This window comes from Ostrea edulis, chromosome 5 (genome assembly GCF_947568905.1).
Source record: "Ostrea edulis chromosome 5, xbOstEdul1.1, whole genome shotgun sequence".
NCBI classification, from domain to species: domain Eukaryota; kingdom Metazoa; phylum Mollusca; class Bivalvia; order Ostreida; family Ostreidae; genus Ostrea; species Ostrea edulis.
Window position 1 is genome coordinate 1,425,868 of NC_079168.1, and position 60,948 is coordinate 1,486,815.

The 60,948-nt window shown below is 38.7% G+C and overlaps 1 protein-coding gene and 1 long non-coding RNA gene across 2 annotated transcripts in view; both read right to left on the reverse strand.

Moving 5' to 3' along the window:
• LOC130055193 (uncharacterized) overlaps positions 1 to 17,883 on the reverse strand; it is a 72,805-nt gene extending 54,922 nt beyond the window's left edge. Inside the window, exons 1-6 of the long non-coding RNA XR_008803479.1 lie at positions 17,681 to 17,883; positions 14,157 to 14,265; positions 12,981 to 13,031; positions 12,693 to 12,843; positions 8,901 to 9,012; positions 3,435 to 3,538 (exon numbers count right to left, since the gene is read on the reverse strand). This is a non-coding gene — a long non-coding RNA (uncharacterized LOC130055193). The remainder of the gene's footprint in view (positions 1 to 3,434; positions 3,539 to 8,900; positions 9,013 to 12,692; positions 12,844 to 12,980; positions 13,032 to 14,156; positions 14,266 to 17,680) is intronic.
• Positions 17,884 to 51,912: 34,029 nt separating this feature from the next.
• On the reverse strand, positions 51,913 to 52,571 carry LOC130054494 (RE1-silencing transcription factor-like). The gene is given in 2 exon segments (XM_056164458.1): positions 51,913 to 52,440; positions 52,443 to 52,571. Coding segments are annotated over 2 exon segments (657 nt in total).
• Positions 52,572 to 60,948: the final 8,377 nt, after the last annotated feature.

Here is a 60,948-nt window from a genome sequence, read left to right on the forward strand (position 1 = left end):
ATATGTAAATGTAACAGGAAGGAAAAACTCGTGGTTCAACTGGAAATCAAATCCGAGACCCCTGTATTACTAATGAGGTGTTCTAACTATTGATCTACAGTGACCGGTCTATCAGAGACCTGTGTATTACTAATCAGGTGTTCTAACTTTTGAGCTACAGTGACCGGTCTAACAGAGACCCCTGTATTACTAATCAGGTGTTCTAACTATTGAGCTACAGTGACCGGTCTATCAGAGACCCCTGTATTACTAATCAGGTGTTCTAACTATTGAGCTACAGTGACCGGTCTAACAGAGACCCCTGTATTACTAATCAGGTGCTCTAACTATTGAGCTACAGTGACCGGTCTAACAGAGACCCCTGTATTACTAATCAGGTGTTCTAACTATTGAGCTACAGTGACCGGTGTATCAGAGACCCCTGTATTACTAATCAGGTGTTCTAACTATTGAGCTACAGTGACCGGTGTATCAGAGACCCCTGTATTACTAATCAGGTGCTTTAACTATTGAGCTACCGTGTCCGGTCTACCTGAGATTCATGTATTACTAGTATGGTGCTCTAACTATTGAGCTACAGTGACCGGTCTGTCCGAGACGCCTGTATTACTAGTCAGGTGTTCTAACTATTGAGCTACAGTGACCGGTCTATCAGAGACCCCTGTATTACTAATCAGGTGTTTTAACTATTGAGCTACAGTGGCCGGTCTATCAGAGACCCGTGTATTACTAGTCAGACTTTCTAACCACGGAGCTATCCAGATCGATATCCATGGTTCATCTTAACATCAGCTTATGGATAGGTCAATAGTTAGAGCACATGATTTGTAATACAGGGGTCTCTGAAAAACTGGTCACCTAACTAGTAATACAGGGGTCTCTGAAAAACTGGGCACCTAACTAGTAATACAGGGGTCTCAGATAGACCGGTCACGGTAGCTCAATGGTTAGAGCACCTGACTAGTAATACAGGGGTCTCAGATAGACGGTCATGGTAGCTCAATGGTTAAAGCAACTGACTAGTAATATAGGGGTCTTGGATAGACTGGCCATGGTAGATCAATGGTAAGAGCACCTGACTAGTACAACAGGGGTCTCTGATAGACCTCTCACGGTAGTTCAATTGTTAGATCACTTGACTAGTAATAGAGGGGTCTCTGATAGACCGGTCATGGTAGCTCAATGGTTAGAGCACCTGACTAGTAATACAACGGTCTCTAATAGACCGGTCTCGGTAGCTCAGTGGTTAGAGCCCCTGACTAGAAATACAGGGGTCTCTGATAGACCGGACACGGTAGCTCAATGTTTAGAGCACCTGACTAGTAATACAAGGGTCTCCCATAGACCGGTCACGGTAGCTCAATGGTTAAAGCAACTGACTAGTAATACAGGGGTCTCTGATAGACCAGTCATGGTAGCTCAATTGTTAGAGCACCTGACTAGTACAACAGGGGTCTCTGATAGACCGGTCATGGTAGCTCAATGGTTAGAGCACCTGACTTGTACAACATGGGTCTCTGATAGACCGGTCATGGTAGCTCAATTGTTATATCACCTGACTAGTAGTACAGGGATCTCTGATAGACCGGTCATGGTAGCTCAATGGTTAGAGCACCTTAATAGTAATACAAGGGTGTACGATAGACTAATCATGGTAGCTCAATGATTAGAGCACCTGACTAGTACAACAGGGGTCTCCGATAGACCGGTAATGGTAGCTCAATGCTGAAAGCAACTGACTAGTAATACAGGGGTCTCTGATAGACCAGTCATGGTAGTTCAATGGTTAGAGCACCTGACTAGTAATACTGGGATCTCAGATAGACCGGTCATGGTAGCTCAATAGCTTTTTTTTTTGGTAGCTCAATAGTTAAAACACCTGACTCACACAGGGGTCTAGGATAAACCGGTCACAGTAGCTCAATGACTGGAGCATGTGACTAGTAATACAGGGGTTTCTGATAAACCAGTCATGGTAGCTCAATGGTTAAAGCAACAGACTAGTAATGCAGGGGTCTCTGATACACTGGTCATGGTAGCTCAATGGTTAGAGCCCCTGACTAGTACAACAGGAGTCCCTGATAGACCGGTCATGGTAGCTCAATGGATAGAGCACCTGACTAGTAATACAAGGGTCTCCGATAGATCGGTCACGGTAGCTCAATGGTTAAAGCAACTGACTAGTACAACAGGGGTCTCTGATAGACCGGTCATGTGGTAGCTTTATGGTTAGAACACCTGACTAGTAATACAAGGGTCTCCGAAAGATCGGTCACGGTAGCTCAATGGTTAAAGCAACTGACTAGTAATACAGGGGTCTCTAATACACCGGTCAAGGTAGCTCAATGACTGGAGCACGTGACTAGTAATACAGGGGTTTTGGATAGACCCGTCATGGTTGTTCAATGGTTAGAGCACCTGACTAATGAAAGAAAGTAAAAGTGATCAAGTTCACATACCCCACGCTCCAACATTGCTTAACAATGTCTCACATAATGAATGGTAATGTTATGCATTGCTGCAAGAACAGCACAGACGGGCTCAAAATTCAAAAGGGGTATAACTCCAAGAAAAATAATTGAATCAGAATTTTCTGGGAATATGCACATCTACACAGTGTGTCCTTATTAACTACAAATTTTCGTCAAATTCTGTTATGCGATCTCTGAGGAATTGTACTGACAACAACAGGACAGAAGGACTCAAAATTCTAAGTTCAAAAGGGACAATCAGACACTGCACGAAAAGTTGCGTTTAATATAAAATTAAACACCAATTATACCCCAATTAAATGTCAAATTTAAACGTAAAATGCACATTTAATAGAAAATTAAATGTCAAATTTACTTTGCGTTTCAGTGGCGTATAATTTTCCGTAAACGCCGAAATTTAATGACGTTTAATGTCGATTAATGAAATATAATAGGAGTTCCGCTGACAAGAAAGGTTCAACAGCACTTAAGAAGATGTCATTTAAGTGTTTTACACACCAATACTATATAACATGTTTGGCATCGCCCTGAGGTCAGAACCCCTACCCCGGGGATCATGAAATTTACAATTTTGATAGAGGCTTTCCTGCTCTACATCCCTATGCATTTAGTTTTTCTAACACATGTATAGTCGTAAAGAAGATTTATTGAAAATTGGTCAAATTTGGGCAGTTTTTGCCCCGCCCCTAAAGCCACAGGAGTCCAGGAATTCTGAAATTTACAATTTATTTCCCCGTTGTCTTGAAGATGTTAACACACCTAACACGACAGGCAACACATGACAACGGATGCAGACCAATTGCAATAGGTCATCTGAGTTTCATTAAAAATATCAATGCTATATTACATATGCCCTGGCCATTACATGGAACATTTCACATGTAAATCCATTAACACATCTGACATTTCATGGAACATTTACATGTAATTCCATTAACAAACCTGGCATTTTGAACACCAGTAGAGCTATCCAGGTCCTGCAATATGTCAGAGTCTCGGGAAAATTATCCTCATCAATCAACAGCATGTCTCCAGTAACCGTTACCCTACAATATTTATTTTCACATCAAATATTGGTTAACCACAAACTGATCCTTTACACCATTATATCATGCTTTTAGATCACAAATTAATACTCAAAAGATCGATACAATGATACTGAATGTATCAAAATGAGACCAAACCAGTGCACATCTATGAATACCGAGTCCTACAAGTTCTATGAAATCTCTATCTTAAATAGTTCAGGAGATAACAAGAGGTACTGTGATCAATGCTCACTAAGAATATCCCCTGCTTACCCCAATCTCCCAAAAGGGTGTTCCATGCGATGAAAAAAGCCGTTAAAGAATTTAAATGGAAACCATATTGCTACTTCGATATCCAGTGCGCGTGACCTTTGACCTTTTGACCCAAAAATTGATAGGGAACATCATTCCATGGGTAGTCCATATGTATGACATGGTGACTGTAGGTGGAAAGGATAACGCTTTTAAGCCCGGAAACCATATTGCTACTTCGATGTCCAGTGCACTTGACCTTTGACCTTTTGACCCCAAAATCATTAGGGAACATCTTCATCCCATGGGTAGTCCATATATATGATATGGTGACGGTCGGTGGAAAGGATAATGCTTTAGAGCCCAGAAACCATTGCGTCTACAGACGGACGGACGGACGGACAGACAGACGGACAACCCGATTCCAGTATACCCCCCACCCCCACAACTTGTTGCGGGGGGGTATAATGAAGAGGTCAGATTCTTATTAAAAGTAGATTTAGGTCATAAGTTCAAACACTAAATCAAAGTCTTGCCATAAAAATCTATACACAAAATATAAAAGCTTTTTCCTTAAATAGTTTAGAAGATATTAACTAGGCCATTTTTTTGGAAAGTAGGTGGAGGTCAAAAGATCAAATGTGATTGTACCACAAGGTCATCTTGTCAACAAGAACCTATAAACAAAATATGAAAGCCCTACCTTGAATACTATTGAAAATATTTGGTAGGTTACATTTTCTTGAAATAAGGTCAAATTTCAAGGTCACAAAGTCAAAGGTTATAGTATGAAAAAATAGGTTTTGTCATAAAAATTTAAATACAAAATATGTTGAGGAGATATTGAATAGGTCAGAATGATCAAACTCCCAGGTTAAGGTCAAACTTCACAAAATAAAGTTTTTCCATAAAGAATCTATATACAAACAAGAGGCCCTTGGGCCACATCGCTCACCTGAGTCACATTGGTTCACATCAGAAGACTTTCCATATATATTTGCATGTAAACCTATTGTCCCTATTATGGCGCCAACCTACCCCTGAAGGCCATGGTTTTTGCAAACTTGAATCTACACTATGTCAGAAAGCTTTCATGTAAATTTGAACTTCTTTGGCCCACTAGTTCTTGAGAAGAAGATTTTTAAAGATTTTTCCTATATATTTGTATGTAAAAATTTGATCCCCCCTTGTGGCCCCATCCTACCCCCATGGGCCATGATTTGAACAAACTTCAATCTGCACTATGTCAGAAATCTTTCATGTAAATATCAGCTTTTCTGGCTCAGTGGTTCTTGAGAAGAAGATATTTAAAGATTTTCCGTATATATTTGTATGTAAAACTTTGATCCCCTATTGTGGCCCCATCCTACGCCAGGGGGGGGAGGGGGGGGGGCATGATTTGAACAAACTTAACTTTACACTATGTTAGGAAGCTTTCATGTAAATATCAGCTTTTCTAGCTCAGTGGTTCTTGGGCAGACGATTTTTAAAGATTGTCCCTATATATTTGTATGTAAAACTTTGATTCCCTATTGTGGCAACATCCAACCCCCAGGGGCAATGATTTTAACAAACTTGAATCTGCACTATATCAGGAAGATTTCATGTAAATATCAGCTTTTCTGGCTCAGTGGTTCTTGAGAAGATTTTTAAAGATTGTCCCTATATATTGTTTTTCCTATATATTTGTATAAAAAACTTTGATCCCCCCTCGTGGCCCCATCCAACCCCTGGGGGCCATGATTTTAACAATTTAGAATCTGCACTATATCAGAAAGCTTTCATATAAATCTCAGCTTTTCTGGTTCAGTGGTTCTTGAGAAGAAGATTTTTAAAGACTGTTCCTATATATTTGTATGTAAAATTTGATCCCCTATTGTGGCCCCATCCAACCCCCTGGGGGCCATGATTTTAACAATTTAGAATTTGCACTACCTAATAAAGCTTGTCTATAAATTTCATCTTTTCTGGCCCAGTGGTTCTTAAGAAGAATTTTTTTAAAAGATGCCACCAAAATTTCACATATTCTTAATTATCTCCCCTTCAAAAAAGACACAGCCCTTTATTTGAACAAATCTGAATCCTCTTTACCCAAGGATGCTTTGTGACAAGTTTGGTTGAATTTGGCCCAGTGGTTCTGGAGAAGAAGTCGAAAATGTGAAAAGTTTACAGACGGATGGACGGACGGACGACGGACAAAATGTGATCAGAAAAGCTCACTTGAAGCTTCGGTTCAGGTGAGCTAGAAATAAAAGCCCCACCTAAAATGGATCCAAATATATTTGATAGATTATGTTTTAAAAGTAGACCAAAATCTGAGTTGAAGGTCACAAGGTCAAAGGTCATGATATAAAATGAACTGTCTTGCCATAGGAAATATATATACATACAAAATATAAAAGCTGTCATGTAAATTTGAACTTGTCTGGCCCAGTGGTTCTTGACAAGAAGATTTTTAAAGATTTTCCCTATATATTTGCATGTAAACTTTGATCCCCTTTTGTATTCTTAACCTATCCCCGGCCCCTGGGGGCCATGATTTTCACAAAACTTGAATTTGCACTATGGCAGAGAGCTTACGTGTACATTTCAGCTCTTCCAGCTTAGTGATTCTTGAGGAGAAGGTTTTTAAATGACACCACCCTATTTTTGCATTTTGGTCATTATCTCTCCTTTGAAGGGGGCACAGCCCTTCATTTGAACAAATGTAAATCCCATTCATCCAAGGATGATTTTTACCAAGTTTGATTGAAATTGGCCCTCTAGTTCTGGAAAAGATTTTAAAATTTGTCAGTGTAATTTCACTATTTCACTATTATCTTCCCTTGGAGGAGGATGTTGCCCCTCATTAGACCAAACTTGAATCCCCATCACTCAAATATTATATGTTTGAAATTGCCCAAGTTGTTCTGAAGAAGAAGATGAAAATTTGAAAAGTTTACAACGACGCAAATGACAGACAACAGAAAGTTTTAATCAGAAAAGCTAACTTGAGCCTTCAATTTGCCTGTTACTAGTGATGGGCAATCGGGGGGAAAAAAATCGATAATCGGATTAATCAGATGCACCTTTTCGGTTGATTAATCGAAAAATAATCGAATTTTATTCATTTCCAATTTATGGCAGAAATATATTAAATTTACTTTATTCTTTTACCCCAAATATTAAGTTAATTAGAATGAAATCATAACATTGATCGATTGTATCTTGTTTAACGTCTCTTTCGAGAATTTTTCACTATGGTCTGAGACGTCTAAAATCATTTGAAATTTGAAGTTAATAATCCCATACTTTCGATTTTGTTTTCCCGGAATAGGGATAGATCTCTCGACTGTTGTTGTTGTTCCTATGGGTTAGAATAGAGCCTCATTACCCCTTGCTTGTTATAAGAGGCAAAATCCGAGGCCCCGGGTCGTGTCACAGCAGGTGTGGCACGATAAAGATCCCTCCCTGCTCAAAGACTGTAAGCGTTGAGCATAGGCCTAACTTTTGAAGCCCTTCACCGGCAATGGTGATGTCTCCGTATAAGTGAAAGATTCTAAAGAGGGACGTTAAAACTATATTCAATCTTATCGGATGATTCAGCTTCGTCAGCCATTTTTAATTTTAGTGAAGTCGCGGCAGGAATATTCGTATTATAAAAAAAATTCCGACGTCGGCGATTTTCAATTTTGAAAATGACAATCGATTATTCACATCGTTTCAGTTTTAACGACCGACAATCGAAAGTCGGCGACAATTGGTACATCACTACCTGTTACTTAGGGGCGAGATCAAAAGATCGATGTCGGATAAAAACAAAAAAAATTCAATTAGTTAGGGGGAGGGGGGATAAAATATCCCGTAAGTTCCTGTCATCCAACATTGATTACACTTTAGTGGAAAGAGAAAAATGACAATTAAGCTATTGTTAAAAAACACATAATATTACATTTTAATAAACATTTAATAGTTTTAATGTGCACTTTCAATTGTGAATAAACAGTAGAAAATTACAGTGTTATTTATAATTGTATGTTTATGCTTGTTAATCAATTAGTTTCCAACATTCTAAGGAGGGGGGGGGTCTTAGTGAAAACTATTTGAATTTAGTTCTTTGTGAAACATTGAACATTTGATCTCGCCCCTTACTTGCGTGATATGTGATCAAAGGCTATTCAACAAGAGGCTCATGGGCCTCATCGCTCACACGAGTCACCTTGGCCCATGATTTTTACAAACTTTACTCTGCATTATGTCAGGAAACTTTCATGTAAATTTGTACTTTCCTGGCACAGGGGTTCATGAGAAGAAGATTTTCAAAAACTGTACCTATATATTCGCATGTAAAACTTTGATCCCCTATTGTGGCCCTACCCTACTCATGTGGGTTTTGGTTTGAACAAAATGAAATTTGCACTATGTTAGGAAGCTTTCATGTTTATTTCAACTCTTCTAGCCCAGTGATTCTTGAGAAGAACTTTTTAAACAACCCCACCCTATTTTAGCATTTTAGTGATCATTTCCTTTGAAGGGGGCATGACCCTTCATTTGAACAAACTTAAATGATCTTCACCCAAGGATGCTTTTTCCCCAAGTTTGGTTTGAAATTGGCCAGTGGTTCTGGAGAGGAAGTCAAAAATGTAAAAAGTTTACCGACGAATAGACAGATGACAGACAACTGGCGATCAGAATCAGGTGAGCTAAAACAGTTGAAATAAGCAATTTTTCCTTCTGTAAAGTACATGTTCTGAGTGTCCTTGACTTTTCAAAAATGACCTTGAACCAAACGTCCCGTCCCAAGAACTATTGCTGATCAATTTCTGATGAATGGTTTAGGAGACAGGAATCAAAAACTGTTGAAATAAGGAACTTTTATTATCTGAGTGACCTTGGCCTTTCCACAATGACCTTGAGAGACTTTGGTCCACAAGTCCTTACCTGAGCATTTGTGATCAATTTCTGATGAAAAGTTTAGGAGATATGAGGTGGAACAGACATGACAGAGAATATATTAATGCTCCTCAAATTTTTTTTGGGATCATAAAAGTTTACATAAGAAAGGACGGATGGACTACAGATAAGGGGAGATAAAAAAAGCTCACATGAGCTTAGATTTCAAGTGAACTAAAAAGGATAACAAAATTACCAGCTCCATACAAAAGGCTATCTCCAAAAATGGATCAGATCTGATGGTAAGAGAACTGCTTTCTGCTTCTGCTCCATCAGCAGGGTGTCAACATCTTTTAAGGTCCAGAATGCTGAAAAACCAAAGTAGCATTGAGTGCTGGAATCACCAGAAATCAGACAGGCAAGTAAAATTGTCTGCAGGTTGAAAATGCTCAGTAAATTTTTTGAAGAGAATTTTGTCAAGCGACTTTGTTCTCTGTTTCATGATAGAATATGAATAAGGCCAACGATAAAAATTGTTGAGTTTCCGCTAATGTTCCAGAAAAAGATAGGGTAGGAAGGTAGGAAATAAATTATTTTTTTTGTTTTAATTTTATTTTTTCAAAGTATGCAAAAACATTGTAAACTCTAACAAGTGTAGTATAGGAAGGAGGAGAAAATCTTTGGCTGGACCGGGAATCGAACCTGGGACCCCTGCATTACTAGGCAGGTGCTCTAACCATTGAACTATCCAGACCGATATTCAGTCCGTAGAGCCCCAATTACTACATTCCTCCCTCCTTAAGATCAATTATAATTTTATAATTGTCTTTCAATATCAACCCAGGTTCTTTTTGCCCCTGACAGGCCAACCTGCACCATTAGGGGTGGTCAACGGCACCAAATGTAGTATGGGAAGGAGAAAATCTTTGGCTGAACCCCTGCATTTCTATAACCACTGAGCTATCCAGGCCAATATCCACGGTCCGTATAGCCCTAATTACTGCACAAGTTAAATGTTCTATTATACTTTCAAAATAAAATTTTGCTTAAATTGCATTGCAAGGTGAAGATAACGAACAGTGATCAATCTCATAACTCCTACAAGCAATACAAAATAGATAGTTGGGCAAACACGGACCCCTGGACACACCAGAGGTGGATCAGGTGCCTAGGAGGAGTAAGCATCCCCTGTTGACCGGTCACACCCGCCGTGAGCCCCATATCCTTTCAATCATAACATTTCACCTGTTATTGGCTGAGGATTATTTCCAGATGTTTTATAAGAAACTATATTTTTCAATGAAACATATCTAGCATAAAACAACAAAAGTTAACTCCTCTATGCCACTATGCTCTACAAGTACCAGATATATTGTTTCTACATTTAGATTGGTTGTCATAGGAATACTTCTATTGGATATGTTTGACAGGAAAATAATGTGATGGTTTTGAAAAAATATATTAAATCATCACCAAAATATCAACATCATTAACATATTTTAAGTTTATTAATACATTTCTGAATGTATTTTCACAATCTAAATGGAACAAGGGTAGGAAGACAGTCTGGGCAGATCCCACTTATCCTAATGGGATCCAACTCTCTTCCAGCTAAAACTTTTTACCGGACATAAATTTTTATTTTAAAAACAATCTGCACATCTTTTTTTCCTCTCGGCTCTCACCGGCCATCAACAACTCGGATGAGCTCACTGCTTTATTTGCGACCTTTTTCATAGTGTTTTCAGTTAGAACTGCAGCAGAAACCAAGGATGTGCATACAAATTTGACAGACTGGACATTCATGTCTGTCACTCTGCATCATGACCTCCATATAAAACTAGGGTCCCCGTCTAATGCCCGTTGAAATGATAGCATAAAACAGTGCATGGCTATAAATAGCCACCGTCTAAAAACAACATAGGAGTTGGCAATTTTAACAAAAGAAAGTCTTCTATGAAAACATGACACTTGGCAGAGTCTCTCGACCGTCTGTTAACTTCAATTGTTAAATCATCGTTGCGTGAGCACGCATGGAGGTACTAGCCACTGGGTCAACCATCATCCATGATGTTAGTTAGAAACATCATCCATGATGTTAGTTAGAAACATCATCAATGTTGTTTAAACGCTTGACACAAAACCATGCAATTTTGTATATCATTAAAGCGTTTGAATGACTTCATCTCAATGTCCAACAAAACCGAAAACCAAGAACCGGGAATATATTTTTTCCGGGAAAATGACGATTTTTGTTTTAAATATCAAAAAAAAAAATCTAGGGTCGGGGCTATAATTTAGGGTCGGTCGGGTTAGCGGAAACACAACACATTTTATCAGTGGCCTAAGAACTCTGCAACGCAGGGCATATGCTTCCTTAATGAATTTATACTAGCTTTTCTATGAAGTCCAGTAGTGACCTTGACTTTCAGGACCCCAAAATCAACGCATACAAATAATTTCAGATAAATTGTTAAAAACATACATTATAACCTTAGAGTTTAATCCCAAAGAGGCCCTTAAGCCACATCACTCACCCGAGTTACCTTGCTCTTGGTCAGCTGTTTTGATTTTCAAATTTTTTTGTATTTTAAATCATTATTCCTATGAAATATGTTGACTCTATTTTGTGGCCCCACCTAGCCCCTAAGTTCACGACATAAAGCAAACTTAAATTCACACAACACAGGAATGCCTCAATACCATATGACTATTCTGTAAAACATTCAGGTCATTATACATGTATGTATACAAAATATGAATGTTCTACCTAAACCGGTCAGTAGATCAAACTCTAATGTCAAGGTGACAAGGTGAAAAACTTTATGGCCATAAAAAAGAATGCAAATATGAGAGCCCCACTGCTCATTATTCAAAAGTTATGAGGAAGGTTAAAATTTCAGACAGACAGGACAAAAACAATTCCACCCCATCCTTAGTCAGGGTCATAAAAAAACCTTGTTTTCACACAACTTGGGGACATTTGCATTTGAATATGATTTAATGTGGTCCTGCTACTCTTGAACAGTCTTTGTTTTAATAAATTTTCTGCATATTACCATATAAAACTCTGATTTCATATTGTGCCCCCACCCTACCCCTGGGGTCCTTGTGTTCAACTTCAATTTGAATTAAATGCAGCTACTTGCATATCAATAGTGAACGCAGTGCTCTGGCTCATACTGCAAGCTCCAATGACTAAGGAGCACAGGATAATCCGAGCTAAATCTGAACCTTTAACTGATATCATCCCAGAAGTCCCTTGTCAAAAATGACGGAGATCTCGAAAAGTCACACTTTGGACTATATGAATTTCTTTGAAAGGATATGTTAAGATTCCTACAGAGACTTTAAGAATTGGGCGATATTCAGAGAGGAGTGGTTTTCTGAGGGGCCGATTTGGAGAAGTTTCACTATATAATTTCCCCTTTCAAGTTGACACGCTGCTTCATTTGAACAAACATGAATTCCCTTTTCCCAAGAATGTTTTGTGGCAAGATAAAAATCCCTCCCTGCTCAAAGGCCATAAGCGCCGAGCATAGACCTAAATTTTGCAGCCCTTCGCCGGAACTGATGATGTCTCCATGAGTGAAATTTTGTTGAGAGGGGTGTTCAACGAATCGATATACAATTGACAGACGGCGATAACGAACGGGCAGATCAATAGCAAAAGATCACCTGAGTGACTAAGGTGACCTAACAATGCATTCCTGGTGAGTCAGGTACATAGAATATACTGGTAATATAAAGAGAAGATAACGAACAGTGATCATGCAATTTTCATAAATTCCACAAAGTATACAAAATTAAGAGAATGACAATTTATACTTATAGGTATATATCATAATTGTAAGTAAACTGAGGCAATACATGTGGTTATGTCTTTAACTAGTAACCGTAGCCAAATTCAGAGAATTCAAACAGCATTATAACTCTAAACTTAGATGATTTGAAAGTGCATTATTGTAATTCATCTAGTCTAAGGGAGATAACTGTAATATCTGCTTTCATGCTCTCTACAGTCTGAACTTATGAGAAAATTTTATACTTCTCTTGAATCTTCTTTGGAAAATTCCCATGGATTACTACATCTCAGCAAGACCACAGTTATATTTATTAAAGCGTTCAGCCTCTACCAGCACTCCAGCAGGTAATGATGGGCTGAGAAAAAGTCATATATCCATCATCAACCACTGTCTCTACAAATATCCAGCAATAAGTTATGAATTAAACTTCAGAATGTAAATGAGGCTGATATGAGTCACAAATATTGCCAGCTTAGGAAAAATGAGTCTCCACGTGCCACCCTTGTTTAGAGCAATATGTAACCACTGACCTGGACAGTGCTGCTGTTCAAGTGGCAGATTCCATCTACCAGGGCGGGCTTCTGAAGAAAAAAAACCCATTGACACCTGTCACTAGTCCAAGAGGATAATCAAAGGCCTGAAGGGCCTGAGAGTTGACTCTCTCTTCATCTGCTCGTCAATGTTTTGGAGAATTACAAAGTTTCTGTTTCTGCAACTTAAGAATTTTAATTTGTAAAGTCTTGAGTATATATTTTAACATAATGTATATACTTAAAGATAATTTACACTCTAGGCCTAGAGAGGAATTTTGAGAGTCATAACTCAAACAAAACATTGACTTGTTATGACATTGTTTCCCTGAACAATTCTTGAGAAAAAAATATTTTCCTATATACTGTTTCCAAACACAACATCAGAAAATGTATTCATTGCACTCTCTTTGATCCCCTTTACAAGAGGCCCAAGGGCCACATCGCTCACCTGTGCTCACATTTAAAGATTTTCCCTATATATTTGTATGCAAAACTTTGATCCCCCTTGTGACCCCATCCTACCCCTGCGGCTATGATTTGAACAAACTGAAATCTGAAATATGTCAGAAAGCTTTCAGGTAAATATCAGCTTTTTTGGCTCAGTGGTCCCAGAGAAGATTTTTAAAGATTTTTCTATATATTGGCATTTAAAAATTTGACCCCCTATTGTAGCCCCATCCAACCACCGGGGGCCATGATTTGAACAAACTTGAATCTACATTATGTCAGGAAGCTTTCATGTCAATCTCAGCTTTTCTGGACCGGTGGTTCTTGAGAAGAAATTTTTTAAATGACCCCACCCTATTTTTGCATTTTTGCGATTGTCTTCCCTTTGAAAGGGACATGGCCCTTCATTTGAACAAACTTGAAAGCCCTTTACTTAAGGATGCTTTGTGGCAAGTTTGGTTGAAATTGGCGTAGCGGTTCTTGAGAAGAAGTCGAAAACGTGAAAAGTTTACGACGACGACAGACAACGAACAAATTTTGATCAGAAAAGCTTACTTGAGCCTTTGGCTCAGGTGAGCTGAAAAGCATCAAGTCTAGGTCCCCATTTTTGCCAAAAAATACATGCAACATAAAACAAAACCTGTATATACATGTATAACAATAATATCTGTATTTTAATTACTTATAAAGAGTCAGACTTCTGAACCTGTTTGTAATTCTACTTACCATCAACTGTTCGAAGGCCGATTCTGAATACCCGTAATTTCAGTTGGATTGTAGGAATGCGGTAAATTGAGTACTGCTGCCTGCCGACTGACCAGACTTCAGTCACCACCTATAGGGGAAAAAAACTCACATGATTAATGAACATATTTGATATATATTTTCAATAGTATGTTCCTATTGCGATTAAAGAGCTTGAAATATTAGAATAATGAACTGCATTTCATCTACTACCTCTAGATATGCATATGCCCTACCATGGAACCAGATCCCGATGAATGTAAAAACATAACAATATAAACAAGAGGCCCAGGGCCACATCGCTCACCTGAGCCACATTGGCTCTGCTGTTGTTCAGGGTCAACACCAAAGTATAACAAGGTCTTGCCATAAACATGATAAAGAATTCATATTCAAAACAGTGCTCCAAGTCACATCTACTATCAGGTCAGAAAATAGCCACCTAGAAAAATTTCTGGTCGCCATTTTCATATATCTAGTCGCCATGTTCAAAATTTCTACTTGCCATGGTAAAAGATTTTGTAAATAACATCTACAAGTTTTTTTTTAATTTGAATATCTTTCAAGAAAAAAATCAACACCCATGTATGCGATTTGTTTGTTTTATTTTTAAACTGAATAGAAATGTGCTGTGAAACATGCTGGATGCTAACAAGTCAAGTATTTACTCTGGCAAAAGTTGTATTGCATTGGGCCATCCTGTATATTTTACAGTACGCTTCTGGGGAAGAAAACCTAGCGTTCCAAACAAGGATTTACTTCAAAGTCCTCAACTAGAAAACTGACACGGTCAGCAAGGGCCCCGCCGAGGGTTATTAGAGGAAAGTGACATCTGTATTTGATATAGCAATGTTTGGGGCTGGTATATATGTTAGAATTAATAATATATAAAGATACATTGGAATGCCAATTTGTGAAAAAGGAATCATGAAGCATATTTTTGAGAGACTTATGCAATTTAAATTACTTCTGTTTGACACACTCATGACATCCACTCAAACACAACAGAGTGCAACAAAATCCCATTGTAATAGGGGACTCAAAATGGATAACTGGTACAAAATATGGTACATACTATTCGAAAAGGATTATGAATTTGACATATTGATGTCTTGGAAAAGGAAATTCTGACATCGGGGCTCTAAGCGTTTTCAAAAACATTGTCATTTGATAAAAGTGTTCTACATTTTTAAAAACAGAGATTAATATGTCTTTACATACATAGGTGAGAAAGTTTCCATTATTCCTAGCCGAGACATACCATGTATGTGCAAAAAATGCATAAGCAAATATCAAAATACTCACATAGAAAATGTGGACGAAGCGCAGCGAAACACACCATTTCGAGATTTTCACCGACGAAAGCTCGGTAACAGTAATGAATAAGGTACACTCATTTTGTATCTATTTTGTGACTTTCTTTATCAAAAGGAACAGTTCTCTAATGTGTAACGTGCAATTGCTACATAATTCAATAACTTGAAGCATGAAGCAGTTTCACTTTGCAACCGGATATAAGAAATTTTATTTCGTATTCCGATCCCGATCGAAAGTTGTTGACTGGGAATGACGTGTTTTAATTCAATATACATGTAACATCAAGCATTTTTTATATTACATTAAAAAAAAACAAATATATACACATACACAAAATTTGAAAACTGTACGATAAAAACTGTTTGAGTTATCGTGTAACAAAGAAAGTGTTGACGGACAGACAGACGGACGGACGGTCGAATGGACAGACAATGTGATTACTATAGGGCTTCCCGCATTTCATGCGGGGCCCTAATAAGTGGGCCTTCACTGCTTTTGCGAATAAGAGCTTCTACTTTTGTTGGATATTTTACTGAACAATCAGTACCAGCATCAATAAGAACACCACATCCCGAGTTTGTAATTGTCTGTGAAAATTAGCTGCAACAGTTGCCTCGCTCGACTTACTGCTAATAATGCAGTCACGGACAAGACGTGCATCTTACTGTTACCGTGAATAGTCACAGTTCCACATTTGAAAGATGTACACCAGGTCATGGTGAAATCGGACAATGGGTGTCCAGAAATGGTGGACGTTGCTGGCTGATTGGCCTCACAAATTCTGCAAAACATTTTGCAATCTCTATATCAACCATGAAAATGCCTTATCAAGACTGAGGTTCTTCCTTTACTTTTGCATTTTTCTTTAGACACAGAGCGATTAAGAAAAATAATAAAAACGCAAAAAAATTGATGGAATTCGGCCGGATCAAAAACATTATTTCTTAAATCTTTTTTTTTCACGTCTAAAAATAAGAACTACTTAAATCTATTCCCTTGGCTCGTCCGGTAATGCAAACCATGATGACATCCCCCCACCCCCCACTGATAACCAGCCATGCCACTTCATGACTGAAAAATCATTAATTATAATTCTAGTTTTGTGAATAAATTTCAATGTATCCTTACAAAAACAGTGGAGAGGGTCTCAAATATGTTGCAATTTATTCAATATTATTTGAGAGTGCTGAAATATTTCATCATTGTGTTACAACTAGGATTATGTACAATATTATAAATTTTGTTCAAATTTTCTCTTCTAAACCATGCCATTGCTACAAGGAGATTATTATATGAATTTCATTTTTAAAAATCAAATAGGTGTGTATTAGTGACTTGGAAAGATAGAAAGTAAAAATAGGGAAAGTAGCCTCTATTTTCGAGAGCATACAGTACAGAAGAAGTCTCGGGTCAAAGGTTAAGTAAGTCACCGTGAAGGCGGCAGAAATAAAATGTATAGGTATAAAAATATTTCAATCCCATTCATGTATACGTTTTATGTTTTAATGACTTGATATAAAACCATGGGAGAAAACTAGAATGGGCTGTTTCTGCTGCCTAATTTTAGTCATATACTGAGTATTTGGCAAATATATATTGTTTAAATTAAACCTGACCAAAGCATGAACATTACAAAATATGTACATACCTACGTAGCTGCGCTCGCTCAAACGGTAGCACCGTCAACATATTATTGATTATCGCACTTGAAACAACAGATGCATTGCTCGATTGCCCCTGATACAATTCTACAAACATACAGTTTACCAAAGGACGGATCATCTAGGGACGGATCAACTGTGGGACGGATAAACCTGACACCGGATGGTCTGACATGGATGCAATTCGAGGAGTTCCGATTGATATGGATGGCATTCAACCGTCCGAATTTACTCTTACTTTACTCTCACATAAGGCTGTGAATATTTTGGCTTTAATGATTAAGTTTTCTTTTTTCTATTTAAGTAACAAAAACGCTGACCGGTAAATATTTCTTCAAAACAGTCAATTTCATCTATTCACAGGTGACCCCCCATAACATCACTGCATACAATATTTTCCGTTCCATTTTCTGTTCCGCGTTTTAGCAACACCCATGAAATTTGAAAAACCCGTCTGTCCTGAATATTTCTTTCATGGACCTCAGGCTAAACCAAATAACCAGAGGAATCTAAATAAATGGTACCTACGTGTCATAGTACTGTACCCGACAGTCATTTTCGCTAAGTATCCGCAAATATAAGCTTTCTGTCTGATCACGCTGATTCGGCATCCATCTTCGTTTCCGCTGCAAGTGTCTTCTGCTTCATCAAGAAAGACAACTCTTGTTTTAGCAATCGCACACTCTCGGGCCTTTCCGGCAAATGAAATACAACACATTCATATTCCCGAGCTTACGGAATGACCCGAGAAGTTCCTTTCAAGATTTTTTTTTTGGTTGGTGGCGGATCAAGAAAATTTTGCAACCAAAGAGAAGGAAGGGGAGATCTTTTTATATGACCCCCCCCCCCCAACTACCATAACCAAAGGGGGGTTGGGATACACGTACTCCCGTATCTTTTAGATCTGCAAACGTAAATTCTAAAAAATCAAAATTTTATAGGCTATAACATCTAAATATAAATTGAAAAAAAATGTCAGCGTACATTTTCATTCTTGACACCCCTCCCCCATTTTTACTCACCCATGGCGTGACGCCATTGTGCAACATGATTTCAGGTTTGCTCCTATATATGTGTAATCTTCAATATATTTTCAAAATTTCTACAATAGCGGATCTGGACCTTTTTTTTAAATGAGAGAGATGCAACCCAAGTGTGTACCTTTTTCTCCTACCCCCCCCCCCCTCCCCTGTAAACGTGGAGATCCCAAAATGGCAAAAATGGACTATTTAAAAAACAAACATAGGTGCATGCCTATAAACAAAATTGATATGTTTTATTTTAAATCAAGCCCCGCTACTCCCCCCCACCCCCACCCCTCCCCTCCCCATCCACCCCGTCCCGCTAGATCCGCCACTGCTGTACAACAATATGCGATCAAGAGAGTAATCCATTCACTTTTTTGTATAGAAATATAATCAAGTGGCGTAGCGACCTTTGCACAACACCACAAATGAATACACAGAATTTTCATTGTTCATCTTTTATAGATCCCTTTTGTTTTTATAATTTTAATGTCAAACTTCATACTATCAATTCAAAGCAATATCAAATCATTTACAAAAAGTCAAACCAAAACTGGAGAAAGTTTCTGAGGTCAGTATAATTCAATTTGTGGGGAAAAAAAGAAAGATTTCATACAGAAAATTGAGACGGACTGTTTGATTTTCGTTCAAGGTAATTTGATCAATAATTATCTAAATTATGTTGCTAAAAGTAGAATGAGATATTTTTATTTTCTAATTGCCTCGATATTATTTATTTTGTTTTTTTATTCATTTTTACTTTCTTTTGGATATGACCTTAAAAACGGAGGTCCCACGTCGCGGCAGGCATTGACACGCTAACGAACCCTCACTACTACAACACTGAGCGCTAAGTATAGGTCTAAATTTGTGGTACTTCACGTACAGCTGGTGACATCTCAAAAGGAGTGACAAATTCTCGACCGAAAATTCATGTTCCCGGCCTTTTCCGGAAAGACCCGAGAAGTTGTTATTGCTTTCAAGATATAAGATACAGATTTTAAAAGAACTTTTTGTACCAAACAAAGTGAGAGAAAATAGAAGACCCCGAAATGACAAAAGAAAATAAAAAAAAATGTCTAAAATGTTGAACCATAGGGGGTTGAGATGCAATTATCGTGCCTTCTACGTCTAAATTCTCTTGCAGCGAAACAAAATTATAAAAAATTCAAAGTGTCATTGACTAGCGTGCAGTTTTACCTGTGAAAATTCCCTCCACATTTTAACACCCCCCCCCCCCGGTTGTGTATCAGAATATTTTCAGTTAAAGGATTACCCCCCCCCCCCTCCTATACAGGGGCGGATCCGAAACATTTACCAAGGGAGGGACGCGACACTATATTGCACTTTTTCCGCCAATGAAGTTTCCTTTTAAAAACAATATCTGCTTTTTAAAATCTACCAAAAGGAGGGGGGTTAAACCCCTGGTCCGTTATTTCCCGCCCCTTTAGATCCGCCACTGATTAGCAGCAATACGTGATCAAGAGAGTGATCTATTCAGGTTTTGTAAGTGACATAATGACCTTTACGCAACAACACAAATGGAGAAATTTCATTTTTTTTCTTCTTTCTTGTTTAAATCGGAATTTCCTTTTCAAATCAAACCGAAACCCCGATCGAGAAAGTTTCTCAAACTCAAAAGTGAGTCGGAGTGTTTGTATTTGTATCGAGGTAATTCAATGAAATAATCAATCTAATCAATAATTATAAAATGAAGTATGCTACTACAAGGGAAATGAGTTTTTTTTCTTCATAATTTGCTTAGATGTAATTCATTTTTGTTTTCATGCATTTGTTTTCACTTTCCCGTCTTCCTAAGTTTGAATGCTTATAGAAAATCAATACAATATGTTAATATTAAATTCAAACATCAATTTCATCATGTTGCATTTTTACACAATACCGAGAACTGCATTTTATTAAAACTTTTCGCTATTTTTGAGTAAACCAGGGAATGAATAATGCGATATTAAAAGATAATTGCTCTGCATATCTTTTGTGAACCTTCGGGCCCCCACCATGGCGTTTAACTGTGTATAAAAGTATGCGAGCGGACCAATCACTAATATCTAAGGATCATAACTAAAGAGAGATAACTCTTAATCAAAACTTTCAAATTCATTTTTCCAGAGTTGTCTTTCTTTTATTTTCATTTTAACGGACTAATATTCGTTGACATTCCTACTTGTCATTACTATTTTTGTAGTTTTAATTGATAAACAGAATTGATAAAATGGTCAGTTATGGAGTCAAGCCTTCAGAAGCCCCCGCCTGACAAGAGTAGAACCGACACCTGTAATTACACTCGTGGATGTATTGTCTACATGTTAACGTGATTTAGGACGAACAGTCTGATTTCGGATTGAGAAATTCAGCCAATTAAATAGTACACGTGTTACAGCCTAAAACTTCGATACACCCCGATTTTGGGATGTCCTAAATCGTCAGCCGCCAATATTCTATTGACGTTTCTAGGATAAATTGCTTGTTGGCGTGAGAGTGCTAAGGCACGTTGCTTGTTTGCACAAAGGCGCGTTGCTTGTTGGCGTGAGAGCGCGAAAGCACGTTGCTTGTTTGCGCGAAGGCGCGTTACTTGTTGGCGTGAGAGAGCAAAAGCGAGTTGCTTGTTGGCGTGAGAGCGCGAAAGCGCGTTGCTTGTTGGCGTGAGAGTGCGAAGGCGCGTTGGTTGTTGGCGTGAGAGCGCGAAGGCGCGTTGCTTGTTGGCGTGAGAGCGCGAAAGCACGTTAATTTTTGGCGCGAGAGCGCGAAGGCGCGTTGCTTGTTTGCGAGAAGGCGCGTTGCTTGTTTGCGCGTTGCTTATTGGCGTGAGAGCGCGAAAGCGCGTTAAATTGCTTGTTGGCGTGACGGCGTGTTAAGACTAATGTGCAGTCACGCTTTTGCAAATGACCCTATCCGGACACCATACAAACTTCATACCATCAATACAAAGCAATATCAGATCACTTTGTTAAATCAAACCAAAACCGGAGAAAGTCTCTGAGGTCAGTATAATTCAATCTGTGAAAAGAAAAAAAATAGGCCCTACTTCATAAAAAAAAAAAAAAAAAAAAAAAAAAATGAGACGGAGTGTTTGATTTTCGTTCGAGGTAATTTCATCAATAATTATCTAAATTATGTTGTTAAAAGGAGAATGAGATATTTATATTTTCTAATTTGCTTAGATATTATTTATTTTTATTATTATTATTGATTTTTACTTTCTTTTGGGAATGACCTTAAAAACGGAGGCCCAGCGTCGCGGCAAGCATTGACACGCTAACGAACCCTCACTGCTACGACCCTGAGCGCTAAGTATAGGTCTAAATTTGTGGTACTTCGCGTACAGCTGGTGACATCTCAATAGGAGTGAAAAATTCTCAACAGAAAATTCAATTAATCAGTCAATGTTCACTTCCCCGTTTTCATAAGTTTGAATGTTCTGAGAATCAATAACGTATGTTATTATTGATATCAAACATCAAATCTATTTTGTTAAATATCCCAGAGAAATATTTTTAAAAACTGAATACCTTTAAACATCGGAATAGTTTACCTATTATCTATAGGGAATAGATAATGCAATATTCAGGCCATTTAAAAAAAACCAACCAATGTTTTCACTCTGCATGTCTTCATATATCATTATTATGAAGAGTTATGAAACGTTTCATGAAAATCCAAGATCACCATGCAGTGTGTCACCTTCTGCATGATTCTTACATGGACTGGTACTTAAAGTCATGTTTCAGTAAACGATCGCAGAACGTAAACGTAGACTTAAACCTGAACGTAGCACGTACATACGACCGTTTCACTAATAAATGCGACTTGCGATTTACTTTTAATATTGATCTTAATTAGCTCTACGAGTGGTCTAGGGCTATCATAAATGCTCCTACATGAACGTAAATAAGCAATATGGCCTGCCTGAGGTCATGTTGTGGTAGACATTTACCTGACTGAGTTTGTTTCTACTTTATAGGAAGAAAAAGAAGAAAAAACCACAATGACTTGCAGGGGAGAGTCTATAAGCCCGTGAACTCAAATGTCAAAAAGCCCCTGACTCTGATTGTAAACATACATTGTGAATACGTCAGCCGTTTATATGTACTTTTCTGAAAGGAAAAACGTTAATATTCTTTCATTTCACAGAAGGAGAGAAAACTGATCACTGATATAAGTGTAAGTTTACAAGCAATATAAAGATTTCATATATTTTAAAAGTGATTGACAATATATTGGAAACCAACAGGGGTTGCATTGGTGAGAACTTGAACTAAAATAACAATATTAGTTTGACCTTTCATGTAGAAAATACGGACTTTGTACTTTAGAATGATTTTTTTCTGCAAGCTTCTTTCCCGAAAATTTAGAAACGTGCTTTCGGTAAAAGCAGAAATGAATTCATTTTAAGTGCGTCTACCAATAGATTGATTACAAATGCGGTTTTCTTTCTTTTAATGTCACTAGAATCATTAGGAAAAATAAACTCCAGAACTATGCAGCTTTGTTTTTATTGATATCTAAATCAATATATGGATCAGGATCTGAATTATATATTTTTTTCGTGACCATATAGATATTACTAATTAAAAAATAAAATGTTTATATCCTTGTCGTTTGCAAATACCACTTATGCATAATAGTATATTAACATTGTATCATATCAAATATATCCTCAACACGAATTTCACTGATTTATGAATACCAATATCTTATCGAATACGTTTGGATTTGAAATTTCGACGTGCAGTGGTATGCCTATTTTCAGTATATATCTATTGAACCAGATCTAAATGAAAATATTTATAATTATTATATATTTTAAAGTACACTTAAGCCTGAAAGTAATCATTATGGCATGTTACAAAAACATTAAAACACATATATGGTACAATGCATGCATGCGATTCTTCTGAATACATGCCTTTATGCATGTATATTGGTGAATAAAGTTCATACGCTTAAAAATAATCTCGGTCTTTATACATTTTGTTTTGTGGTTTGGTTTACCATTCCTTACACTATGTAAATGAAGAAAAACTTGGTAAGGGGTGCAATTCTATATCATACGATCAATATACATGTGTAGCAGCGCAACATGTAATAACCAGATATGTAACATCATTTGTCAAGGGGGAGGGATTCGAATTTTCAAAAATGTTTGCCATACAAAATGACGATGCAAATTTTAAAAAAAAGATGAACAAAAGCAACAATAAACAAACCAAAAAACACAAACAAACCAAAAAGTTTTGTCCGATGTTCATTATCCTAATTCGTGAGAGGGGAGGGTGTGAGTGAGAGAGCCTTTCTCTTTCAGTGCCTCAATAATCCCCCACACTTCATTTCCCTCAATCGTTGGAGGTGGGGTAGGATGGTTAGAGTCCTCTGCTATGAATGCCTCATACTTTTTATACCCAATCTTCGTTTTCTTAATTGATAGTAGTCTTTGTGATGTATCAGACATGTACGTGTTACCTGTCGAACCTACCCGCACAGCTGATGTGAAATGAAGGGTAGCAAAACTCTTCTCTTTATATATCATGCAAACCCCGATGCATATAACAATGGAATATTCATCTAATATGGCGGATATGCAGAAAAATATGGCGGACACAGAAAATTTTACGATATTAATTCATGTCAGTTTAAGTCCAAGTTATGACTTCAGGTAGCTCACTACACTAAAGCTTATACTCTGTATGCCACCACGTCATAAGATAGCGATTTAATTGTTTTGTGAAATTATTTGTATCGATCGATTTGTTTGTTTAGCATCGTAGCTCAGTGGTTAAAGTATTGGGCTGGTGAACCACAAATCTCGAGTTCAAATCCCCAAAAGTCTTCTTTTTTTTCCCTATTAGTTGAAATATTTTTGTTTTAAAATCATTTCTTATCCATATATATATATATATATATATACATTGCCTGTTGGGCATATATACGTATTGTATATCATCATATCGTTTATGATTAAATCAATTTGTACTGATTTGAGAAACTATGTCTTGGTTTATTGAGCCACCTTAAGGTAGCTCATTACGCCTAGACTTATACTTTTCATGACAATACGTCACAAAATGGCAATTTAAATGTTTTGTGAAGATATTTGTATTGATTGATTTCTTTTATATCATAGTAACTCAATGGATAAAGCATCGGGTCTCCAGTCCAAATCACCCAGTCTTTATATTCATGGAAATACATTTTTGAAAATCACGTTTTTTTGAAAATCCAAAATTGCGTATTTTCTGCCTTTTGAGATATGTGCTCATTACATATCATCCTACCATTCAGAATTAAATCATTTCATGCTGATTTGAGAAAAGCTTCCAGGGTGTAGTGAGCTACCTCAAGGGTGTTTTTTAGCTCACCTGAGCCGATGGCTCAAATGAACTTTTCTTATAGAAATTGTACGTTGGCTGTCATTAGCGTCGTCGTTTTCAACTTTTCACATTTACATTTTCTCCAGAAACACTTGCCAATTTCAATCAAACTTAGTACAAATCATCCTTGTGTGAAGGGAATTCAAGTTCGTTCAAATGAAGACAATGCTATCTTCAAAGGGATAATCACAAAAATAGGGTGGGGTCATTAAAAAAAGTGAAGGATGTCTGAAATATTGCAGATACAAGTTTGTTAAAATCATGGCCCCATGGGGAAATTGGGGCCACAATAGGGGATCAGAGTTTTACATGCGAATATATAGGGGAAATCTTTGAATTTTTGTTCTCAAGAACCACTGCGCCTGATAGTGGATAATTACACAAAATCTTCCTGACATAGAGTAGATTTAAGTTTGTTCAGATCATAGTACTTGATGGTAGGGTGAGGCCACAATAGGAAATCAAAGTTGTATATGCTGATATTTAGGAACAAGAGGCCCACGGGCCTCATAAGTTGTATTATATAGTGGGTAGATAACTAGATGAAGTAACGAACCTCGTACCTAGCACTGTACAAAGTGTAGATGAAGTCATTGGCCTCATATATAGTACTGTATAGAGTGTATATGAAGTCAGGGGCCTCATTCATAGTACTGTATGGGTGTTGCTAAATCGCGGAACGGGACGGAAAATGGAACGGAATTTAAGAATTAGAATGATAAATGTAGCTAAGATAACACATAAAATCGGAAGGAAAAACTTTGTTGTGATTTAAGTCAAAAATTTTGAATTTGTTTACAAGCGGTAAAACAATTTTATCTTAAATTCTGCATCATAAATTGATTAAGCGAAGTTAAACGTTTGTATAAGAATTTACAAAGCGCTTTACAAGAATTTTGAAATGTCGGTATTGACAGATGTGTTAGCGAGCAGCGACACCTATGGGTAGAGAATGGAAAGAACACACATACTTTATACCCCCCCCCCCCGGGTGGCAAAACGTCATTATCATTAACGCAGATTCACATGTAAATTTATGCATAACACCGTGTATGTGTACACCTGCAACACGGAGTGCGGTATGTATATAACAACGAAAATTTGTTCGCTTTGAAATTTGATGTGATACATAAAATTAATGTACATTGTACCAGGTGTAGAACTAAATTCAAATTCAGTTATCTCTTAAATTTAAACAAATCTAGTTCGATTAAAAGCACGTTCGATTTAAAAAGGCTATGTTTGGGGGAAATTGCTCAACACATCATTTTATCTTTAACAATGATGTTTTCAGGGGAGGGGGGATATTCATTGGGTAGGCTCGTAACTCTTTTCTTGGGATATCAGCCAGAATAAAGTAGTACAATTTGAAAGGGGTCTAATTATAATTCAAGTCTTTTTCAGTATATTTATATTTTTTTCTTCATTTGTGAAACAATACACTGTCACGATCCGGGGGGGGGGGGGGGGGGGGGGCAAACCCGGGAAAAGGGATGGTACCAACAGGCACTTGCTTAATAGTTTTATTAAAACTTACTATCCCAAATAGCAAGCAAGCACCTGTCAAAAGAGTCTTAAACTAAATTTGATCTAAAATGTTTATATCTCATATTCATCCCATACCAGCTCTTACAGGTTAGAGAGGCCGGGTTTCGAATCTGTGACAGACCTAAGTCGTTAAAACAGGTTGTGACAGTTCCATCGCCAAACGCTCAGCATCAGCCGTGACGGGTCCTCGGAGATTTCCTTAAAAGCGGATGTCCCTGTCGCAGTAGGTGTGGCATGCTAAAGAACCTTCACTGCTCAAAGGCCATAAGCGTTGGGCAAAGGCCTAAATTTGAAGCTCTTAACCCGTCTTGATGACGTTTCTATATGAGTGAAAAATTCTCGAGAGAGACGTTAAGCAAGATACAATCAATCGACCATACCAGACCTTTGTTTGAATATTCGCTTATACACATATAAAACATTCCTGTTAAGAAACAAAAAACGATCTATACATCACACCAAACAAACCCCCCCCCCTCCCGTGTCTCATTGCGGTTTAGTCCGTCAACGACTAAGCGCGCATAGGCACAAAATTATGGTGGTGATCGAGCTAAATTTGAAATGTATATTCAGCAATTATTAAGTTTAAGTTCAGCAATTGTGTTTGGTTGTTGCATGATTATTTCGAAATGAGAATATTATTAAATTGTCCCAAATTTGTCTGTATTTTAGATTTATTGATTAATTCTACATTATTGTACGCCCCTCTCAAAATCGTTTCACCCATATAAAGACGTCACGATTGCTGATGTAGGGCATCAAAATTTAGGCCTATGCTCCGCGTTTACGGCCTTTGAGCAGGGAAGAACCGTTATCGTACACCTCTGCTGTGATAAGGGACCTCGGGTTTTGAGTTCTCATTCGAGGGTCCCCCAATTTAGTTGTCTCTTACGACAAGCAAGGGATACCGAGGGCCTATTCTAACCAAGGTTTCCAAGGAAATGTACAGTAAAACTCGAATATAGCGAACACGGATAAAGCGAAATTACGACTATAGGGAAGTGAACTCGATTTCCCCGGCAAATTCTTCATATATTCCATATAAAATTTGCGTCTATAACGAATTCACGGATATAACGAAATAAATTCCTATTCCCCTTGAATTAAGAAATGAACGTAAAAATCACCTTTTATAACATTTTTATTTAAATTTTAAACTCGTTGTGATTTTTAACAATTGCTTTCCATTACCATAAAGGATCCACACTTATTACGAAATTTCTGTTTGTATTTATTTTAAAAGAGTCTGTTAACACAAAACAATAATTACATATAGGTTTAGCAAATATATTGTCGGTATGATTTAAGATTCTCGTTAATCAAATTTGAAGTTTGATTGTAAAGAAACAAGTAAATGACATTTTAAAACGACTCAACCTTACTATTGTCTGTTCAGGCGAGTATGCTTTATTTTGATTATTTACAAGCGGTAGAGCAATTTTACCTTATCATTCTGCATCATGAATTGAATCAGCCAAAAATATAATTAAAAGTTTACACAGTGTTATACAAGAATCGTCTAGGTGCCAATTTCGGGATTAACGCTGTGTAAGTGTTCTGGGTAAACCATAGAAAATAGCACACAGTCTGACACAGAATATGTCCTCTTTTTTTGTTACAAAAGCTCTTTGACCCAAATATATTTACACCTAATACAGTGTACGTGTGTATTTACACTGTTCATGTTACAACAGGGAATGCGATCTGTATAAAACATAATTCGTTATCATATTAGTCAACAAGTTGGATATCTTGTGTAAACTGCATTTATTGACTTAGTGACCGCCGTACCCCGATCCTGCACCTTTGTTAATAGGCGATCCGCAGTTTATATCTAATCTAACTACTGATATCTGATTATCACTAATGAGAGACCTGAATTATCTATTACCGTCCGGCAGTGTAGTATTATGAAATAAGTCTGTTACTTCATCTTACTGAGGTCTAAAATTTCATCTTAGTTACAACTATTCTGTTTCAATCGGTTGTTTTTGTTTTCCGCTGTACGTCTCTTCGGATGCAACACCTCTCCGCAGGATACCGGTAAATGTATGAACATTCGTTTGACATAGATCAGTCCCAAATGAGGCAACCCTTTTAGACACCCCGGGGCTGTTCGCTTCATTGATGTTACACATTCATATAATAAGATAACCTTTTGATTCAATTCAAGCGAAATTTCATCAAAACGATCCTCAGACTCCCTGCCTCATAAAGTTGTGCCCCCCCCCCCCCCCAGTGATTCCTGGATCCGCCACTGACACAGCGTATATACATGTACTGACATTGTTCAGATTACAACAAGGAGTGTGCCATATATAAAACAGCGATAATTCATTATCTTATTTAGTCAACATTTTGTTTAAACAGGTTTTATTTACTTAGTGACCGCCTTACCCAGATCGTGCACTTTTGTAAATAAGCGATTGTGAAGTTTTGGATGACAGTGTATTTCTAATCTAACTACTGGTACAATTCCTATCAAACACGCTTTATCTGTTAGTCGTCTTGCTATTTCATATACATATCATCAGATAGATCTGTAAATCCTCAGTTCTTATTAGGGTCATAACTTCACCTTAGTTTACATTGGTTCTGTTTCAATTGCTTCCCCTACTGCATTTCTTCGGGTTGACCGCCTGTCCGCAGGATACCGGTACATGTATGAACTTTCACCTGTCCGCAAGATACCGGTACATGTATGAACTTTCACCTGTCCGCAGGATACCGGTACATGTATGAACTTTCACTTTACCTACATCATTCATAAATGAGTCAACCTTTTTATATACACTGGGTTCGTTTGCTTAAAAAAGGATGCTATGCATATATGTTTATCATACAAAGAGTAGCGCTAAATTAAAATTCAAGTTGAATTATCTTTAAAATATTTAATATAATTAAAAGCATATTCGATTTGAAAATGCTATGTATGAGGAAAATTGTTGAAAAATAAATTATTTTATCCCTTTCAGTATCTGTTTTGGGATGAGTGGGTGGGTGGGTGGTGGATAGGTTCATAAAATTCCTTTTAAAAGGTGGCAGACACAAAAAAGAAGTAAAATAGAAATAAAAGGTAAAATTTAAAAGTCTTAAAGTCCATTTCAGTACAAGGTATATTTATTTTATTTTTAATACAACATACAATCGAGAGGGGGGTGGGGTCAAACATTGACAAAGCCCGGGAAAAATGCTGTGGTAATCACAAGCGCTTGTTTAGTTTTTTTTTTTATATAAATAAGGTATGATGATTTTAATACACATACATGTATTCATTGGTTTGAAGTATATCAAACGGTAGAGTCTGAAGATGACTTCGCTTTGTTTCTGAAATTTCTGCTACCCTTGTTCATAATAAGCCTTTTGATTTTACAAAATGTTGACTTGCTCATGATTACTTCGAATATTTTCCATTTTCTGTTCCGTGTTATACACCCAAAACAAAGGGGTTGAGTTGTACCCTTCTAGATCCCCCATTGTAATTTGTCTAATAGCTAAACACCGCTAAAAAGAAATTCAAAATGTCAGCATACATTTTAATCGTGAAATTCCCCTACTATCTACTCACTGGCGGATTCAAGGGGAAACCGGCGCCACCGCCCCTCTCCCCTAAAATTTTCAAAGTTAAGATAATTTTTTTTTTAATTAAAAAAAAAAAAAAGCTAAGGTAATTCGTGGTCTCTTTTTAGAAAATTGTAAACATAAAAGAAGGAACAATTTCTTCAACTCTTGGACAAATAAATGACAAAATCCTTCGATTTATTGAATAACCTTAATAGGGAGAGCTTCCAAAATACCCTTAACATTTGCATCATTCTATTAATTTTGCCTTGGTAAAAATGACAGAAAATAGTAAGAATGACTATATAGGAAACAGATTCCAAGCCTTATAAAATATGTCAAATCCAAGAGCCTGGGCCTTCACCATGGTTTCCCCTGGACCAACTAGGGGTCTTAAGGCCCCCAAGACCCCCTCCACATAAAGTTGCTCCCCCTAACCACCACACCTTGATCCGCCTCTGTTACTCATCCATTCTATTCTGTATCATGCAAGAATGTTTTACCCCTGTACAGAACCAGATCTGAAGAGGGATGAAATAAAATGGCCCCCAATGTATTTATTAAAATAAATTTTCTTGCTTCATGTTAAAATTTACATAATTCAACTAATCAGCATTTGCACTTTTATGAAATTAAAGTTTGACGTCTGAATTCGCCACAAACGGTATATAACGGTATATAACTCTTGAGTTTAAGGAAGTTAACTCCTGATCTTTTGAGTACAACTGCGCAGGATGATACAACTAAGTATTTACTGGTTCAATACCGATCCCATTGGTGCAAATATATCACACATCTATTGCTGAACCCTATCCAGTTAAAAATGTTTGTGTTTTCTCATCAGAATTTGGTCCTGTCCATACTTTTTACAGATCTGGAAATATATGGACGATAGTAGGTACAGCTAAATCATTTAGGCTATGGTTTTATATTATCAAAAACTTTTGAATTTCGTATGGCGATAAACGTAGCCCTTATCGCTGATATTTTAAAAGAAAAAAACCCGATTGGTAATGTTTTTACTAGAAGCCTCTCCATTATGGAAACCTGTTTGAACAAGATGACCTCCCGGAGTAGCTCGCTCTATACAAAACACGATATCACGTGATTCGGCTGTATTGTCCGCTGTTTTAGTAACATAATCACACCTTCAACGTCATGTACTTTACATAGAATGTATTCGGTACATACGGTATACATGTATATGTAATTTATTTACCAATACACTAAATTTTGATAAATTGTAGACAAACATGTTGATATCAATTTCAGAAATAAGTTGAAGTTTCTGAATCTAATTTTCTAAACAAACGATTATCGTCGACTAACCAGTTTCGGTGACCTTCGTGATAAACCGTGATTTTCTCATTAATCACTTGGATTGAACAAATAAATTACACACCTACCTTTAAAGTAATTAAATTCCTTTACTTTCATCCCCAAAATTCCGAATTTATTGGTACATGCACGTTAATTGATATAATTTCGTAACAAAAAAACATGTCACTTTGTGGTCCTAAAACAGTGACGTCACCTATTTCGGTGACCATTGTTAATATAGGTTTGCCAAAAGTTTATAACTGTTAAAACGTATATACAGGAGGAATGTGCAACTAATCATCAATGAATAAATTAACATAGTGTAGAATTCTAGACTTTTGGTATACTTTATATTAATTTGACGGTTTGCTTGAAAAAGTAATAAGTAAATGGGTTTATTTTTGGGGTGCTCGTGTTGAATTTTTGCATACTCTCCTTCTAGTAGTTCATTTTGGGGGGGGGGGGGGAATGAAGACGTACTCTATATATTTGCAAACACTACGGCAAAATTGATGACGCAATCTACACCCGGAAAGAACAACGCGCACACGTAAACAAAAGATCACCGATTCTGGTCAGTCACCGAAATAGGGCAGTCGACGATATATATTTTTATTGTTTACATTACATGCAGAGTGAAACGCACTAGTATGGTTTTCTTTCTTTATTTTTTTTTCTACACAGACGGAAAGTGCTGGTGGTGGGGTTTTAAAATTAATTGATATTTCGACATTCCTCGCCACAAAACACAAAGAGAACTATTGCAACTATTTCAGAAACCATTGTCTGTGGCGTCTATGTATAAACACTGTCACTTTTCTACAGTATAGTTACTTATATTGACTATTTCAGAAACCATTGTCTGTGGCGTCTATGTATAAACACTGTCACTTTTCTACAGTATAGTTACTTATATTGACTATTTCAGAAACCATTGTCTGTGGCGTCTATGTATAAACACTGTCACTTTTCTACAGTATAGTTACTTATATTGACTATTTCAGAAACCGTTGTCTGTAGCGTCTATGTATAAACACTGTCACTTTTCTACAGTATAGTTACTTATATTGACTATTTCAGAAACCGTTGTCTGTAGCGTCTATGTATAAACACTGTCACTTTTCTACAGTATAGTTACTTATATTGACTATTTCAGAAACCATTGTCTGTGGCGTCTATGTATAAACACTGTCACTTTTCTACAGTATAGTTACTTATATTGACTATTTCAGAAACCATTGTCTGTGGCGTCTATGTATAAACACTGTCACTTTTCTACAGTATAGTTACTTATATTGACCACGGAAAAGGGGACCTCCTCTAATATCTGTTTCACCTCATCCTTTTTCAAAATAGAGGTGCGATCGAAATGTATATATTGTCAGCTATATGATTCCTCTGTGGAAGTGTGAAGACCCCAAAATAATGAAAAAATGGCGTGCTTAATAAACAAACAAAAACAAAATGACCTGTGTTTTTTCTAAATCACCCCTTCCTCTCGTCCCTCTAGATCCGAGTAAGGGAGAAAACGAAAGAAAATTAGTGTCACGAGTACGATTTGAACTGGATCTGGGTGGTGTTTACTTTGGTGGGCGACGGTCTTATCCATTATGCCATGCGTAATTGCTTTTAGGCAAAGCATAATAGAGTATTCTGTGTGTATGGTTAATGATTGTAACCTATCAATATTCTAAGTCAATTTTAAAAGGGTTATCCCATTAGTTATTATATATGTAGAGTTTGGTATAAACATTTCTTTGTGGGATAAAATAATTTGCTCTAATATTTTTCACACTGTGAAGATGGTCAGCGATTGGGCATTTGTCTGTAACAATAGAACCTGCTGTTTCGGTGGTATTTTTGCACGAGACACAGTACAGCAAAGACCTGTTCAATGGTGGAAGTTTGGTATTGTATGCTACATATGAATTCTTATATAGGATATATGTTTGTATATTAATAGTTGAGGTCGAGAACTTCTTGTGCGTCTGTGATAAAGTGAAGTATATCGAGATGTTTTTATGATTTCTGCAATTGCATATTTTTAGCGTTCACAAAACTAATGTATTTATTTATTTGTAGGAACATTGTCATATTACCTTACGATATATGCATGGAGAATAAACAGTGAAAAACAATGTGTGTGTTACATAATGCAAAACCAATGGAAATGTAACGGACTAAAATCTACAAATGTGACTCTAAATTTGAATCCACTTGTAATATAGTTTTAAGCTATTTTTCAATGCTGATCAAAACAAATAATCTTGACGAGTTATTTCATTTCACTTCTTAGTATGTAATCAACAATCTAAAGTAATTCAGATAAGTTCGGAAGCCCAGAACAAGTATATGGTGTACCAATATCTTGGACATCCCTCGCATGATATTGACGTACACCCCGCTCTCCATGCGCTGGTTCTCCCGGTTTTGTTTCAATTTCTTTCATTTTCCTTTGATGGAGTTCACCTTTTTTGTTCATATCAAAAGAATAGTTTCTGGATAATATGATTTAAATATATTCAAAATGAGATAAGAACTTTACATAACAAGGATACATACAATATACATACCAAAGATTACCCACGAAAGCTCGAAATGTTATTTCCGATGAGGTCCTTTCAATACACAGATGTCAGCATTATGTGAGAGGAAAGCCACGTGTCCTTTACACCCTATCACATACTACCACTGTAGATCACGGTGATCGAACTCGGGTTGCAGCGGTGAGAAGCGAGGGGGGTTACCTCTCCACTATCACATCAGTATGTGATTTTAAACGAATGTATAAGATGGAAGTTATAAAATATAGGAAATGTCTAAAAATTTGACCTTTTTTTCCTTAAAAAGGAAAAGAATTGCTGAAAGGTGAAGATAACGAAAAGTGGTCAACCACATAACTTCTATAAGCAATACAAAATAGTGTGTTGGACAAACACGGTCCCCTGGACATACCAGAGGTGGGATCAGGTGCCTAGGAGGAGTAAGCATCCCCTGTCAACCGGTCACATCCGCAGTGAGCCCTACATCCTGATCAGGTAAACGGAGTTATCCGTATTCAAAATCAGTGTGCTAAGAACGGCCCAACAATCGGTATGAAACATGTAGGACGGCATTTGACCCAATCATAGGTTGTATTGACGAACTAGATCGTTATAACGACTATAGAATTTGCGAAATGCTGACTTTAATCGAGACTGTTGAAACCCCAGTACCATCAACTTTGTCAGTAGCTTGACTCGATTGAAAAACTGACCATACGCAGAACAAACCCTTGCGTATCGAATCGATTGAGAGATGTAAACATCATATGCAGGTGATAATGGAATATTGCTACATAAATATGGGAAGTTAACGATGGAGAAACTGAAATAATCCCCTTTGTCATACAGTTGAGGTGTCAGTTTGCTGTTAATGTCTACTTTCAATAAAATACCTAAGTATGAAGCAGAAGTGGACGACTCTGTGGTGTCTTATTTCAAGATCACAGGGATATATCGAATCGACATCTGAATGAAAGTTATTATTTTTAATAGACAAAACGTCGTCGATATATTTAAATGTCGAATTAAAGGGCACAGCAAGAGATATTTTCTGCTCACGTAGAAGTTTTTGAATAAATTCTGCTTCATATGAATATAGCAACATGTGAGGTAAGAAAGGAACATAATTCATTCCCATGAGAAGTGCAACAGATTGTTGGAAGACCTGATCACGAAAGACCATAAAGATATTGACAATAAGATCAATGGAATAATCACGCTTGGATTTTCTTTTATTGGGGGGGGGGGGGTGGTACTAAAAATTCTTCGATATGAATTATGTAATAATTCTTGTCTACCTGTGTGTTCTGTTTAGACTACAGTCTGCCTTCTGTGTGTTCTGTTTAGACTACAGTCTGTCTACTGTGTGTTCTGTTTAGACTACAGTCTGTTTACTGTGTGTTCTGTTTAGACTACAGTCTGTCTACTGTGTGTTCTGTTTATACTACAGTCTGTCCACTGTGTGTTCTGTTTAGACTACAGTCTGCCTACTGTGTGTTCTGTTTAGACTACAGTCTGTCTACCTGTGTGTTCTGTTTAGACTGCAGTCTGCCTACTATGTGTTCTGTTTAGACTAGAGTCTGTCTACCTGTGTATTTTGTTTAGACTAGAGTCTGTCTACCTGTGTGTTCTGTTTAGACTGTAGTCTGCCTACTATGTGTTCTGTTTAGACTACAGTCTGTCTACTGTGTGTTCTGTTTAGACTAGAGTCTGTCTACCTGTGTGTTCTGTTTAGACTGTAGTCTGCCTACTATGTGTTCTGTTTAGACTAGAGTCGGTCTAAATGTGTGTTCTGTTTAGACTAGAGTTTGTCTAAATGTGTGTTCTGTTTAGACTGCAGTCTGCCTACTGTGTGTTCTGTTTAGACTAGAGGTTGTCTACCTGTGTGTTCTGTTTAGACAACAGTCTGCCTACTACGTGTTCTGTTTGGACTGCAGTCTGTCTACCGGTGTATTCTGTTTAGACTACAGTCTGTTTACCTGTGTGTTCTGTTTAGACTACAGTCTGCCTACTGTGTGTTCTGTTTAGACTACAGTCTTTCGACCTGTGTGTTTTGTTTAGACAACAGTCTGTCTACCAGTGTGTCCTGTTTAGACTACAGTCTGTCTACATGTGTGTTCTGTTTATACTATATTCTGCCTATTGTGTGTTCTGTTTAGACAACAATTTGTCTACCTGTGTGTTCTGTTTAGACTGCAGTCTGCCTACTGTGTGTTCTGTTTAGACTACAATCTGCCTACTGTATGTTCTGTTTAGACTACAGTCTGTCTACCTGTGTATTCTGTTTAGACTAGAGTCTGTTTAAATGTGTATTCTGTTTAGACTAGAGTTTGTCTAAATGTGTGTTATGTTTAGACTGCAATTTACCTACTGTGTGTTCTGTTTAGACTACAGTCTGTCTACTGTGTGTTCTGTTTGCACTGCAGTCTGTCTACCGGTGTGTTCTGTTTAGATTAGAGTTTGTCTACCGGTGTGTTCTGTTTAGACTACAGTCTGTCTACCTGTGTGTTCTGTTTAGACTAGAGTCTGTCTAAATGTGTGTTCTGTTTAGACTAGAGTTTGTCTAAATGTGTGTTCTGTTTAGACTGTGGTCTGCCTACTGTGTATTCTGTTTAGACTAGAGTTTGTCTACCTGTGAGTTCTGTTTAGACTAGAGTCTGTCTACTTGTGTGTTCTGTTTAGACTAGAGTTTGTCTACCTGTGAGTTCTGTTTAGACTAGAGTCTGTCTAAATGTGTGTTCTATTTAGACTACAGTCTGCCTACTGTATGTTCTGTTTAGACTACAGTCTATCTACCGTGTGTTCTGTTTAGACTAGAGTCTGTGTACCTGTGTGTTCTGTTTATACTACAGTCTGTCTACCTGTAAGTTCTGTTTGGACTACAGTCTGTCTACCTGTGTGTCCTGTTTAGACTACAGTCTATCTACCTGTGTGTTCTGTTTAGACTACAGTCTGTCTACTTGTGTGTTCTGTTTACACTACAGTCTGTCTACCTGTGTGTTCTGTTTGGACTACAGTCTGTCTACCTGTGTATTTTGTTTAGACTAGAGTCTGTCTACCTGTGTGTTCTGTTTAGACTGTAGTCTGCCTACTGTGTGTTCTGTTTAGACTACAGTCTGTCTACTGTGTGTTCTGTTTAGACTAGAGTCTGTCTACCTGTGTGTTCTGTTTAGACTGTAGTCTGCCTACTATGTGTTCTGTTTAGACTAGAGTCGGTCTAAATGTGTGTTCTGTTTAGACTAGAGTTTGTCTAAATGTGTGTTCTGTTTAGACTGCAGTCTGCCTACTGTGTGTTCTGTTTAGACTAGAGGTTGTCTACCTGTGTGTTCTGTTTAGACAACAGTCTGCCTACTACGTGTTCTGTTTGGACTGCAGTCTGTCTACCGGTGTATTCTGTTTAGACTACAGTCTGTTTACCGGTGTGTTCTGTTTAGACTACAGTCTGCCTACTGTGTGTTCTGTTTAGACTACAGTCTTTCGACCTGTGTGTTTTGTTTAGACAACAGTCTGTCTACCTGTGTGTCCTGTTTAGACTACAGTCTGTCTACATGCGTGTTCTGTTTATACTATATTCTGCCTATTGTGTGTTCTGTTTAGACAACAATTTGTCTACCTGTGTGTTCTGTTTAGACTGCAGTCTGCCTACTGTGTGTTCTGTTTAGACTACAGTCTGTCTACCTGTGTATTCTGTTTAGACTAGAGTTTGTCTAAATGTGTATTCTGTTTAGACTAGAGTTTGTCTAAATGTGTGTTCTGTTTAGACTGCAATTTACCTACTGTGTGTTCTGTTTATACTACAGTCTGTCTACTGTGTGTTCTGTTTGCACTGCAGTCTGTCTACCGGTGTGTTCTGTTTAGATTAGAGTTTGTCTACCGGTGTGTTCTGTTTAGACTACAGTCTGTCTACCTGTGTGTTCTGTTTAGACTAGAGCTTGTCTAAATGTGTGTTCTGTTTACACTGTAGTCTGCCTACTGTGTATTCTGTTTAGACTAGAGTTTGTCTACCTGTGAGTTCTGTTTAGACTAGAGTCTGTCTACCTGTGTGTTCTGTTTAGACTAGAGTTTGTCTACCTGTGAGTTCTGTTTAGACTAGAGTCTGTCTAAATGTGTGTTCTATTTAGACTACAGTCTGCCTACTGTATGTTCTGTTTAGACTACAGTCTATATACCGTGTGTTCTGTTTAGACTAGAGTCTGTGTACCTGTGTGTTCTGTTTAGACTACAGTCTGTCTACCTGTAAGTTCTGTTTGGACTACAGTCTGTCTACCTGTGTGTCCTGTTTAGACTACAGTCTATCTACCTGTGTGTTCTGTTTAGACTACAGTCTGTCTACTTGTGTGTTCTGTTTAGACTAGAGTTTGTCTACCTGTGAGTTCTGTTTAGACTACAGTCTGTCTACTTGTGTGTTCTGTTTAGACTACAATCTGCCTACTGTATGTTCTGTTTAGACTACAGTCTGTCTACCGTGAGTTCTGTTTAGACTAGAGTCTGTCTACCTGTGTGTTCTGTTTAGACTACAGTCTGTCTACCTGTGTGTTCTGTTTAGACTACAGTCTGTCTACCTGTGTGTTCTGTTTAGACTACAGTCTGTCGACCTGTGTGTTCTGTTTAGACTAGAGTCTGTCGACCTGTGTGTTCTGTTTCGACTAGAGTTTGTCCACCCGTGTGTTCTGTTTAGACTAGAGTCAGTCTACCTGTGTGTTCTGTTTAGACTAGAGTTTGTCTACTTGTGTGTTATATTTAGACTACAGTCTGTCTGTGTGTTCTGTTTAGACTACAGTTTGTCTACCTGTGTGTTCTGTTTAGACTACAGTCTGTCTACCCGTGTGTTCTGCTTACACTAGAGTTTGTTTACTGGTGCGTTCTGTTTAGACTACAGTCTCCTACTGTGTGTTCAGTTTAGACTACAATCTGTCTACCTGTGTATTCTGTTTAGACTACAGTCTGTCTACCTGTGTGTTCTGTTTAGACTACAGTCTGTCTACCCGTGTGTTCTGCTTACACTAGAGTTTGTTTACTAGTGCGTTCTGTTTAGACTACAGTCTGCCTACTGTGTGTTCAGTTTAGACTACAATCTGTCTACCTGTGTATTCTGTTTAGACTACAGTCTGTCTACCTCTTTGTTTTGTTTAGACTAGAGTTTGTCTACCTGTGTGTCCTGTTTAGACTACAGTCTGTCTGCCTGTGTGTTTTGTTTAGACTACAGTTTGCCTACTGTGTGTTCTGTTTAGACTACAGTCATTCGACCTGTGTGTTTTGTTTAGACTACAGTCTGCCTATTGTGTGTTCTGTTTAGACTACAGTCTGTCTACCTGTGTGTTCTGTTTAGACTACAGTCTGTCTACCTGTGTGTCCTGTTTAGACTACAGTCTTTCGACCTGTGTGTTATGTTTATACTATAGTCTGCCTACTGTGTGTTCTGTTTAGACAACAATCTGTCTACCTGTGTGTTCTGTTTAGACTACAGTCTGTCTACCTGTGTGTTCTGTTTAGACTACAGTCTGCCTACTGTGTGTTCTGTTTAGACTAGAGTTTGTCTACCTGTGTGTTCTGTTTAGACTACAGTCTGCCTACTGTATGTTCTGTTTAGACTACAGTCTGTTTACCTGTGTGTTCTGTTTAGACTAGAGTCGGTCTACTGTGTGTTCTGTTTAGACTACAGTCTGCCTACTGTGTGTTCTGTTTAAACTAGAGTCTGTCTACCTGTGTGTTCTGTTTAGACTGTAGTATGCCTACTATGTGTTCTGTTTAGACTAGAGTCGGTCTAAATGTGTGTTCTGTTTAGACTAGAGTTTTTCTAAATGTGTGTTCTGTTTAGACTGCAGTCTGCCTACTGTGTGTTCTGTTTAGACTAGAGGTTGTCTACCTGTGTGTTCTGTTTAGACTACAGTCTGCCTACTGCGTGTTCTGTTTGGACTGCAGTCTGTCTACCGGTGTGTTCTGTTTAGACTACAGTCTGTCTACCTGTGTGTTCTGTTTAGACTACAGTCTGCCTACTGTGTGTTTTGTTTAGACTACAGTCTTTCGACCTGTGTGTTTTGTTTAGACAACAGTCTGCCTATTGTGTGTTCTGTTTAGACTACAGTCTGTCTACCTGTGTGTCCTGTTTAGACTACAGTCTGTCTACATGTGTGTTCTGTTTATACTATATTCTGCCTACTGTGTGTTCTGTTTAGACAACAATTTGTCTACCTGTGTATTCTGTTTAGACTGCAGTCTGCCTACTGTGTGTTCTGTTTAGACTACAGTCTGCCTACTGTATGTACTGTTTAGACTACAGTTTGTCTACCTGTGTGTTCTGTTTAGACTGTAGTCTGCCTACTATGTGTTCTGTTTAGACTAGAGTCGGTCTAAATGTGTGTTCTGTTTAGACTGCAGTTTACCTACTGTGTGTTCTGTTTAGACTACAGTCTGTCTACTGTGTGTTCTGTTTGCACTGCAGTCTGTCTACCGGTGTGTTCTGTTTAGATTAGAGTTTGTCTACCGGTGTGTTCTGTTTAGACTACAGTCTGTCTACCTGTGTGTTCTGTTTAGAGTACAGTCTGCCTATCTCTGTGTTCTGTTTAGACTACAGTCTGTCTACCCGTGTGTTCTGCTTAGACTAAAGTTTGTTTACTGGTGCGTTCTGTTTAGACTACAGTCTGCCTACTGTGTGTTCAGTTTAGACTACAATCTGTCTACCTGTGTATTCTGTTTAGACTACAGTCTGTCTACCTGTGTGTTCTGTTTAGACTAGAGTTTGTCTACCTGTGTGTCCTGTTTAGACTACAGTCTGTCTGCCTGTGTGTTTTGTTTAGACTACAGTCTGCCTACTGTGTGTTCTGTTTAGACTACAGTCTTTCGACCTGTGTGTTTTGTTTAGACTACAGTCTGCCTATTGTGTGTTCTGTTTAGACTACAGTATGTCTACCTGTGTGTTCTGTTTAGACTACAGTCTGTCTACCTGTGTGTTCTGTTTAGACTACAGTCTGTCTACCCGTGTGTTCTGCTTACACTAGAGTTTGTTTACTAGTGCGTTCTGTTTAGACTACAGTCTGCCTACTGTGTGTTCAGTTTAGACTACAATCTGTCTACCTGTGTATTCTGTTTAGACTACAGTCTGTCTACCTCTTTGTTTTGTTTAGACTAGAGTTTGTCTACCTGTGTGTCCTGTTTAGACTACAGTCTGTCTGCCTGTGTGTTTTGTTTAGACTACAGTTTGCCTACTGTGTGTTCTGTTTAGACTACAGTCATTCGACCTGTGTGTTTTGTTTAGACTACAGTCTGCCTATTGTGTGTTCTGTTTAGACTACAGTCTGTCTACCTGTGTGTTCTGTTTAGACTACAGTCTGTCTACCTGTGTGTCCTGTTTAGACTACAGTCTTTCGACCTGTGTGTTATGTTTATACTATAGTCTGCCTACTGTGTGTTCTGTTTAGACAACAATCTGTCTACCTGTGTGTTCTGTTTAGACTACAGTCTGTCTACCTGTGTGTTCTGTTTAGACTACAGTCTGCCTACTGTGTGTTCTGTTTAGACTAGAGTTTGTCTACCTGTGTGTTCTGTTTAGACTACAGTCTGCCTACTGTATGTTCTGTTTAGACTACAGTCTGTTTACCTGTGTGTTCTGTTTAGACTAGAGTCGGTCTACTGTGTGTTCTGTTTAGACTACAGTCTGCCTACTGTGTGTTCTGTTTAAACTAGAGTCTGTCTACCTGTGTGTTCTGTTTAGACTGTAGTCTGCCTACTATGTGTTCTGTTTAGACTAGAGTCGGTCTAAATGTGTGTTCTGTTTAGACTAGAGTTTTTCTAAATGTGTGGTCTGTTTAGACTGCAGTCTGCCTACTGTGTGTTCTGTTTAGACTAGAGGTTGTCTACCTGTGTGTTCTGTTTAGACTACAGTCTGCCTACTGCGTGTTCTGTTTGGACTGCAGTCTGTCTACCGGTGTGTTCTGTTTAGACTACAGTCTGTCTACCTGTGTGTTCTGTTTAGACTACAGTCTGCCTACTGTGTGTTCTGTTTAGACTACAGTCTTTCGACCTGTGTGTTTTGTTTAGACAACAGTCTGCCTATTGTGTGTTCTGTTTAGACTACAGTCTGTCTACCTGTGTGTTCTGTTTAGACTACAGTCTGTCTACCTGTGTGTCCTGTTTAGTCTACAGTCTGTCTACATGTGTGTTCTGTTTATACTATATTCTGCCTACTGTGTGTTCTGTTTAGACAACAATTTGTCTACCTGTGTATTCTGTTTAGACTGCAGTCTGCCTACTGTGTGTTCTGTTTAGACTACAGTCTGCCTACTGTATGTACTGTTTAGACTACAGTCTGTGTACCTGTGTATTCTGTTTAGACTAGAGTTTGTATAAATGTGTATTCTGTTTAGACTAGAGTTTGTCTAAATGTGTGTTCTGTTTAGACTGCAGTTTACCTACTGTGTGTTCTGTTTAGACTACAGTCTGTCTACTGTGTGTTCTGTTTGCACTGCAGTCTGTCTACCGGTGTGTTCTGTTTAGATTAGAGTTTGTCTACCGGTGTGTTCTGTTTAGACTACAGTCTGTCTACCTGTGTGTTCTGTTTAGACTACAGTCTGTTTACCTGTGTGTTCTGTTTGGACTACAGTCTGTCTACCTGTGTGTTCTGTTTAGACTACAGTCTGTCGACCTGTGTGTTCTGTTTAGACTACAGTCTGTCGACCTGTGTGTTCTGTTTAGACTAGAGTTTGTCCACCCGTGTGTTCTGTTTAGACTACAGTCTGTCTACCCGTGTGTTCTGCTTAGACTAGAGTTTGTTTACTGGTGCGTTCTGTTTAGACTACAGTCTGCCTACTGTGTGTTCAGTTTAGACTACAATCTGTCTACCTGTGTATTCTGTTTAGACTACAGTCTGTCTACCTGTGTGTTCTGTTTAGACTAGAGTTTGTCTACCTGTGTGTCCTGTTTAGACTACAGTCTGTCTACCTCTTTGTTTTGTTTAGACTAGAGTTTGTCTACCTGTGTGTCCTGTTTAGACTACAGTCTGTCTGCCTGTGTGTTTTGTTTAGACTACAGTCTGCCTACTGTGTGTTCTGTTTAGACTACAGTCATTCGACCTGTGTGTTTTGTTTAGACTACAGTCTGCCTATTGTGTGTTCTGTTTAGACTACAGTCTGTCTACCTGTGTGTTCTGTTTAGACTACAGTCTGTCTACCTGTGTGTCCTGTTTAGACTACAGTCTTTCGACCTGTGTGTTATGTTTATACTATAGTCTGCCTACTGTGTGTTCTGTTTAGACAACAATCTGTCTACCTGTGTGTTCTGTTTAGACTACAGTCTGTCTACCTGTGTGTTCTGTTTAGACTACAGTCTGCCTACTGTGTGTTCTGTTTAGACTAGAGTTTGTCTACCTGTGTGTTCTGTTTAGACTACAGTCTGCCTACTGTATGTTCTGTTTAGACTACAGTCTGTTTACCTGTGTGTTCTGTTTAGACTAGAGTCGGTCTACTGTGTGTTCTGTTTAGACTACAGTCTGCCTACTGTGTGTTCTGTTTAGACTAGAGTCTGTCTACCTGTGTGTTCTGTTTAGACTGTAGTCTGCCTACTATGTGTTCTGTTTAGACTACAGTCTGTCTACTGTGTGTTCTGTTTAGACTAGAGTCTGTCTACCTGTGTGTTCTGTTTAGACTGTAGTCTGCCTACTATGTGTTCTGTTTAGACTAGAGTCGGTCTAAATGTGTGTTCTGTTTAGACTAGAGTTTGTCTAAATGTGTGTTCTGTTTAGACTAGAGTTTGTCTACTTGTGTGTTATGTTTAGACTACAGTCTGTCTGTGTGTTCTGTTTAGACTACAGTTTGTCTACCTGTGTATTTTGTTTAGAATAGAGTCTGTCTACCTGTTTGTTCTGTTTAGACTACAGTCTGCCTATCTCTGTGTTCTGTTTAGACTACAGTCTGTCTACCCGTGTGTTCTGCTTAGACTAAAGTTTGTTTACTGGTGCGTTCTGTTTAGACTACAGTCTGCCTACTGTGTGTTCAGTTTAGACTACAATCTGTCTACCTGTGTATTCTGTTTAGACTACAGTCTGTCTACCCGTGTTTCCTGTTTAGACTAGAGTTTGTCTACCTGTGCGTCCTGTTTGGACCAGAGTTTGTCTACCTGTGTATTCTGTTTGGACTACAGTCTCTCTACCTGTGTGTTCTGTTTAGACTAGAGTTTGTCTACTGTGTGTTCTGTTTAGACTACAGTCTGTCTACCTGTGTGTTCTGTTTAGAGTACAGTCTCTCTACCTGTGTGTCCTGGTTAGACTACAGTCTGCCTACTGTGTGTTCTGTTTAGATTAGAGTTTGTCTACCTGTGTGTTCTGTTAAGACTAAAGTCTAAACACTACCTGAAACCTGACTAAATTAGTATAGAGATGACAACACCAGCTGCAGGTCAAGTACCACAAATTCACTCCAATGCGTAGCCCTCACGGCCGTAGCAGCGAAGATTCTCACTTCTAAATAACGAGGATTTCGCCAAGCAGCAATCTTTACCCATTCTAACGTCCTAGATTTGAGATACCCATGATCTTAGACTAGCTCAGATATCGCGCCGACCCAATGCATTTCACACTTTTCGAAAGAAGTCAAAAACATCTGTTAATTTTAAATCCCGAACTAACTAACCGTAACTAAGTTTTATTGTGGCAAAGATGGAAGGGATATGTATGGAGGATACTTATACATAGATCATTGTTTTATTCAGACACTCCCTATCAAAGTACATTGAATATAAGTGTCGGTCAACTGTAATTAACTCATGATCTAGTAAAATAGAAATATTTCGATGGTTTGCAATTTTGCTTCTATTAATTATGCAATAAATTAAATCCAATTTGTCAATAATCGACACTGAACTGGTATTTATATTAAATCAAGTCAATTTAGCAAGATGTATATTATTACAGAGAGAGAGAGAGAGAGAGAGAGAGAGAGAGAGAGAGAGCAGCGGTAAATTATTGAATATCCCTATTACATGCATGTAGTGCGCTTTTCATTTACTGAGTATACTAACTCACATTCTAAACAGAAATTGTCTGCATTATCATTATGCAGTGTTTTTAAGAATATTATAATGAAAATAGGATGAATGGACAATTTCTGAGACCAAGTTTTCTCAAAAACATAATAAATAGTGGGTTTTTGTTGTTGTAAATTTTGTTTCCAAATGCCGAAAAACAATAAAGATATGAAGGGGGTGTCATTTCTTATTTTTTGAATTCCACATTTATCATGATTATTTTGCCTGCCGCACATTTTCACACCTCCTAGGCGCCCATAGCCACAGCAAAGCCACCGGCAGCTATGTGTATTGGCAAATAACACACACCATGGAACAGGGTGGATTTTCCACCGTGGTATTTCCACGATGGAATGTATAAAACTCGTGTTGTGAATTATAGGTCAACAGAATGAGAGTATGCAAGGTGAGAGAATGTCTGTAATGAGAACAGTCTGTCTCCGATTTTCATTCTCTGCTGCGAGGAAGCCCAATACATTTTTTTTTTACGCAACCGATGTATGTACCCTCACTACACCAACAGCATTAAGTACAGCGTATTGTGCGCACTCACAAACGAAATTCGCTATTTGAGTTAGTATAATAGAAATATTAAGATGGTTTGTAATTTTGCTTCTATTAATTATGCAATAAATTAAATCCAATTAATTAATAATCGACACTGAACTGATATCTATATTAAATCAAGTCAATTTAACAAGATGCATATTAAGAGAGAGAGAGAGAGAGAGAGAGAGAGAGAGAGAGAGAGACTGAGTATCATTTTGCAATAGATGAGATGCGAATTTTGCTCTACACTAATGTTATGTAAGCACAAACCACAAAACCTCCGCATCCAAGAGGTATCTAAGTGTTTCTATGGTTTAGGTATCGTCCTGAAGATGTTGAGTGTGGAGTTACACGAAAGACAAACATACTCACAAACACATTGATGAAAAGGAATCTACAAAACTGTGTTCACCCGAAAAAGATAGCCCTCAAAATTTGTTAACGGTCATTTGTGCTACGCTTTGTAACAGATTGTTACATACTGAGCGGGGACTGCACCCTTTTTTCGGGTGATTCTGACCGACACCAGTTTTGTAGATTTATTTTATTCATTGTGTTTGTGAGTAGGTATGCATGTGTGTTTTTAAAATTAATTTTTACATAAAAGGTGCAGTCCACGCTCGGTTTGTAACAAAGCGTAGATACAAATGAGCACACTATGCCAAAAAATAAAAAGTGTTGCATAGCCATTCACCTCGTTGTTGCATACCGTGTCGTTGTTACATACCGTGTCTTTGTTAAATACCTGTTGTTGTTACATACCGTGTCGTTGTGTATACCGTCTCGTTGTTTCATACCGTGTCATTGTTACATACCGTGTCTTTGTTAAATACTGTTGTTGTTACATACCGTGTCATTGTTACATACCGTGTCGTTGTTACATACCGTGTCGTTGTTACATACCGTGTCATTGTTTCATACCGTGTCATTGTTTCATACCGTGTCGTTGTTACATACCGTGTCGTTGTTAAATACCTGTTGTTGTTACATACCGTGTCATTGTTACATACCGTGTCGTTGTTACATACCGTGTCATTGTTTCATACCGTGTCATTGTTTCATACCGTGTCGTTGTTACATACCGTGTCGTTGTTAAATACCTGTTGTTGTTTCATACCGTGTCGTTGTTAAATACCGTGTCGTTTTTACATACCGTGTCATTGTTACATACCGTGTCATTGTTACATACCGTGTCATTGTTTCATACCGTGTCGTTGTTACATACCGTGTTGTTGTTACATACCGTGTTATTGTTACATACCGTGTCATTGTTATATACCATGTTGTTGTTACATATCATGTTGTTACATATCATGGCATTGTTACATACAGTATCATTGTTACATACCGTGTCGTTGTTACATACATTGTCCTTGTTACATACCCTGTCGTTGTTACATACATGAACCATGTCGTTGTCATATACCGTCTCGTTGTTACATATTGTGTCACTGTTACATACCGTATCGTTGCTACATATCGTCTCGCTCTTATATAATGTCTCAATCTTACATACCGTGTCGTAGTTACATACCATGTCATTGTTACATACATGTCATTGTTACATACCGTCTCGTTGTTACATATCGTGTCCTTGTTATATATTGTGTCGCTGTTACATTGATTGATTGTATCTTGCTTAATGTCTCGCTCGATAATTTTTCACTCATATAGAGACTTCACCAAGACCGGTGAAGGGCTTCAATTTTAGGCCTATGCTCGGCACTTACGGCCATTGAGCAGTGAGGGTTCTTTAGCGTGTCACACCTACTGTGACACGGGATATCCGCTTTTAAGGTCATCTCCGAGGACCCGTGACATTCACACCTGATGCCGAGCGTTCGACTATGGAACTATCACTACCCATTTTAACGACTTGGGTCTGTCGCGGCCGGGATTCGAAGCCCGGCCTACCGCATGCGGAGCGAACGCTCTAAACCTCTCGGCCACCGCGGCGGTGTGTCGTTGTTACATAATGTGTCATTGATACAAACCGTGTCGTTGTTACTTACCGTGTCATTGTTACATACCGTGTCATTGTTACATACCGTGTCATTGTTACATACCGTGTCATTTTTACATACTGTGTCATTGTTACATACCGTGTCATTGTTACACACCGTGTCGTTGTTACTTACCGTTTCATTGTTACATACTGTAACGTATTTACATTCAGTTCTGGGATCGTACCTGGTCAATTCCAGGGTTTGGGGTATTCAACAATAACTAATTTAAACTAATTGGTATGATTTTAGTGGACTGCCAAAATATACAAATATGTCCTAACCTTATCTAGGTTAATTATCATCAAACAGAGAATCATTATATCAATCAGAGGCAAGCAACGATAAACTGGTAGTGCTAACTTAACAAAATGCAGATCTAGAGCCCAGTCGCCCTCGGATTACCCCATATACTGTAGGACGCCTTATTCAGGACGGACAGTATATGTGGTAGCCCTTCAACCACTACACTCATTGTAGGATGCCTTATTCAGGACGGACAATGAGTACAGCGGCCTGGACGACGGTCTGTTCAGCCAATGCGGACGACACCAAAAACGAATTATGGTAGCCTCTTTACTGGAGGTCAACCTCTTCGTGGCAGGCCAGACTCCAAATTCACTCTCTAACTGTAAGAACAGGCGAGGAATTGTTTACTATGAATACTTTATTAGTACACATAATCTCGTCCTCTCAACTTGGCTGGGTCTTCTTACTGCGAGTCTTGGTATTTATACACAAATGAGATCACGTGATATAAACAGTGACTAATTGAGAACTCCGCTTGGTCGTACCTCAAATATCCGGAATCATTACAATACCATGTCGTTGTTACATACCGTGTCATTTTTACATACTGTGTCATTGTTACATACCGTGTCATTGTTACACACCGTGTCGTTGTTAAATACCGTGTCGTTGTTACATACCGTGTCATTGTTACATACTGTGTCATTGTTACATACTGTGTCATCGTTACATACCGTGTCATTGTTACATGCCGTCTCGTTGTTACACACCGTTCATTGTTATATACCCTATTGTATCAGAACGGATCTGCCTAAGAGCAGGCATGTAGAATCAGGGGATGAGGGTATCCCCTACATTTCGACAACGATTATTTCCCGATATTCCAATGTGCCTATAATTAAGGAATTTTGCTGCACCAGAGAAATTTGATGTGGGTGAAAAGTGGAGGATATGTACAATATTTTGAAATTAAAATCTTTGAAATCTACTTTATTTAGTCAAACAATGCAGTTTTAGTTGATACCAAACTGAGAAAAATTTATGAACCCTGCGGGACTCGAACCCGCAATCTACAGTTCAGCAGTCGACGTGCAAATCTACTGAGCTATGCAATGATTTTTTTTAAATGAATAGGCAAATATTGCTGATATTCATATTTTCATCCATGTTTTAAAAGGAAGTCAGCCATCAAGACGATGTAGAGTACCCCTCAAATGACCCCTCTCTGCTATTTCCTAAGGACAACCCACTATTTCATTTAATTCGAACGAAAATCTAACTATAGATTTAAAATTAAGAATGTTAACCTTTTGGAAATATTTTACCCAATATTCTTCGTAATTTTTCAGTTGTTTCTGCTCCCAATTCAATGGTCAAAATGTGTCATCTTTTATGAGAACTTCCCAGGGTGAGGTGACATAATGTATAATAATGGAAACAAATTGTGAGCGAATTCGTTTTTAAAAAAAATTTCAACTCGAAAGCGCTGTAGCTTTTCAGCGGCTAAAGCAATGACACTATTGCGTCATAGGCTGCTTGATAGGAGAAGTTTTCTAAATATTCCCATGAAAAACTCTTACCTCTTATTGTGGTCTCTGACCGTCTCACCTTACACCCATGGTCCTGACTTTTAACTATCCCGGGTCCTTATTTTTAATTACCCCGGGTCCTAACTTTTAACTACCCTGGGTCCTGACTTTTAACTACCCTGGGTCCTGACTCTTAATTGTCCAGAGTCCTAACTTTTAACTACCCCGAGTCCTAACTTTTAACTACCCCACGTCTCGACTTTTAACTACCCCGGGTCCTGACTTAACTTCCCCGGGTCCTGACTTTTAGCACCTGTAGATATTTATATAGCACGACTAATCATGGACCGTCTGTTGTTTTTAACGGTGCATCTCTATAATTCTCACGTAAAACTTTTAGTCCCTATTGTGGCCCCAACCTATTTCATTGGGGGGGGGGGGAAGAAACAAATCTACCTAGGGATTAACCATGGTTTTCGTCTACACTTGAAGAAAATTCTAAACAAGAGATATTTGTAAAACACATATGCCCCCATGGTGCAAAATTGAAAATAGTTATACACACACCTCATATAATTGGTAGTAGTATCATCAATTCCAAATATTGAGCAGACAATATATTCCTATGTCAAAAGTGGATTGACCATGCGACCTAAAAATCAATAGGAGTTATCTACTCCTGTTGCTGTAACACTGTACCAAGTTTGGTGTCAATAAAGCAAATAATTCTGAAAATATAGGAGTCAATATATTACTATGTCCAGTTCAACCATTGACCTTTAACCACGTGACCTCAAAATCAATACGGGTCATCTTCTCCTGAAGATTTACCAATGTACTAAGTTTGATGTCTGTCAAGCAAAGGGTTCTCAAGATATTAAGTGGTCAGTATATTACTGTGTCCAGTTTGACCCTTGACCATGTGACCTCAAATTCAATTGGGGTCATCTTATTCTGAAAATGTAACAGTGTACCAAGTTTGATGTCTGTCAATTAAAGGATTCTCAAGAAATTGAGCTGACAGTATATTCCTATGTCCAGTTTGACACTTAACCTTTGACCATATAGCCTCAAAATCAATAGGGATCATCTTCTCATCAAGATGTACCAGTGTACCAGGTTTAATGTCTGTCAAGCAAAGGGTTCTCAAGATATTGAGCGGACAGTATATTTCTAAACTATTTATGAAATAAAACTCAAACACGCAATACAGGATAAGCTCGCATACGCGAGTACAACAGAAGTTTAATCCTACACGTGTAAATGTACATAGATATCCGGAGGTTCATTGTTCCACTCAACTAAATCTACAACAGAAAAAAAGAGTAATAATACAAAAACATGTAACGTATTTCGTGTCATTTCCTCACTAGAGGGCGCGTGATGAAAGCTTCACTCACACTTCAAAACTACACAGTTAATTTACCTATTGTTTACCTGTACACAGGTAAGTATCGCATTTACAGAGAATGAATAATATGAAAGTGAAAGCTTGAGTGACGAGCCCTCTGGTAAGACAATGATTTCAATAAGCAATGTAATTTTATTCACGAATAAAAGAAATAGCTGGCGTGTGGATTCAAATTGTTGAATTTTAAAACAAACTTTGAGTGCCATTAAAACGACAGGAACACTTCAATCCCGGATATATGGTATCCGATCATTTCTAATTAGCTCTATATTTACATTTCCGAAATCAGTCGCATATCATTTCAGCACACACCCCAGTCCGTGAGGATCCTAGATAGAATAGATCCCTAGTAGCCCTTGCTTGGCGCAAGAGGTGACTAAATGAAGCGGTCATTCGGATAAGAACGCAAAAAATGAGGCCCCTTTCACAGCAAAGATCCCTCCCTTTTCAAATGCCATAAGCTCCGAGCATATGCCCAAATTTCGCTGCCCTTCGTCGGCAATGGTAATATCTCTATACTATATGAGTGAGAAATTCTCGAGAGGGACGCCTAGACAATATACCCCCTCCCCCCAGGAAAACCAAAACTAGGTGAAAGGTGAAGACAGCGAATACTAATCAATCTCATAACCACTACACAAACAATACAAAATTGAAAATAGAGAGATGTGCAAACACGGATCCCTGGATGTAACGTGCCGGGCGTCTACCGTGTGTCTAGGCTCGTGCCCGGTTCACCCGAGTTTTATTGAACAATGATAAGCCCTATCTGGAGTACAACTAGTTGCAATATATACATATATTATTGACACCTGTCTGGTGCTTAACGAAATACAACAAGTTAAACAATTTACAAAATATACATATATTCTATACACCTGTCTGGTGTCCTGAACCCCTGGTTATTCAACTGGTCTTTAATTTAAACAACTTGTCTTGTAAGTCACTGGCCTAACCACTTGCATATGCCAACTGTCTATAGCCACTTGCATGGGCCAGTTGCATATGACACTTGCCAATTGCCACTTGCATCAGCCAGTTGCAATGCCACTTGCATCAGCCAGTTGCAATGCCACTTGATATATAGCCACTTGCCGTATTATGCCAGTTGCATATCAAAAACCCACAGTGCTAATGATTCTAACACTGGAAATGAGATACGTTTCAACTATAGCTATGAATCACTTACTCACCAGAGCACCAATGTGATACTGTCAATAACTATCGTCTACTTCTATCAATTAGACAACGAACGAACCCTGGATCCAAGTGGCTGCTCACTATATATGTGTTCCAGCATTCACATATTAACAGGCTACAAGACTCTACATACCACAATCTAATTAGGGGGTTTAAAAAGTCTACCTGACTATCTACATATGCATAACTATTTTTGTTTGTTTTATTCTTTTATGATATTAATTCTTGTTAACTCTTTTTAATCAACAGACACATTAATTACAATATTTACAATTATTTTTGATTATACAGTCAAAGGGAGATAATTCACTGTCTGTTTCACTTCCCTCCCCTTAAGAACATGCGTCCTGCATGATCTAAGTTACACTACAACTACATGCTCAAACAAATCAACACCATGAAAAAGAGTATTTACAGTCACAACATCTTCTCTCTTTTCACTGTCACAATCTTGCGACCATGTTCCTTTACAATAGTTGTCGTCTTAATTGATTTAGTGTACAACACAGGGTCGGTGTGAACACCCTTATCTACAGTCTGAACTGGAACTGCAACATCACCTATCACATTCTCAAGCCTTGGGGTCTTTGTCCTGCTGGGAGTATAAACAGGCAGTGGCTGTGTTCGTTTTCTTGTGGTTGTATCCACTACCAGTCGATCGTCTTGATCCTGAGGGCGTTGAGCAGATGAACATTCATCGGCGTTTTTGCTTTCAGTACTTTCTGGCTCCTCTTCAATGGCTATGTCAGGTTCCTGTGACAACCACTCCTCTTCGTCCGATGATTCTGGTTCATTGGGTTCTTTAGATGAACTTGTCCCACAACTGTCTGAGCATCTACCAGTTTGCTGGGCACTGCTCTGGTTCCCATCAGGTTGCTCTGCGTGGTTCCTCTTCAGGTGTCGCAAGTAGTTCACTTTCTTGTCTGTTGAATAGTCGCATTTTTTTTTTTACAAAAGTATCTTTTCTCATAACATTCCGCCATGTGGTCCTTCCACTCCGAATGAAGTCCCGTCTTGAACGTACAAAATGGACACTTCTTCAGTGGCTCACCACCAGTTGTTTTGGTTTTCGCCATTTCCCTACAAAGAGAAAGAAATTGTGTTACACACTGTTTACCACTGAACAAAATCACTCAACCATTTAGGCTGTCTTCTAATTCTTGTACTGCTTGTACAAGTGTCAGTTTCACTTAACACAATGTCATTGTCAACTTGTTGTATCTCAGCTTCCTCACTACCCAAAATATCATCATTTAATACCAATTTATCAGAGGGGTCTGCGTCAACCTGGACCTCCTTACTGTTCACTAATTCGCCCCTTAAGACCTGTTTGTGCTTTAGTCTTAACCTGTCAACATGTACAACTTGGGGTTTGCCCCGAAGTCCACAGTTAACCTTGTAGGTTAGATCTGTTAACTTGCTGATAATTTTGTAAGGGCCTTGCCAGTAACTCGTGAACTTTGGTGAACGTCCCACTTTCCGCAGAGGAAAGTAGACATATACGTCATCTCCTGGCTTAAACACTTGCCATGAGAGCTTCTGATCATGATATCGCTTTTGTCTCAACATGGCTGTATTTATGTTCTCTCGAACAAACCGATGAGCTTCTTCCAGTGTCTCTTTCAATTGCCAAGCCCACTTGTTATGTGGAATGAACTTGACAGACTGCGGCATTTCATACATTAGATCGAGTGGGATCGAGACCTCTCTGCCAAGCATCATATAATTTGGAGTAAACCCTGTGGTTTCGTGAACTGATGCTCTATACGCCATCATAACATAGGGCAAGTAGTTGTCCCAGTCTGAGTGATGCTCGTTGACATAGGCACTTAACATCGTGACCAGAGTCTTATTAAAACGTTCTACCATCCCGTCACTCTGAGGGTGGTAGGGCGTGGTGCGTGTTTTCTTTATATGCAAGACACGACATATCTCAGTGAAGAGTTCACTCTCGTATTGGCGTCCTTGGTCAGAGTGGATACTAGAGGGGACGCCAAATCTGGCAACAACTTCTTCAACAATTATCCTGGCTACTGTTGCAGCTTCCATGTTGGGCATAGGGAAACTTTCTGTCCACTTGGTGAAGTAGTCAGAAACCACCAAAATATACCGGTTGCCCTTTTCTGTCATTGGAAGTTCCCCAAGGATGTCAGTTGCAATCCTGTCCATTGTTATGCCACTCTTGACCAATTTCATAGGCGCCCTCTTCTTCATCTGCGGACCTTTCCTTTTGGCACATTTTTCACAACCAGCAATATAAGTTCTTGTGTCAGCCTGCAGACCTGGCCAGTAGTATTTCTGTCGAACGCGTGCCAAAGTCTTAGTTACCCCCAAATGTCCTGCCGTTTCAACATCATGACAATACTGTAACACTGTTCGGCGTTCACTACACGGCACAACTGCCTGTAGCTGGGAGGATTTACCGGTACCAAGATCAAACTTTCGATATAAGATACCATCATCTATAACAAGACTATCCCATTGTGACCAAAGAGACCTTATTACATACCCAAGCCCACTAATGTCATCATATGCAGGTCTCTGTTTGCTATCCAGCCAACCTTTTACTTGTCTTAAGTCATGATCATCATTTTGTACATCTTTTATCTTGAGACACTGGTCGTCTTTCTCAGTTCCTAATTTGTTCACATTGACAGAGGTCACTGAATCCACCTTGTGTTTGTCTTGTGCATCTCTTTCCGGCCCCTGGCTTTCCAACACAGGGTCAAACCCACATTGTCTACATGGTATACGGCTTAACGCATCTGCATTTCTATGCTGCGTGCCTGGCCTATGTTGTATTTGAAACTTATAGGCACTCAGGGTTTCTAACCATCTGGCTAGCTGGCCCTCAGGGTTTTTAAACTTAAACAACCACCTGAGTGAACCGTGGTCACTGCGAATCAAAAACTCTTTTCCATATAAGTAGTGCTTGAAATATTTTACAAAATGGACCACCGCCAAAAGCTCTTTCCGGGTAACACAGTACCTACGTTCACATTTGGTTAACGTCCTACTAGCACAGGCAATGACAGATTCTTTGCCACCAACATTCTGCGACAATACAGCTCCAATTGCTTGGTCACTTGCGTCTGTGTCCAGTATAAACGGTAATGTAAAATCTGGATGGGCAAGTATTGGGGAGTTAAATCAAGTGGCCTTTCAACCGTTCAAATGCCTCTTGACATTCTGAAGTCCAAGCAAATGGCTTTCCCTTTTCAGTAAGACGATGTAGACATTTTGCTACTGCAGAAAAGTCTTTGATAAATCTACGGTATTATCCGCACAAACCAAGAAATGACCTTAGTTCAGTCACATTGGAGGGTTCTGGCCACTCCTTTACCGCTGCTATTTTGCTTGGATCTGTAGCTAATCCTTTCTCAGACACAACATGCCCCAGATAGACAACTTGCTTTGCAAACAGGCAACATTTTTTGGCCTTCAGCTTCAAGTTTGCATTCTTCAACCGCTCAAACACTCTCTTTAAGTTTTCTAACATTTGATCAAATGACTTGCCAGTGACAATAATGTCATCCAAGTACACAAGACATATGTCCCATTGCAATCCAGCAAGGACACTTTCCATCAGGCGTTCGAAAGTGGCTGGGGCGCAACTTAAGCCAAACGGCATGACATTGAATTCAAATAAGCCGCGCCTTGTTGCAAAGGCTGTCTTTGGTTTGTCGTTAGAGTCCATCTCTACTTGCCAGTAGCCTGAGCAAAGGTCTAGCGTTGAAAACCATGCAGATCCCGACAACTGGTCAAGTGACTCATCAATCCTCGGAAGAGGATATGCATCCTGTATAGTGCAGCTATTGAGACGCCTATAGTCTACACAGAAGCGGTATGAGCCGTCCTTCTTTTTAACCATGACTATTGGCGACGACCATGGGCTGTTTGAGGGTTTGATGACGCCTTTTTCCAACATTTCATCTATGTTTTTGTCAACTTCTTCCGTTAGATGTGCTGGTACCCTTCTTGGCTGCTGCTTGATTGGTCGATTGTCCCCTGTATCAATGCGGTGCTTGACAACACCTGTTCGGCCTAAGTCCAAGTTGCTCTCGGCAAACAAAGATGCATACTTCAAGAGGAAATCTCTTGCCTTTTCTTTCTGCACCAATGTTAGGTTTTTCTCAGTCTTCTGCAACAGTTCAACTAAATCTGCCCGAAGCTCATTTGAGCACGGAGGCTGTTCCTCTGGCGATGAGGCTTCTACATGATCAATCTCTGACAGTTGTCCTATGACAGTTCCTGAATGCACAACTTTGGCATCTTCCTCTGTATTCATCAATCTTACTGGAACAGTTTCTCTAGGGCTAACAACTGTTCTTGCTGTCAGTGCACATTCGTCTCTACTTTTACTGTACATTGGTTCAACAATACTTTCATGCAAGGGTAAGGTAGAACCTTCTGGCACGCACACCTTGCCAGGTACAATTATTTCGCTTCTTGGCGGTATGCTTACTGTTTTGACAGCTGTGATTCGGTAGCATCCAAGGAAGCCTTCAATGGAGAGTCTTTTCTCCCATCCATTAACAACAAGTACCTCATTGTTAACATCAACCGTACAGTGGTGTGCCTTCATAAAATCGAGGCCCAAGATACCATCTATCTTCAGTTTTGCAACAATTGTCTCACTGTAACATGTCATCTGGTCAATGCAAACGTTAAACTCAGCCTTTCCATGTACCGTCAGTGCAGTACTATTGGCTGTCATTATGGTCTGTGTTACCCCATGTAAGTTAGGTCTTACAGACATTGGTAACCTCTTGTATAAGCCTTCTGACACTAGAGTAACAGTAGCTCCTGTGTCTACCAGAAATCTTGCTGATTCTCCTTGGATCTTTACATCAACATACAATCCACATTCCTCGACTGATGATCCAAGTCCAACCGACACACTTGGCCCGGTTGTAGAGTTCTGATCCCTACTAAACTTGTTTGCACTGTTTTTACCAGTTGGTCTTTCCTCGTTCTGCCTGTTGTTTAGCAGAGGGCAATATCGTTTGATATGACCTGGCTTCCTGCATTCAAAGCACACTTTCTCCTGTCTGTTGCTACCTCTTTTGTCCTTATACCATCTGTCACTAGTCACCCTCTGTCTGGATGTTTTTAGCTGCTTCAGCTCCTCTGTAATACATTTCATGCCTTCCTCTACTGATTTCATCCACGTTTCTAGTTTGTGGTCATTACTTGTGTCAGTTGTCGTGTGTAGCTCTTCAGCTGTGGCTGTTCGCAAATGTCCTCTGAGCTCTCTGTCGCGCTTTTCAACTCTGTTGTAAGCCTCAAGTTCCACTGCAAGACTAATGGCTTCGTTCAAATTGGCAGGTCTGGACTGCTTGATACGAATGCGTATGTCTGAATCGATTAACGCGTCAATAAACTGATCCTTAGCTAAGGTCTCACGAACTTCTCCAGGTGCTGTTGGGTAGGCCAAGTTAGTCAACCGTCTTATGGCCTGGCCTAACTCTGATAGTGTTTCCAAAGGTCTCTGTCTTCGCTCCTTAAGCTGTACTCTGTATAGGTCAGTCTGGTTAGGAGGTGAAAACCTTTCCTGTAAGGACCTTACAAGCGTCTGGTAGTGTTGCCCTCTGTCAGTAGGCAAGTCACCTAGTACTGATTGAGCTTGGCCTCGCAGGGATAGAGCCAAAAACAAGCCCTTTGTCTCTTCATTCCAGCCATTGACACTTGTGCAAGCTTCAAAATGACACTTATAGTCAAGCCATGAACTAGACCCGTCATATGTAGCTGGTTTGATAGTCACCTTGTTGTTTCTTTCTTCTCTACTTGTCTCAAAGGGTGCTCTCCTTGCATCAATTTCAACAGGATGCTGATGAACTATTGAACTAGACGACAAATAATCTAAAGGCAAGCCGTGATATTCACCCTCTTTGTGATTACTGGCAAATCTAACCTTTTGCCTTGCTCCGCCATGTGACGAGAACATTTCAGTGGTTCTGTTATCGCGGTCATGTTGACGACTTTGTTCTCTGTCAGTATGCAATGGGTCACGGTGGCCTGTTATGGTGACACCCTCGTCATAGTCAAAAGTGTAATCTGAAGGACGTGTGGCATGTCCACTGTCTGGTGAGGGCACTTTACCATAATGACCACTGGTTGGGGTAGACTGGTCAATGCGGTACTTTTTCAACTTGCTCTCCATCTTATCTAATGTTTCCTTCAGACTGGCATCTACGTACTTCTTGTCTCGGTCACTCATCATGTCCAATAAAATCCCACCGCTGCCACCAAAATCTTGTAACGTGCCGGGCGTCTACCGTGTGTCTAGGCTCGTGCCCGGTTCACCCGAGTTTTATTGAACAATGATAAGCCCTATCTGGAGTACAACTAGTTGAAATATACAGTCAACTCTCGATAAACCGCCACCTTTTGTTCTTATGAAATTATGGCATTATAACGAATTTGGCGATGAATTGAATCACTGCCATCTTGAAGAAATAGAGGTACTGTTCTTTTATATGTAAGTTATCTTTCCTCTATTTACAATACTTATGTAAGATCCTTTGCTGCTAAGATGTTGCCCACTGTCCTTCTTTTTATATTGACTTTTCCCATAAAACAGAAAAATGATTTGCAATATCCTGATGGGTACATTTTTGATGATGTCCTTGGTACGTAATGATTTGCTTTTTCTCATCGAAATTTAACAGGACCCTCTTTCGTGGCGAAGCCATAGCTAAATTGGAAAGTGTTTCTTTGATGTACAGTATAAACAACTTGAGTATTGTTCATCTCGAGTATTGTTCTTGTTTATTCAATACAACAATTACTGGGATCCTTCTGTCCAGGTGTACGCCCGAGATTGATAATGACCAATTTACTGCTTCACTGACCACGTGCACCCATGGCGGTTTATCGAGATAATTAACACGTTGAAATAGACTTTTGTAATGAAAACACTGCGGCAAATGGCGATAACGAATTTGGAGTTTTAACGAGAGTTTTAAGTAACAGGAAAAATGTCCCTAGAAAAATGCGGCGTTATAACGAAAATGGCGATGAATTGAGTGGCGATAATTCGAGAGTTACCTGTATACATATATTATTGACACCTGTCTGGTGCTTAACGAAATACAACAAGTTAAACAATTTACAAAATATACATATATTCTATACACCTGTCTGGTGTCCTGAACCCCTGGTTATTCAACTGGTCTTTAATTTAAACAACTTGTCTTGTAAGTCACTGGCCTAACCACTTGCATATGCCAACTGTCTATAGCCACTTGCATGGGCCAGTTGCATATGACACTTGCCAATTGCATCAGCCAGTTGCAATGCCACTTGATATATAGCCACTTGCCGTATTATGCCAGTTGCATATCAAAAACCCATAGTGCTAATGATTCTAACACTGGAAATGAGATACGTTTCAACTATAGCTATGAATCACTTACTCACCAGAGCACCAATGTGATACTGTCAATAACTATCGTCTACTTCTATCAATTAGACAACGAACGAACCCTGGATCCAAGTGGCTGCTCACTATATATGTGTTCCAGCATTCACATATTAACAGGCTACAAGACTCTACATACCACAATCTAATTAGGGGGTTTAAAAAGTCTACCTGACTATCTACATATGCATAACTATTTTTGTTTGTTTTATTCTTTTATGATATTAATTCTTGTTAACTCTTTTTAATCAACAGACACATTAATTACAATATCTACAATTATTTTTGATTATACAGTCAAAGGGAGATAATTCACTGTCTGTTTCACCAGAGATGAAATCAGGTACCTAGGAGGAGTGAGCATCCCCTGTCGACCGGTCACATCCGCCGTCAGCCCCATATCCCGGAGTTATCCGTAGTCAAAATTAGTGTGCCAAGAACGGCCTAACAATCGGTATGAAACAAGTGAGACAGAATTTAACCCAATGTATTATAGCTCTAGACATGTGAGAATCTCCTAAAGTTTATAAAATTCTGATTAGCGTGTTCAATTTATTGTCAGTATACACAAAAGTTTGTAAAATTCTGCTGAGCATGTTAAGTTTATTGTCGGTATACAGGAAAGTCTGTAAAATTCTGCTAAGCTTTTTAAGTTTATTGTCAGAATGCAGAAAAGTTTGTAAAATTCTGCTAAGCTTTTTAAGTCTATTGTCAGTATACAGAAAAGTCTGTAAAATTCTGCTAAGCTTTTTAAGTTTATTGTCAGTATACAGAAAAGTTTGTAAAATTCCGCTACGGTCCCTCCGATGAGACCGCAAAAAAACCGAGGTCCCGTGTCGCAGTAGGTGTGGCACGATAAAGATCCCTCCCTGCTCAATGACCATAAGCGTCGAGCATAGGCCCAAATGTTGCAGCTCTTCACCGGCAGTGGTGACGTCTCCATATGAGTACAATATTCTCGAGAGGGACGTAAAACAATTTTCAATCAATCAATCTGTTTAGCGTGTTAAGTTTATTGTCAGTATACAGAAAAGTCTGTAAAATTCTGATTAGCTTGTTAAGTTTATTGTCAGTATACAGAAAAGATAGTTCTGATTGCTGTACACAATTTACAGTAATAGTATGTAGTTTTCTGTTTATCACAATAATACAGACTGTTTCTACTCTCTAAAAATCCAACTCCCTCTACTTCCGCCACTGTGTAGGTACTTCCACCTGTTAACTCCCTCTAGATTCACCACTGTGTAGGTACTTCCACCTGTTAACTCCCTCTAGATCCGCCACTGTGTAGGTACTTCCACCTGTTAACTCCCTCTAGATCCGCCACTGTGTAGGTACTTCCACCTGTTAACTCCCTCTAGATTCACCACTGTGTAGGTACTGCCACCTGTTAACTCCCTCTAGATTCACCACTGTGTAGGTACTTCCACCTGTTAACTCCATCTAGATTCGCCACTGTGTAGGTACTTCCACCTGTTAACTCCCTCTAGATCCGCCACTGTGTAGGTACTTCCACCTGTTAACTCCCTCTAGATTCACCACTGTCTAGGTACTTCCACCTGTTAACTCCCTCTAGATCCGCCACTGTGTAGGTACTTCCACCTGTTAACTTCCTCTAGATGCACCACTGTGTAGGTACTGCCACCTGTTAACTCCCTCTAGATCCGCCACTGTGTAGGTACTTCCACCTGTTAACTCCCTCTAGATCCGCCACTGTGGTACTACAGGTGATCAGAGGGATACAGGTATTGTACCTGTCTAACGGGAGAGGTACAGTCCAGGTCAATCATTTATACAGAAACACTTGTACGTGGATTTTTTTCGAAATTAAAAGTCAATTATCTATCCCACACACGGGGAATAATTTACTTGTATAGTACAATGTTGTACACCATATTGACCTGGGAATATGTAACCGTCAATTTCTACCTATCTTTCTATCCATTGGGCAGAATTAGGACAGTGTGATTAATTTTATGATACAGAGAGTAAATGATAATTAATTTGATGTTACTATATGGGGCTGTCAG